At 43.6% G+C, this 66,537-nt stretch overlaps 2 protein-coding genes across 9 annotated transcripts in view; both read left to right on the forward strand.

Moving 5' to 3' along the window:
* Nucleotides 1-25,901, forward strand: part of sdk2b (sidekick cell adhesion molecule 2b) — a 503,042-nt gene extending 477,141 nt beyond the window's left edge. For 5 of the 8 annotated variants that reach the window (XM_065002523.1, XM_065002525.1, XM_065002527.1 and 2 more), the window contains 2 exons: nucleotides 4,499-4,640; nucleotides 20,461-25,901. In XM_065002523.1, coding sequence (XP_064858595.1) covers nucleotides 4,499-4,640; nucleotides 20,461-20,922 — 604 coding nt within the window. In that variant the 3' untranslated portion in view covers nucleotides 20,923-25,901. The remainder of the gene's footprint in view (nucleotides 1-4,498; nucleotides 4,641-20,460) is intronic. The other 3 variants (XM_065002524.1, XM_065002526.1, XM_065002530.1) reach the window with 1 other exon arrangement.
* A 7,756-nt stretch (nucleotides 25,902-33,657) lies between these two features.
* On the forward strand, nucleotides 33,658-58,388 carry cdc42ep4b (CDC42 effector protein (Rho GTPase binding) 4b). Its single transcript, XM_029685183.2, has 2 exons — nucleotides 33,658-33,764; nucleotides 53,646-58,388. Exon 2 carries the CDS (start codon nucleotides 53,878-53,880, stop codon nucleotides 54,898-54,900), a length of 1,023 nt encoding a protein of 340 aa, XP_029541043.1. The 5' UTR covers nucleotides 33,658-33,764; nucleotides 53,646-53,877; the 3' UTR covers nucleotides 54,901-58,388.
* The last annotated feature ends 8,149 nt before the right edge of the window (nucleotides 58,389-66,537 follow it).

Genomic DNA, 66,537 nt, shown 5'->3' on the forward strand with positions numbered 1-66,537 from the left:
ACAGACAGACATCAGACTTGTCTTGTCTATGTCAGTCTGGGGACTTTAAGGTCAACAGCAGACAGACATCAGACTTGGGCCGGGCTGGGATAGGCTCTGATCCAACAGCAGACAGACATCAGACTTGGGCCGGGCTGGGATAGGCTCTGATCCAACAGCAAATGGACAGCAGACTTGCTCAGCAATTCATCCAACGGCTCCAGGAAGATGGATGTTAGCGTTGTCCAGGTTCCAGACAGCTGGGATGTGACAGGGGAGACCTGAGCTAGCTCAACATGATCCGGACCTTATTTGGAGGAGCAAGGAGAATGTTGCAACTAATGTTGCAACTTGTATCGCTTATCAAGCAGTGCAGTCCTTCATTAGTGACTGTGTGTCCTCCTCTATCTAACAGGGCTGTCAGCAAGGTCACAGTGTTGGAGGTTATAGGATCAAGGATCTACTAACAGCCATTTATGGGCCAAAATGAAAGGTCCTGAACTCCCCTTTCTGAAAAGTACTTTTACTCTCATGGCTAACGACCAGGAAGTTTGAAAAGACAGGCTGAGTTGGCGGGAGCTTATGTTCATGACAGCTCTTGTTAAACAACTTGGAGGCAGTGAGCGGTGTTGCAGTAAAATCATCTCAAGCAAATTTGGTGATACACAAAGCAACTCAAACAACATGGAAATTGCATCAATTATATCCTTTTTTCAATGATTTTTTTACATACATTTCACACTTTGCATATCTCTTGTGATGCAGTTCACAGCAGCACTGACGGATGTGTTGACTTGACAACTGCCTCTGAGTTTTCAATGACCCTTCCCCCCTTTTGTTCCATGCTGGCTGAAGACCTAGCTAGCTAGTAACACCAGACACAGATGAAGACCTAGCTAGCTAGTAACACCAGACACAGATGAAGACCTAGCTAGCTAGTAACACCAGACACAGATGAAGACCTAGCTAGCTAGTAACACCAGACACAGATGAAGACCTAGCTAGCTAGTAACACCAGACACAGATGAAGACCTAGCTAGCTAGTAACACCAGACACAGATGAAGACCTAGCTAGCTAGTAACACCAGACACAGATAAAGACCTAGCTAGCTAGTAACACCAGACACAGATGAAGACCTAGCTAGCTAGTAACACCAGACACAGATGAAAGAGATGAAAGAGTAAACACTGAAGTATCTTTGCCATAGATGAATGGGGTAAACTTTTAATTATATTTGCTGACAACTTAGTCATATATTGGAGAGTAGAGTATCTAGCTATATAAACCACAACCCTCTGCAAACACGCCTTCTGTGATGTTGGTTATAAGGCTGTACTTATTTAAATTAGGGAAGAGAATATCATGTTACCATTTGTGTATTCCAATGAGAGTTAAGGTGATGTCACCTTGTCTCCTTAATAATGAATGCAAGTGTTTGACATGCGGGAGGAGACCAGTAACTTTATGATCAAACTTTATCAATGTAGAAGCAACAGTCATTTTATATACTTTGAGCTGGTTTCCTTCAAACATCATCCAATTTCAAGAAAAACATTATTTGGACTGTTCATGACCTTTAACTTATAGAAAATGTCAATAATACATGAATAGATTACCATTGTGCTCATTTCACTCCTGTATCCAAGTGTATTAAATGTAATCTTGTTACAAATTATTAACAGTATTAGATGGAATTGAATTGCAGCTCTCTCCGTGATTTCCCTAAAGGGTCGGGATTTAGTTCAAATTTGTTAGCACCACGCTCGTGATTACCCCCCACCCCCCACACCACACACACACACACACACACACACACACACACACACACAATGTGTCAATTACAGAGCCCCTGATACAGAAGGACAAAAAATAAATACATGTACATTACTTTTGTCAAATGTTTGGGAATAAGAGATTTGAAAGTCTAGGTTTCAAAGTTTGGTTTTGGGAATGCCCTCAACCTCTAAACAAAATATTTGTGGAAGAAATACTTGTGCAAAATAAGGTTGATTTTGGACTGTAAAACTGAACAGTTTGGTGTGGCCTGAGGGAGAGAGAGAGACAGACAGTGAGGGAGAGAGAGATTGAGAGAGGCTGTCCCGGCCAAACCAACCAGGGCCAGTCAACAAAAACAGATGTCTGATTGTTTAACAGGCTTAGGGACAGAGGGAGGACAATGTGGAGGAATTTATGCAGAACGCAAAGCCATCTTTTTTTCAGCAAATTTTAAGAAGAACCCTTGAGTGCTTTGAGAGAGCTGTTCTGAGGGCACCACTTGTGGGTGTTGTGAGGTCTCTCTCTCTCCCCTTCTCGCTCTCATAACAAGCATTCTCAATACCCTCCCCTTGACCCTATCCACTACACTTATTCACTCACTCCACTGCTCATAAAGATCCCTCACTCCATACTCATAAATCGTGCCCTTGTAAACCTCCACTCCACACTTATCTATGAATGGAGAGGTTTTTAAAGTGTCACCCATGAAACATGGCTGTTGACTCCTACATGGATTCATATGGATGATAACTTACACAAGAGAACGAACAATAACCTAACCTACACATCCTGAGCCTTCCTATGTGAGACTGCATGGGGGTTTCTGCCTATGCAGTGAGCTCCTCCATTCCATAAGGGTTCAATTCATGAGTTGGTCACAAGGCTAACTGTGCCTGCCATTGCAGCCCACAGTGTTTAATCAGAAGAGATGATTCATACTGAATGCAGGCAGGCTGGGATCTAATGGCTGTCCCATGATCCTGATAATAAACAACCCCACCATACCCCCCTGCCCCCTACCCACCACTACCCAAATAAAAAGTGAATGTAGTGTCTCCATCAGATATTAGAGGGAACAGTATTTTTATCCCTTGAAAGTAGACTATTAGTGTTAAGTGCCTGGAGACAGACAGTTCAGTACATTTCACTGATCATCAGTGTGTATCCTTCAACTGTTTCCCTGGTTCCTTTCATGCAGTTTCTCTGTGCCATGTCACTCTGATGTGTGAACAGGATTTCTTTAGTGATTTAATACAAGTTGCTAAAGAGGATGGAACTTTCTGTTTCCAAAACGCTATATATCCATTTTCAGAAATGTTGGTAAATTAGCTTGTATTGTTTAAAATCTTATGAAAGAGATTGGTGTGTTTTTTCACTATCTAATCATGGCATGGGGTTATTCGATGACAGCATGTATTTGTTTAAAATCGATCACTTGATGGTTTCATTTTACGGTATATATATATATACAGTGGGGCAAAAAAGTATTTAGTCAGCCACCAATTGTGCAAGTTCTCCCACTTAAAAAGATGAGAGAGGCCTGTAATTTTCATCATAGGTCCACTTCAACTATGACAGACAAAATGAGAAAAAAATCCAGAAAATCACATTGTAGGATTTTTAATGAATTTTTTGGGCAAATTATGGTGGAAAATAAGTATTTGGTCAATAACAAAAGTTTATCTCAATACTTTGTTATTTACCCTTTGTTGGCAATGACAGAGGTCAAACATTTTCTGTAAGTCTTCACAAGGTTTTCACACACTGTTGCTGGTATTTTGGCCCATTCCTCCATGCAGATCTCCTCTAGAGCAGTGATGTTTTGGGGCTGTTGCTGGGCAACACAGACTTTCAACTCACTCCAAAGATTTTCTATGGGGTTGAGATCTGGAGACTGGCTAAGCCACTCCAGGACCTTGAAATGCTTCTTACGAAGCCACTCCTTTGTTGCCCGGGTGGTGTGTTTGGGATCATTGTCATGCTGAAAGACCCAGCCACGTTTCATCTTCAATGCCCTTGCTGATGGAAGGAGGTTTTCACGCAAAATCTCACGATACATGGCCCCATTCATTCTTTCCTTTATACGGATCAGTCGTCCTGGTCCCTTTGCAGAAAAACAGCCCCAAAGCATGATGTTTCCACCCCCATGCTTCACAGTAGGTATGGTGTTCTTTGGATGCAACTCAGCATTCTTTGTCCTCCAAACACGACGAGTTGAGTTTTTACCAAAAATATCTATTTTGGTTTCATCTGACCATATGACATTCTCCCAATCTTCTTCTGGATCATCCAAATGCTCTCTAGCAAACTTCAGACGGGCCTGGACATGTACTGGCTTAAGCAGGGGGACACGTCTGGCACTGCAGGATTTGAGTCCCTGGCGGCGTAGTGTGTTACTGATGGTAGGCTTTGTTACTTTGGTCCCAGCTCTCTACAGGTCATTCACTAGGTCCCCCCGTGTGGTTGAGGTGAGATCTTGCGTGGAGCCCCAGATCGAGGGAGATTATCAGTGATCTTGTATGTCTTACATTTCCTAATAATTGCTCCCACAGTTGATTTCTTCAAACCAAGCTGGATTTTTTTCTCATTTTGTCTGTCATAGTTGAAGTGGACCTATGATGAAAATTACAGGCCTCTCTCATCTTTTTAAGTGGGAGAACTTGCACAATTGGTGGAACTTGCACAAATGCCCCACTGTGTATATATATATAAATATACATAAATATGGTCCTGTCTCCTCAGGTCTCCTCCTCGGCCCAGCCCAGGCAGTCTAAACTACTCTGATGAGGATTTGAGCACCACCAAGTACAACGATCTGATCCCAGCTGAGACCAGCAGCCTGACCGAGAAACCATCTGAGATATCAGACTCTCAGGTACCAACAGTATGTACTACTACTCTTAACGTCTCCCATCTCACTGTCTGTCACACTGTCTGTCTGTCAACATATTGAATCCCTCTGCACCTCACCTTCACATTGATGCTATGTGGATCTAGGGGTGGGGCATCAGAATTTCCCCCACTAATGGTTAAGATTAGGCCTGGGGGAGGAGCAGCTATATCCCAGATCTGTACCTAAAGGAAACAGCACGCCGGAGTGATTGGCTCAGTGCCTCATCCAGGCGCCTGGTTGTGATCGAATGTAACCTTGTCTGTGAGCACACTCAGGGCATTGATAGGTTTGGATGTGAAATGTGTCCCATGTCTCTCCTGGTCTCTATGGGGCTGTCAGTCTGAGCTGGAGGCAGGTTCTGGGAGTAGGGCCAGTGGCCAGTGCCCAGCGCTGGTGGTGGTCGGAATCAAGCACAGAGGATGGACATGCACACATACACACACAGACTGGAGTGTCGGCTGCTTTCTCAGGCCCAGACTGGATTCCTTCCACAGCCCTGTCCTCATCTTGGGCAACCGTTACCCATAATGCCCTTCAATACCGGTCCCAGTCTGCTGTTGGCATCTGCTGAATCAGAGGGACAGACAGGGCTGGGGCCCAATGAACAGCTTTCATCAATGGACTGGATGTCTCTCTCGCTTCCTCTCTCTCATCTTTCTCTCTCTCTCTGCTTCTCCTCTCTCTCTTTATCTCACTCTCTCTTTATCTCCCTCTCTCTTTATCCCTCAGATCTCAAATTAAATTTTTATCTCACTTTTCATTTTGATCTTTTTCCTGGCTGGCTCGTTTTCCCCTGTGTCTATACTGATCCCCTTGTTGCTGTCTTTGTTCACGCTCTTTCCCACCTGTACTCTGCTCTTGTGGTTTGTGTGAAAACCCTGTGGTCGGTAGTCTGGTTTTGATGGCAGTCAGATGAAAGTGAGGGGGAAGCGGTTCTAAATTCCCCTGGTATCAGCCTTCCTTCTATGTTTTCTTTCATCTTGGAATTTTTTACTCTAGCTTTCCCAAATTATATAGGACTCTATTCCCTATATAGTGCACTCCTTTTGACCAGAGCTCTATGGCACTGTAGTAGTGCACTATAAAGAGAATAGGTTGCCATTTGGGATTCTGTTTCTACGAAATCCATTCCAGTGTGAATTCCAAAGAGCCAGAAGTCTCTCTCCACCTTATCAAGAGCTTAGCTTCTTTCACATCAATGGAGAAATCTCCCACCCAATGAACTGCTACGGACAGGATCTTTCCCTACAACCAAAACATCCTCCAATGTGAGCCATTTTTACATGTCATCATCGGGCTGACATATCTACCGTTCCACACCCCTGTATTGTCAAACAAGTTCAAATACAGTAGCCATATCTAGCCCTCCAGCCCTCCAACAACCCCTGCCACCACCCCAGACTTAAGGGGGCCAGACAGGAGTCACATTTGATGGGATTGGAGAGCCTGTTCCTCTTAGCCCCGCGGTTCCCCTGCCATCCCCTCTGACAGCATATCATCACCCAGATGACCAGGAATGTGATGCTCCTTTTGAAGTTTTATTGAGCGGATAACTCCAGGCCATCAGCTTACACACACACACACACACACACACACACACACACACACACACACACACACACACACACACACACACACACACACACACACACACACACAACCCCAGGCTATCAGCTCTGTTCAGTGTTGGGTTGGGGTTGGGGCTGTCTCCATTAAGCCCTATGGGCCTCCAGTGGCAGGTATAAATTGGCTATTGTCTTCCTCTTAAGAAGGGATTTGGAAGAAGAAGAAGTTAATGTGGGGTTGTCGTGGCAACCAGGCCACCACAACTGTGCCGGGACTGTCTGCAGGTAGACAAGACAAACAGTCTCCAGAAGCCAGGAGACCGTGTTGACTTAGGCGGTTTGTTCAGTCAAGTGTCACCGTTTCTCTGTGTGTCTGTGTGTGTGACACTCTGCATAGAGACCAGCGGTAGAGAATGGAATGAGCTCATCTCTGAGGCGATGGGAGATGGTTTGAAGATAATGTCTGCATCCCAAATGGCACCCTATTCCTTTTGTAGTGCCTTATTGCCCCATTTCAAAAGTAGTGCACTATAGAGGGAATAGAGTGCCATTTGAAACTCAACCAGTGTGATGCTTCATCATGGGAGAGGAAAGAACATATCTGTGTGTTCTCCACCCATGGACGTTGTGTGTTACTGGAGCTGAGACATAGACACCACATTGAAAAACGTCTGCTGTGTTATGATTGTCTCCCATAACAACGCAGATGATTGTTTTGACTGGAACTACTCCGAGGGTTCGTCTGTAGCATTATTAAAATGCTATTATTAAGTCATATGATGTCACTTCCTGGAACCAAACAAAAATAGAATAGGATGTGAGTATGCTAGAACATAAAAAGATAGAGAAAGATTATATTAATGAAATGCTGTTTTGTGTCTTCTCACTTTTGTTTTGTATTTCACTTGCTTTGGCAATGTAAACACGTTTCCATGCCAATAACGCCCCTTTGTAAACACGTTTCCATGCCAATAACGCCCCTTTGTAAACACGTTTCCATGCCAATAACGCCCCTTTGTAAACACGTTTCCATGCCAATAACGCCCCTTTGTAAACACGTTTCCATGCCAATAACGCCCCTTTGTAAACACGTTTCCATGCCAATAACGCCCCTTTGTAAACACGTTTCCATGCCAGTAAACGCCCCTTTGAATTGACTTGAGAGAGAGAGAGAAACAGAGGAAATACTTGACAATAAAATACTATAATTCCTTACATATATTTCTGATGTTAGACATTTATACTGAGACAGCAATGTTACATTTTCAGACAATAGCCCAGAGCCAAATCTGTCAGTACTCTCTGATGAATATGTGCATCCTAAACAACAGCAGTGTGTGTTCAGAGGGGGATTAAAACTCTGTAGTCACACTAAATCCCTGTCTCAAATGATGTACAGCTGGATTTAAGGGGATTCCGCAATCAATTTTTTATAATCATACACACACACGGACACACACTTATACGAGCGCATAAACACACACAAACATACCTCATCCTCCTCCCTCTGTACTGTCCTAGTGTTTGTCTGCTGCCTGGGGTTCCTGCTGTGCTCACTGTAACAGTGAAGAGAGGGAAATAGTGCACCCCCCATCCTCCCTTTCTGTTATGATCCATAACTACATGACAAAGGGTCACCTCTCTCTCTCTCTCTCTCTCTCTCTCTCTCTCTCTGTCTCTCTCTCTCTCTCTCTCTTTTCTCTCTCTCAAGGTGATAGGGTTATGGGAGATTCTTTAACCCCAATTCCCAAGATAAAGTTCACAAGAGTCTGACAGCTAGAACAGCACTGAAGACCCAACTATGCATTCCACTCTTGCCCCCATCTATACTGAACAAAAATATAAGCCCAACATGCAACAACAGAGTTACAGTTCCTATCAGGAAATCAGTCAAGTGAAATAAATTTCTTAGGTCTATGGATTTCACATGACTGGGCAGGGGCGCAGCCATGTGTGGGCCTGGGAGGGCATAAGCCCACCCACTTGAGAGCCAGACCCACCCACTGAGCAGCCAGGCCAAGCCAATCAGAATGAGTTTTCCCCAACAAAAGGGATTTATTATTTATTACAGACATAAATACTCCTCCGTTTCATCAGCTGTTCAGTGGCTGGTCTCAGACAATCCTGCATGTAAAGTAACCAGATGTGGAGGTCCTGGGCTGGCGTGGTTACACGTGGTCTGCGGTTGTGAGGCCGGTTGAACGTATTGAGAAATTCTCTAAGACGAAGTTGGAGGCGGATATAGAAGAGCATTAACATTCAATTATCTGGCAATAGTTCTGGTGGACATTCCTGCACTCAGCATGCCAACTGCACACTCCTTCAAAACATGAAACATCTGTGGCATTGTGTTGTGTGACAAAATTTCACCTTTTAGAGTGGCCTTATTGTCCCCAGAACAAGGTGCACCTGTGTAATGATCATGCCGTTTAATCAGCTTTTTTATATGCTACACCTGTTAGGTGGATGGATTATCTTGGCAAAGGAGAAATACTCACTAACAGGGATGTAAACATATTTGTGCACAACATTTGAGAGAAATAAGCTTTTTGTGCGTATGGAACATTTCTGGGATCTTTTATTTCAGCTCATGAAACATGGGACCAACACTTTACATGTTGTGTTTATATTTTTGTTTTGTGTATTCTAGGACAACGAGTCTTCTGAGAAGTCTAGAGATTTTCTCAGAGAATACTGTATGTCACTTTGACTCCACACCTTCTGTATCTCTGTCTCCATAAAGAAGCTCGTCTTTATCCCTGGGTGTTGAGAGTTTGACCTCTAGGATGATGAGGTCAATGTGATTTCCAAATCAAATCAAATCCAATTTTATTTGTCACATACACATGGTTAGCAGATGTTAATGCGAGTGTAGCGAAATGCTTGTGCTTCTAGTTCCGACAATGCAGTGATAACCAACAAGTAATCTAACTAACAATTCCAAAACTACTGTCTTATACACAGTGTAAGGGGATAAGGAATATGTACATAAGGATATATGAATGAGTAATGGTACAGAGCAGCATACAGTAGATGGTATCGAGTACAGTATATACATATGAGATGAGTATGTAGACAAAGTAAACAAAGTGGCATAGTTAAAGTGGCTAGTGACATAAGAATGCAGTCGATGATCTAGAGTACAGTATATACATATGCATATGAGATGAATAATGTAGGGTAAGTAACATTATATAAGGTAGCATTGTTTAAAGTGGCTAGTGATATATTTACATCATTTCCCATCAATTCCCATTATTAAAGTGGCTGGAGTTGGGTCAGTGTCAATGACAGTGTGTTGGCAGCAGCCACTCAATGTTAGTGGTGGCTGTTTAACAGTCTGATGGCCTTGAGATAGAAGCTGTTTTTCAGTCTCTCGGTCCCAGCTTTGATGCACCTGTACTGACCTCGCCTTCTGGATGATAGCGGGGTGAACAGGCAGTGGTTCGGGTGGTTGATGTCCTTGATGATCTTTATGGCCTTCCTGTAACATCGGGTGGTGTAGGTGTCCTGGAGGGCAGGTAGTTTGCCCCCGGTGATGCGTTGTGCAGACCTCACTACCCTCTGGAGAGCCTTACGGTTGAGGCGGAGCAGTTGCCGTACCAGGCGGTGATACAGCCCGCCAGGATGCTCTCGATTGTGCATCTGTAGAAGTTTGTGAGTGCTTTTGGTGACAAGCCGAATTTCTTCAGCCTCCTGAGGTTGAAGAGGCGCTGCTGCGCCTTCTTCACGACGCTGTCAGTGTGAGTGGACCAATTCAGTTTGTCTGTGATGTGTATGCCGAGGAACTTAAAACTTGCTACCCTCTCCACTACTGATCCATCGATGTGGATAGGGGGGTGTTCCCTCTGCTGTTTTCTGAAGTCCACAATCATCTCCTTAGTTTTGTTGACGTTGAGTGTGAGGTTATTTTCCTGACACCACACTCCGAGGGCCCTCACCTCCTCCCTGTAGGCCGTCTCGTCGTTGTTGGTAATCAAGCCTACCACTGTTGTGTCGTCCGCAAACTTGATGATTGAGTTGGAGGCGTGCATGGCCACGCAGTCGTGGGTGAACAGGGAGTACAGGAGAGGGCTCAGAACGCACCCTGTGGGGCCCCCGTGTTGAGGATCAGCGGGAGGAGATGTTGTTGCCTACCCTCACCACCTGGGGCGGCCCGTCAGGAAGTCCAGTACCCAGTTGCACAGGTCGGGTCGAGACCCAGGGTCTCGAGCTTGATGACGAGCTTGGAGGGTACTATGGTGTTGAATGCCGAGCTGTAGTCGATGAACAGCATTCTCACATAGGTATTCCTCTGGTCCAGGTGGGTTAGGGCAGTGTGCAGTGTGGTTGAGATTGCATCGTCTGGACCTATTTGGTAAGCAAATTGGAGTGGGTCTAGGGTGTCAGGTAGGGTGGAGGTGATATGGTCCTTGACTAGTCTCTCAAAGCACTTCATGATGACGGAAGTGAGTGCTACGGGGCGGTAGTCGTTTAGCTCAGTTACCTTAGCTTTCTTGGGAACAGGAACAATGGTGGCCCTCTTGAAGCATGTGGGAACAGCAGACTGGTATAGGGATTGATTGAATATGTCCGTAAACACACCGGCCAGCTGGTCTGCGCATGCTCTGAGGCGCGGCTGGGGATGCCGTCTGGGCCTGCAGCCTTGCGAGGGTTAACACGTTTAAATGTCTTACTCACCTCGGCTGCAGTGAAGGAGAGACCGCATGTTTTCGTTGCAGGCCGTGTCAGTGGCACTGTATTGTCCTCAAAGCGGGCAAAAAAGTTATTTAGTCTGCCTGGGAGCAAGACATCCTGGTCCGTGACTGGGCTGGGTTTCTTCTTGTAGTCCGTGATTGACTGTAGACCCTGCCACATGCCTCTTGTGTCTGAGCCATTGAATTGAGATTCCACTTTGTCTCTGTACTGACGCTTAGCTTGTTTAATAGCCTTGGGGAGGGAATAGCTGCATTGTTTATATTCGGACATATTACCAGACACCTTGCCCTGATTAAAAGCAGTGGTTCGCGCTTTCAGTTTCACGCGAATGCTGCCATCAATCCACGGTTTCTGGTTTGGGAATGTTTTTATCGTTGCTATGGGAACGACATCTCTGACCTATTTTGAGTGTTATTCCATCTCTTTTTTTTCCTAAGACATCTTTTTCAGGACAGTTTCCTTCAAGTCATTAGCAATTTTTTAAAATATATTTTTTCAACCTTTATTTACCCAGGTAGGCCAAGATAAAGCAAAGCAGTGTGATACAAACAACAATACAGAGTTACACATGGAATAAACAAACGTACAGTCAATAACACAATAGAAAAAATGTATATACAGTGTGTGCTAATGAGGTAAGATTAGGGAGGTAAGGTAATAAATAGGCCGTAATGGCGAAGTAATTACAATTTAACAATTAAACACTGGAGTAATAGATGTGCAGACGATGAATGTGCAAGTAGAGATACTGGGGTGCAAAATATGTTGATGAGGTATGGGCTTTTTACAGATGGGCTATGTACAGGTGCAATGATCTGTGAGCTTTTGATATTTGTTCCAGTCATTGGCAGCAGAGAACTGGAAGGAAAGGCAGCCAAAGTAGGAATTGGCTTTGGGGGTGACCAGTGAAATATAACTGCTGGAGAGTGTGCTACGGGTGGGTGTTGCTATGGTGACCAGTGAGCTGAGATAAGGTGGGGCTTTACCTAGCAAAGACTTATAGATGACCTGGAGCCAGTGGGTTTACAGTCTAACCAGACACCTAGGTATTTGTAATTGTCCACATACAGTGGGACAAAAAAGTATTTTGTCAGCCACCAATTGTTTAAGTTCTCCCACTTAAAAATATGAGAGAGGCCTGTAATTTTCATCATAGGTACACTTCAACTATGACAGACAAAATGAGAAGAAAAAAATCCAGAAAATCACATTGTAGGATTTTTTATTAATTAATTTGCAAATTATGGTGGAAAATAAGTATTTGGTCAATAACAAAAGTTTATCTCAATACTTTGTTATATACCCTTTGTTGGCAATGACAGAGGTCAAACGTTTTCTGTATGTCTTCACAAGGTTTCCACACACTGTTGCTGGTATTTTGGCCCATCCCTCCATGCAGATCTCCTCTAGAGTAGTGATGTTTTGGGGCTGTTGCTGGGCAACACGGACTTTCAACTCCCTCCAAAGATTTTCTATGGGTTGAGACCTTGAAATGCTTCTTACGAAGTCACTCCTTCGTTGCCCGGGCGGTGTGTTTGGGATCCTTGTCATGCTGAAAGACCCAGCCATGTTTCATTTTCAATGCCCTTGCTGATGGAAGGAGGTTTTCACACAAAATCTCACAATACATGGCCCCGTTCATTCTTTCCTTTACACGGATCAATCGTCCTTGTCCCTTTGCAGAAAAACAGCCCCAAAGCATGATGTTTCCACCCCCATGCTTCACAGTAGGTATGGTGTTCTTTGATTTTCTGGATTTTTTTCCCTCATTTTGTCTGTCATAGTTGAAGTGTACCTATGATGAAAATTACAGGCCTCTCTCATATTTTTAAGTGGGAGAACTTGCACAATTGGTGGCTGACTAAATACTTTTTTGCCCCACTGTATTCTAAGTCAGAACCGTCCAGAGTAGTGTTGCTGGACGGGCGGGCAGTTGCGGGCAGCGATCGGTTGAAGAGCATGCATTTAGTTTTACTTGCATTTAAGAGCAGTTGGAGGCCATGGAAGGAGAGTTGTATGGCATTGAAGCTCGTCTGGAGGTTAGTTAACACAGTGTACAAAGAAGGGCCAGAAGTATACAGATGATGTCGACAGCAGCATATTTTAGCCAGTCATCAGCATAAAATGTCAATCTTATGTTGCTGTCAACGTGAAAATGAAAAACACCCCCCGCCAAAGAAAACGTCAGTCAGAAATATTCCACATGTTAATGAGATGAAGTCTTAATCTCTCTAGATACTCTAGTTACTTAACATAATAATTATGCAAAGAGCAGTCTTGGATCTGCCACTGGCTGGTATGGTGTCTCTCTCTTTTCCTTAGCTAGAAGGGTAACTCCCCTGGGGACTGTGTAGAGCTGAGTTGCATGCCTAAAGCCTTGGCCCATTCATAGCATCTCCCCTAATTAGCCTTTAATGTGTTCGAATGAATCACCATTTCACAGGCTGTACCACCTCAAGGCATAATTTAACGCATCTTATTTTAGTGTAGATTCCACAATAGGACCCTTTAGTTTCTTTTGGACAAGGATGTGGAATGGAGAGAATGAGGAAGGGAAAGGAGGGAGGGTGGAAGAGAGGGAGGGTGGAAGAGAGGGAGTGAGGAAGGGAAAGGAGGGAGGGTGGAAGAGAGGGAGTGAGGAAGGGAAAGGAGGGAGGGTGGAAGAGAGGGAGTGAGGAAGGGAAAGGAGGGAGGGTGGAAGAGAGGGAGTGAGGAAGGGAAAGAAGGGAGGGTGGAAGAGAGGGAGGGTGGAAGAGAGGGAGGGAGGGAGGAAGGGAAACAAGGGAGGTTGGAAGAGAGGAAATGAGGAAGGGAAAGGAGGGAGGGTGGAAGAAAGGGAATGAGGAAGGGAAAGGAGGGAGGGTGGAAGAGAGGGAATGAGGAAGGGAAAGGAGGGAGGTTGGAAGAGAGGGAATGAGGAAGGGAAAGGAGGGAGGGTGGAAGAGAGGGAATGAGGAAGGGAAAGGAGGGAGGGTGGAAGAGAGGGAATGAGGATGTGAAAGGAGGGAGGGTGGAAGGGGGAATGAGGAAGGGTAAAAGGGAGGGTGGGGAGGGTGGAAGGGAAAGGAGGGAGGGTGGAAGAGAGGGAATGAGGAAAAGGAGGGAGTGTGGAAGAGAGGGAGTGAGGAAGGGAAAGAAGGGAGGGTGAAAGAGAGGGAGGGTGGAATAGAGGGAGGGAGGAAGGGAAAGGAGGGAGGGTGGAAGAGAGGGAATGAGGAAGGGAAAGGAGGGAGGGTGGAAGAGAGCGAGTGAGGAAGGGAAAGAAGGGAGGGTGGAAGAGAGGGAGGGAGGAAGGGAAAGGAGGGAGGGTGGAAGAGAGGGAATGAGGATGGGAAAGGAGGGAGGGTGGAAGAGAGGGAGGGTGGAAGAGAGGGAGGGAGGAAGGGAAAGGAGGGAGGGTGGATGGTAACATTTCAGGAGAACGAAACATCTGTTCCCCACACACTCCAAAGCCCTAGTGAGGGTGTGCCGGAGTGGGATGCAATCCAGTGTGTCAACCAGCTACACACACACACACACACACATGCACATAACACAAACTTCCCACACTCAAAGTCTGTACACAAACATGCACAGCAGCAGCATTTCAGGACACAGCATTAGCTAATACTTCTGGAGTGAGGTAATGTCACTTGACTTGGAGAGGCTTAATCTGTTCTGAGATCAGTGTGAGGGCTGCTTTGCTTGTTTGTCTCTTGTTGTGTTGCTGAAAGTGGAGGAAGCATGACAAGAATGCCTTTCATTCGGTCCCATCGCTGCCTAGTGGGGTTGAAGTGCTTACAATGAAGCTACAATGCTATAACGGGACACTCAGAGACCATTGATACTTCACATTGTATGATGCAAAACTTTTTATCTGGAATTTCCTCACTAGAGAGAAAAATGTTAATGTAACTAATGATATTACCACAAGATTTATTCGCTAAGCAACTCAAATTAAGTCGGGAAACTGTTAAACAGTGTGCTATATTTTAAGCATCCCCCTCTACTGAAGTGGTTAAAAGCTGAGGACTTTTCTGTATGCAATATCTGTTTTTGATTCACTGTAGAAAGAAAAGAAGAGGAGAAAGAGAGCACAGAGGAGGAGGGGGATTTTTCTAGGAATCAGATAGCCGTGGCCTTTTACTGTGATTTATCGCTGTCGTCAGCTCCTCTGGCTGTTCTAAATTCTTTTGACATACATTAATATAGTAGTTTGGCATGAAAGCTGTAGTGGATGATGAGAGGTGGGGTATTGGGGGGTGATGAGGGGCGGGGGCAGGGGAGGATGGAATATGAGTGTGGCCATGTGTAACACAGGTGCAGTAGTACAATAGCATGAGAGCTGAGTGTGCTCTCTGCTTTGTCTGTGGAACATCAGGGGCCAATGCCAGTGCCATGGGGGGAAGGGGGGGGGGGGGGGGCAGGGAGTAAAAGACAGAGAGAGGAACATTTGTGAGTGTAATGTTTACTGTTTTTTATTGTTTATTTCACTTCTGGCAAAATACCTGACCACTGTGACTGACTCGAAATTTGACTACGTACAGACTCAGTGTGCATAGCCTTGCTATTGATAAAGTTCGCCGTAGACAGACTTGGCCCTCAAGAGAAGACAGGCACACTGCCTACAAAATGAGGTGGAAACTGAGCTGCACTTCCTAACCTCCTGCCAAATGTATGTATGAATTTGAAAACAAATCAAAAAGTCCCACATCTATTGGCTGAAATACAAGTATGCCATCACAGAAACAGTATTTGTGATCCGTTGCCACAAGAAAAGGAGAGAGAGAGAGAGAGAGAGAGAGAGATAGACTTGAATCACTCCAAATCAGCACCACCATCCATGGGCTGCTGAAAACTGACACTATCTGGAAAAGAAAAACTCTTTGTTACACTGTCTTTTGTTATATGCTGCCTTAGCATTTTAGCTGAACACGATGAAAGCGACTGCCTTTGGTATGAGATAGCATTTTTGTGAACCAGCTCATCAATCTTTGGCTGTGATTGGTCGATTGACAGCTTTCTTTAGGGCCGATTGGGTGATTATGAACAGACCCCACAGAGTGGTAAAAGAGTTGTTTCTTGTTTGTTCATCTGGAATGTCGGGTGTCACGAAACAAAGGAGCATAGGCCACGCCTCTAGCAAAGACACATGAAAGGTTCAGCGACTAGAATGTGCCTATTGGAATTACTCAAATCCCTGTTGTGATTGTTTGAATGAAATGGAGAGGAACATTGGGTGGCAGCCTACATCCTAAGGTTGGGCAGGAAGTTCACAGAATACATTCTATAATAATAATATAATTCTGTGGGTGTTTATAGTTGTCCTATTTCACACACGTACAAGTGTGTATTACACGCATGTCAATTGGAAATGTGTTTTTTGCATATCTCAACTCCCCCGACACCCTCGGAGAGTGGGGCCACAGGCTTGTTTGTCAGATCAGTTTTAGGTGGTGTGTGTCAGGTATGGCTGGTAGAACAAGGCTCAAGTGGTGCTCAGCTGGTAGAGCGTGGCGCCTGCCAGTCTGGGTTGTGGTTTCGGTTCCCGCTAGGGTTACCAATCCAGAAATTGGATGCACACACTGCTGTACGTTGAGTTGGATAAAAGCGTCTCCTAAATGGCATATTTTATTATGTTATTAAGGGAGGTGAGTTGACCGGTGTAGCGCTTAAAGTGGTGGTGATGATGGTCCCAAAGAGGGATCTGAACCAAAGAGGTGTCATGGTGGCCGTCATACTGTACTGTGGTGTTTTAAACCATACATGTCTTTGTCCGTGTCACCCATAGGAGGCCCTCGTGTTCTCGTATGGGACGGGTGGTCTGCGTGTGCTTCCACTGAATTGGGTGAGGATATGTGGCTTTCTGCCTGCTTGTGTGTCTGTAGACTGGTAGTAGGAGACTGACTTATCCCTAGCCCCCATCCCCCTTGCTCCTCTCTTCCTCTCCTCCTCTCTTCTCCTTCCGTTAAACTCCTCTAGGATCCTGTGGTATCTCTCCTGTGTCTTCCTGGTGTCGTACTGTGTATGATGGATGCCCATAGTCGATGTTAGCTCAACATGTGGCTGTTGTAGTGATGATGGTTAATTTAACGTTAAACCCAGTCAATCAACCCTTGTGTTAATGATCTGATTACTCTGCACGTCCAGTAACGAGTCACTTTCCTCTCCAATCATGATCATGCATAGACAACCTTGTGTGTTTGGTGGTGGGTGGGTGGGTGTGGGTGTTTGGTGGTGGGTGGGTGGGTGGGTGTGGGGGCGTGGGTGTTTGGTGGTGGGTGGGCGGGTGGGTAGGTGTGGGGGCGTGGGCGTGGGTGTTTGGTGGTGGGTGTGTATGTTATCGAAAGACACTTTGCTCTGAACATCCCAATAACACACATTATCACATCTCTAACTTCTCAGGGAAATACAAAGCCATCATAAAGTATTCACACCCCTTGTCTTTTTCCACATTTTGTTGTATTACAGCCTGAATTGAAAATGAATTAAATTGAGATTTGTTTTGTCACTGATCTACACACAATAGCCCATAATGTCAAAGTGGAATTATGTTTTTTGAAATGTGTACAAATTAATAAAAATGAAAAGCTGAAATGTCTTGAGTCAATAAGCATTTGCTGAACAAGTCAGATAATACGATTTATGGACTCACTCTGTGTGCAATATTGGTGTTTAACATGGTTTTTGAATTACTACCCAATCTCTATATCCCACACATACAATTGCAGTGCCTTCGGAAAGTATTCAGACCTCTTCACTTTTTGCACATTTGGTTACATTTCAGCCTTATTCTAAAATGTATTAAATAAAACAAATCCTAACCAATCTACACACAAAACCCAATTATTACAAAGCAACATTTTTTTTTGTGCAAATGTATAAAAAACCAGAACAGAAATATCTTATTCAGACCCTTTGATATTAGACTTGATTGGAGACAACCTGTGGTAAATTCAATTTATTGGACATTATTTGGAAAAGCACACAGGCCCCACAGTTGTCAGAGCAAAAACCAAGCCCTGAGGTCGAAGGAATTTTCCGTAGAGCTCCGAGACAGAATTGTGTCGAGGCACAGATCTGGGGTTGGGTACCCAAAATTGTCTGCAGCATTTAAGGTCCCCAAGAACATAGTGGCCTCCATCATTCTTAAATGGAAGAAGGCAGGGACTGCAAGTCTAATTAGGATCGAAGGGAAAGATGAATGGAGGAAAGTATAGAGAGATCCTTGATGAAAAACTGCTCTAGAGCGCTCAGGACCTCAGACTGGGGCGAAGGTTCACCTTCCAACAAGACAACGACTCTAAGCACACAGCCAAGACAACGCAGCAGTTACTTTCTGGACAAATCTCTGAATGTCCTTGAGTGGCCCAACCAGAGCCTGGACTTCAACCCGATCGAACATCATTGACCTGAAAATAGCTGTGCAGCGACGTTCCCCATCCAACCTGACAGCGCTTGACAGGACCTGCAGAGAAGAATGGGAGAAACTCCCCAAATACGGTTGTGCCAAGCTTGTAGCGTCACAACCCAGAAGACTCAAGGCTGTAATCGCTGCCAAAGGTGCTTCAACAAAGTACTGAGTAAATGTGTTATTTCAGTTTTTTTGTTGTTTTTTTGCAAACATTTCTAAAAACCTGTTTTTGCTTTGTCATTATGGGGTATTGTGTGTAGATCCATTTTAGAACATGGCTGTAGCGTAACAAAATGTGGAGTAAGTCAAGGGTTCTGATTATTTTCCAAATGCACTGTATCTGTAAGGTCCATCAGTTGAGCTTGTCAATTTCAAGCACCAATTCAACGACAAAGACCAGGGAGGTTTTCCAGTGGCTCGCAAAGAAGGGAACCTATTGGTAGATGGGTAGAAGGGGAAAAAAAGCAGACATTGAATACTATTTTGAGCATGGGGAAGTTATTAATTACACTTTGTATGGTGTATCAATACACCCAGTCACTCTAAAGATACAGGCGCCCTTCCTAACTCAGTTGATGGAGAGGAAGGAAACCGCCCAGATATTTCACCACAAGGCCAATGGTGATTATTATTATTATTTATTTATTTTTCTCCCCAATTTCGTTCTTGTCTCATCGCTACAACTCCCCAACAGGCTCGGGAGGCGAAGGTCGATTCATGCATCCTCTGAAATATGACCTGCTAAGCACCTGCCCGCTTAACCCAGAAGCCAGCCGCACCAATGTGTCGTAGGAAACACTGTTCACCTAACAACCAAGACCAGCCTGCAGGTGCCCGGCATTCCACAAGGAGTCGCTAGAGCGAGATGAGCCAAGTAAAGCCCCCGGCCAAACCCTCCCCTAACCTGGACGACCCTGTGTCGTAGGAAACACTGTTCACCTAACAACCAAGACCAGCCTGCAGGTGCCCGGCCTTCCACAAGGAGTCGCTAGAGCGAGATGAGCCAAGTAAAGCCACCGGCCAAACCCTCCCCTAACCTGGACGACCCTGGGCCAATTGTGCACCGCCCTATGGGACTCCCGATCACAGACGGTTGTGATACAGCCCGGGATCGAAAACCGGTCTGTAGTGATGCCTCTAGCACTGGGATGCAGTGCCTTAGACCGCTGTGCCACTCGGGAGACCCGCCAATGGTGATTTTAAACCAGTTACATAGTTAAATGGCTGTGGTAGGAGAAAACTGAGGATGGATTAACAACATTGTAGTTACTCCACATTACTAACCTAAATGATGCAGTGAAAAGAAGGAAGCCTATACAGAATAAAACATATTCCAAAACATGCATCCTATTTGCAATAAGGCACTAAAGTAATACTGCAAAAAAATGTGTCAAAGGAATGTACTTTTAGTCCTGAATACAAAGCATTATGTTTGGGGAAAATCCAAACAATACACATTTTGAAGGATGGTGGTGGTTGCATCATGTTATGGGTATGCTTGTCATCCACAAGGTCTAGGGAGTTTTTTAGGATACAAATAAATGGCATAGAGCTGAGCACAGGCAAAGTCTTAGAGCAAAACCTGGTTCAGTCTGCTGGGAGATAAATCCACCTTTCAGCAGGACTATAACCTAAAACACAAGGCCAAAATGTAATATACAATGGATTTACATACCAAGACGACATTGAATGTTCCTGAGTGGCCTAGTTACAGTTTTGACTTAAATTAGCTTGAAAATCTATGACAATACTTGACAAAGCTTGAATGATTTTTTTAATCATGGGCAAAGAAAGACGTTGCTGTAATCACTGCCAAAGGTGATTCTAACATGTATTGATTCAGGGTGTTGAATACTCATCTAATCAAAATATATTAGTGTTTTATTTTCCATTTAAAAATTATATTGTAATTTTAATTCCACTTTGACATTACAGAGTATTTTGTGTAGATTGTTGACGGAAAAAAGACAATTAAAATAGTTTAATTCCACTTTGTAACACAACAAAATGTGGAAAAAGTCAAGGGGTTTGAATTATTTCTGAAGGCATTGTATGTGCTAGTATTCTGATAATAACTCCTCTCTTGCTCTCTCCCTCCCCCTGTCCCATCACCCCCACTCCTCTCCCCCTTCCCTCTCCCCCTCTCCCCTCTCAGGGCAGTGACAGTGAGTATGAGGTGGACCAGAACAGACAGAAGACCCACTCTTTCGTGAGCCACTACATCAGTGACCCAACCTACTACAACTCCTGGCGCCGCCAACAGAAAGGCATTTCCAGGGCTCAAGCCTACAGCTACACTGAGTCAGAGTCGGGCGACCCAGAGCCCTGCGCCCCGCCACCACCCCTGCCCCCATTGCCACCCCAGCTCACCTCCACCACCCCTCCTCTTAAGCTCCAGACCCAGGGTCAAGCCCAGGGCCAACCCCAGGGCCTCCCACCCCAGGGCCAAGGTAGTCTCTTCAGGCCTAAAGGCAGCCGGACTCCCACCCCCTCTCAGCAGCTCTCCACCTCCACCCCCTCCAGCCACTCCAACACCCTGTCCTACTGGCCCCCCAGCAGCCCCAGCCCCGCCCCTGGATCTCGGGCCCCAATTGCCGGGTTCTCTTCCTTCGTTTGATGCAAAGAGAGGGATCCGTGCTCCCTTCTGAAAACAAAGCCCACCCCGCCGCCCAATGTGTGTTTGTTTAGAGAGTAAACACAAAACACACAACAAACAAACCCTCAAAGTCTATCATTTTCATTTTGGTTTCTGTCATGGCTGGTGTTATTCAAAACAATTATTGCTTGTATTTCTATTTTCTTTTTATTGCTGAGTTATGTTTTAACGAACATACTGTATAGACAGGACAGAAGTTACATACTTTCTTTCAGTACTTTTTTCCTCTTGTGTGCGTGTGCTGGTATAGTTTTATTTTCATTTTTTAATGACGACAGCTACTGAGACAGCTCCTTAGAACATGATAGTATCTATTTGCTTTTCTGTTAGTGTTGCTGCTTGATCAAGTTGCATGAGTTTTTTCTTTAAATATTATTTATTTTTATTTTTCATTGTTACACTTCTACACACATTCAACAAGAGAATAATCTAGTTAGGTTCTGTAAAAAGTCAAGATATTCTTGTAAAAAAATATCTAGAAGACGATAAAAGTGTCATGGCGTCGATCCACACTCGGATAACAAGCACCAAGTGGGATCCCAAAATGGAGCCATACTAGCGAATTTGAATGATAGAGAGGCACAGGGTATAGAAAGGACAAAGTGATGAAAGTGAAAAACGAGGAGGGGGGGAATTGAGGCCGAAATGAGCCCACCGTTATTCTGGTGGTTTTGAGATGCCGGGGCCTGTCCAATTTGGCCAAAGGAAGTTTCTGTCTTCATGTGAGACATGTTAGTGACCTCTGCCCAAAGATCTATGGACCATGACTCTCCTTGGAATCAGCTCTCTGGCGTGGCATAGCCTATAGCACATGCACAATTGAGTCTGACAGCATTTCGATGTCACAGGCAAGTCACATCTCTGTGCCTCTGTGCTGTACGTACTATACAAGGGCCCGGTCACCTGGCCAGGGAGGAGATGGGAAATGAAGTGAAATGTACTATATGTCTAAAGAGAAAATGTTCAGGTTGGTCTTCAAGTTTTGTTTTTCAATGTCCTTCAGTGTATCGGACATGCATTGATTGATTATAAATAGGGATGAATATTTTCCGTAAAATCTACCACTTTTCCTTCCCGACAAAATTACAAGCCCTTCCCGGGAATCCTGTTATTCCCGTTCAAACCGGAAATGCTATTTTAAAGCATATATTACCAGCAAAAAATCAGACAGAGTTATACCACTGTAAATTGATAAATATACACAGGAATCTCACAGTTACTTGTTGTATTTGTTGCAATTAAACAAGTTCTCAGTCAATACACTAAGTATGTGAACCCTTTGGAATTACCTGGATTTCTGCATAAATTGGTCTTAACATCTGATCTTCATCTAAATCACAACAATAGACAAACACAGCCTGCTTAAACTAATAACACACAAACAATTACACGTTTTAACGTCTTTATTTAAGACACCGTGTAAACAATCACATCCTTTGGCAACAATAAACCCAACCAAACGTTTTCTGTAGTTGCGGATCAGACCTGCACAACGGTCAGAAGACATCTTGGACCATTCCTCTTCACAAAACTGTTTCAGTTCAGCAATATTCTTGGGATGTCTGATGTGAACCGCTCTCTTGAGGTCATGCCACAGCATTTCATTTGAGTTGAGGTCAGGACTCTGACTGGGCCACTCCAGAAAGCTTGTTTTCTTCTGTTGAAGCCATTCTGTTGTTGATTTACTTCTGTGTTTTGGGTCGTTGTCCTGTTGCATCACCCAACTTATGTTGAGCTTCAATTGGCGGACAAATAGCCTTACAATCTCCTGCAAAATGTTTTGATAAACTTGGGAATTCATTTTTCCGTCGATGATAGCAAGTTGTCCAGGCTCTGAGGCAGCAAAGCAGCCCCAAAACATGATGCTCCCTCCACCATACTTTACAGTTGGGATGAGGTTTTGATGTTGGTGTGCAGTGCCTTTTTTTCTCCACACATAGTGTTGTGTGTTCCTTCCAAACAACTCAACTTTAGTTTCATATGTCCACAGAATATTTTGCCAGTAGCGCTGTGGAACATCTAGGTGCTCTTTTGCGAACTTCAGATGTTCAGCAATGTTGTTTTTGGAGAGCAGTGGCTTCTTTCGTGGTGTCCTCCCATGAACACATTCTTGTTTGGTGTTATATGTATCGTAGACTCGTCAACAGAGATGTTAGCATGTTCCAGAGACTTCTGTAAGTCTTTAGCTGACACTAGAATTATTCTTAACCTCATTGAGCATTCTGCGCTGTGCTCTTGCAGTCATATTTGCAGGACGGCTACTAATAGGGAGAGTAGACAATTTGTCTAACCGTGAACTGATGAACGTCAAGGCTTTTAGAGATACTTTTGTAACCCTTTCCAGCTTTATGCAAGTCAACAATTCTTAATCTTATGTCTTCTGAGATCTCTTTTGTTCAAGGCATGGTTCACATCAGGCAATGCTTCTTGTGAATAGCAAACTCACATTTTTATAGGGCAGGGCAGCTCTAACCAACATCTCCAATCTCGTCTCATTGATTGGCCTCCAGATTAGCTGACTCCTGATTCCAATTAGCTTCTGGAGAAGTCATTAGTCTCGGGCTTCACATACTTTTTTCCAACCTACACTGTGAAAGTTTACATGATGTATTCAATATCGACAAGAAAAATACAATCATTTGTATGCTATTAGATTAAGCACACAGTGTTTGTCTATTGCCGTGACTTAGATGAATGACCAATTTATCCAGGTAATTCTAAAGGTTTCACATACTGTTTGACACTGTATTTTAGTTGTAATATAGGCCAATGAAGCACTGTTGGCCTACTGGTAAAAATGTTATGAGCTTATACAGCCTAGTGAAAATTATATTCATTTTAGCCTACCATTTACTGAAAGATTTCAGCCAGCTTGTTGTTCCTTCCCTCTCCCCTTGTACCTGGCTATCAGTGGATTGCAGGAAGGTTGTGGCTGTTTTTACTTCATGGTAATCTGCTTATTGTGGTGACTTGGTCTCAGGGAACATATCTGATGCTGCACTAAACAAACAGATAAGCAAATGGCCGCAATAGCGGCGGAGATTCAGCACCATGGACGGAGCCGCAGTTTATAAATTGCCCGCAAATCTGACTTTAAAGCCCGTGACCTCGCTTTTGTTAGTGTAACATCATGGGATAACATTGCAAATGTCTATTTCCTCTTGAGCGCTATTGCAGAAACAATGTATCAGTCGTTTTGTTAACCGTGAGAAGCAGTTTATATTTTGGAGCTTCTGCCAGTGCCACACAGCTAAAGTTAGGAGATTTGTGAATGTGAGATGGAGACTGCCTACCATAACTACGTTGAGAGGTCGCGTGTAGCCTGCTACAGTTTCATGATAGTCAACAATGCCCGTTAAAAATTAAAAGGCATTTATTGGGGACTTGTGTTGAGTAGACTAAATTGGTAGGCTGCTTGTGTTGTGATCCCTAGACTAATGTGTGAATGAAGTTGGATAGTTAAAATCCATTTCATGCAGATATTCGCACATGACTATTTTGTATTCTTCCAAAGAAATGATATATTATTGTTCCAGTGATCGTAATTTTTCTTCTCGAGAATCGGGAAGGAGCTTGGTCGGGAAATCCTGGGATCCCGGATTCCTGTGTTAATCCCTAATTATAACATAGTTATTGTGAGATCTGACACCACTTAAGAATACAGACTGCTGAATGGGACCTTACCAGGGTCTGCGGCACAAATGACAACCAATTCCCTACATAAATAAATAGTGCATAAAATAGTGCACATCCCAAATGTTATTACTACTACAGGGGCTCATCAGCCACTATGAGCCTTCCCTTGATCTGACAGGTGGTGGGTGGGAAGACATCTAAAAGCTCTACCTACCCTGATGACCTAACCTACCCTGTGGAGTCACGACTCACTCACAACCCTCATCAACAGACCGCCACCGCACATGCCCAGTGGCCCACAACAACAACATCAGACAGTGACATTGTCCCGCTTCCACATCAAACTATAAAGAGTGGAAGTTATAAAAACACAGCCAGCATCTTAAGTGTTCTTGGAGTTCAATGGTTCCTACATGCGGGCACACAGAGAGTAGCAGGCTCAGACACTGGGGCCATTTTTAAAAACAGACAGAAAATAGACAGTTCCGCTGGTCTCCACAGAGTTTTCAAACCCAGAGTAGATTCAAGGCAAGGTCTTAGCATGTCATTACTCCCACCCTGTGAAGGTGATACTGACACTTTTTATTTTAGTCAAAAAACTACTTTATATCGAAGGGGTGTTTCTGATTTGACACCCCGCACGTGAGCATAGCTAGCTAACGTCGCCATGACATCGCCGACAAACGTGATCGGGGATTTCTATTGGAAGAGCCGTTTCTGGAGCTCTTCATCTACAGGCCCTTTGGGATCTCTCTCATTTGGCTCAGGTGCTGCTCTCTGTTAGTGACATCATCATGGGAAGTCTTTGAGCTCACGCAAAGAGATGTCATGGAATGGATTCACCTCTCTCTCTCACGTTGTGTAACAATGATGATGATGAGGATGAAGATGATGATGAGCGAAAGGCACAATGCAGGTGTGACTGACTGTAAGTCCTACTTGAATATGAGACTATTGTCTGTGCTGATGTGTGATTATTGATGATAACACTTCTTCAACATTAGCATTATCCACTGTGTGTCTGGATACAAGAGACTGTACAGGATGCCCAGGAGAAGAAGAGGGAGGGCAGGTAGGCACTGCCCACCTGGTGCCTGCCCTCCATGGCCAGCTGAAAAGTCACATACATACAAGTACAGACTCAGTGTTGGTAAAGTCACAGTTTTATCATAATTCGAAAATTCTCATCTGCTTTTTTCTCTGTGGGGTGTTTTCACTGTACGCAAAATAAGCCTATCATTATACTGAATCTGAATGGATATATGATCACGATACATTTCCAAAATAAATTATTTTTCAATGGGTGTCCTGGTACTGTATGGATACTGCAAAGGAGGGGAAGGGATGGAAGTAGTGGGGGGGGGGGGGGGTAGACAAATAAGGGAGGGGTTGATATGAATGGAGAGGGGCCTTGAAATTGTATGAGTGTAACCCTGGTAAAATACACTGAGACAGCGTTAAGCGTTAACAGTGAATGTGTAATGATGTATAATATAACGTGTCATGATAAAAACACAGCCTAAAGTGTTCTTTGAGTTCAATGGTTCCTACATGCGGGGTCACACAGATAGGAGCAGGCTCAGACACGGGGGCCACTTTGAAAAACAGACAGAGAATAGGCACATCTGCAGGTCTCTCACTTGGATCAGGTGCTGCTCTCTGTTAGTGACATCATAATCGCGGGCAGGAAGCCTTTGAGTCGGCGCCAAGAGATGATGTCATGGAATGGATTCACCTCTTTCTCTCACGTTGTGTAACAACGATGATGATGATGATGATGATGATGATGAAATGCACAATGCAGGTGTGACTGACTGTGAATCCTATCTGAATAGGGGACTATTGTCTGTGCTGACATGTGATAATTCATGATAACACAACATAAGCTTTATACAAAGCATCCACTGTGTGTATGGATACAAGAGACTGTTTGGATGCCCAGGAGAAGAAGAGGGAGGGTAGGTAGGCACTGCCCACCTGGTGCCTGCCCTCCATGCCAAGCTGAAAGGGCACTTCACATATAGGTAACTGCCAAAATCATGGTAAACACAAGTGAACAAGGGATACAAAGTATATTGCAAGCAGCATGCTTCCACACAGGTGTGGTTCTTGTGTTAATTAAGCAATTAACATCCCATCATGCTTAGGGTCATGTATAAAAATGCTGGGCAGCCATTATTTTGGCTACCATGGTTATGCCCCTATAGGATGACAATGCCCCCATCCACAGGGCATGAGTGGTCACTGAATGGTTTGATGAGCGTGAAAACAGTGCAAACCATATGCCATGGCCATCTCAGTCACTTATGGGAGATTCTGGAGGGGCGCATGAGACAGCGTTTTTCACCAACATCAACAAAACACCAAATTATGGAATTTCTCATGAAAGAATGGTGTCGAATCCCTCCAATAGTAGACCTATGCCAAGGCACATTGAAGCTGTTCTTGTGGATCGTGGTGGCCCAACACCCTTAAGACACTTTATGCTGGTGTTACCTTTATTTTGGCATTTACCTGTATATATATAGTACAGGTAAAAATGTTGGACACACCTACTCATTCAAGGGTTTTCTTTATTTTTACATTTTCTACATTGTAGAAGAATAGTGAAGACATCAAAACGATGAAATAATACATATGGAATCATGTAGTAACCAAACAAATCAAAATAGTTTCATATTTAAGATTCTTCAAAGTAGCCAACCTTTGCCTTGATGACAGCTTTGCACACTCTTTGCATTCTCTCAACCAGCTTCCTGAGGAATGCTTTTCCAACAGTTTTGAAGCAGTTCCCACATATGCTGAGCACTTGTTGGCTGCTTTTCCGTCATTCTGTGGTCCAACTCATCCCAAACCATCTCAATTGGGTTGAGGTCGGTTGATTGTGGAGGCCAGGTCATCTGATGCAGCACTCCATCACTCTCCTTGGTCAAATAGTCCTTACACAGCCTGGGGGTGTGTTGAGTCATTGTCCTGTTGAAAAACAAATGATAGTTCCACTAAGCCCAAACAAGATGGGATGGCGTAGTGTTGCAGAATGCTGTGGTAGCCATGCTGGTTAAGTGTGCCTTGAATTCTACATAAATCACTGACAGTGTCACCAGTAAAGCACCCCCACACCATCACACCTCCTCCTCCATGCTTCACGGTAGGAACCACACATGCAGAGATCATCCATTCACCTACTCTGCGTTTCACAAAGAAACGGCAGTTGGAACCAAAAATCTCAAATTTGGACTCATCAGACCAAAGGACAGATTTCTATCAGTCTAATGTCCATTGCTCATGGTTCTTGACCCAAGCAAGCCTCTTCTTATTATTAGTGTCTTTTAGTAGTGGTTTCTTTCCTCCAATTCGACCATGAAGGCCTGATTCACACAGTCTCCTCTGAACAGTTGATGTTGAGATGTGTCTGTTACTTGAACTCTGTGAAGCATTTATTTGGTCTGCAATCTGAGGTGCAATTAACTCTAATGAAATTATCCTCTGCAGTAGAGGTAACTCTTGGTCTTCCTTTCCTGTGGCGGTCCTCATAAGAGCCAGTTTTATCATAGCGCTTGATGGTTTTTGCGACTGCACTTGAAGAAACTTTAAAAAAATTCAGATTTTCTGGATATACTGACCTTCATGTCTTATAGTAATGATGGACTGTTGTTTCTCTTTGCTTACTTAAGCTGTTCTTGCCATTATAGAGACTTGGTCTTTTATCCAATGGGGCTATATTCTGTATACCAACCCTACCTTGTCACAACTGATTGGCTCAAATGCATTAAGAAGGAAAGAAATTCCACAATCAAGGCACACCTGTTAAATGAAATGCATTCGTGGTGAAGCTGGTTGAGAGAATGCCAAGAGAGTGCAAAGCTGTCATCAAGGCAAAGGGTGGCTACTTTGAAGAATCTCAAATATAAAATATATTGAAATGTTTTTAACACGTTTTGGTTAGTACATGATTCCATATGTGTTATTTCATAGTTTTGATGTCTTCATTATTATTCTACAATGTAGAAAATAGTACAAATTTATAAAAAAAACTTGAATGAGTAGGTGTGTCCAAACCTTTGACCTGTAATGTATATACACTTACAAGCACAGACTCAGGGCACATAGACATACAAGTACAGACTCAGTGTTGGTAAAGTCACAGTTTTATCAGAATTCCAAAATTCTCATCTGCTTTTTTCTCTGTGGGGTGTTTTCACTGTATGCAAAATAAGCCTATCATTATACAGAATCTGAATGGATATACATGATATATACAAAAGTATGTGGACCGTCTTCAAATGAGTGGATTCAGCTATATCAGCCACACCCGTTGCTGACAAGTTTATAAAATCGAGCACATGGCCATGCAATCTCCATAGACAAACATTGGCAGTAGAATGGCCTTACTGAAGAGCTCAGTGACGTTCAAAGTGGCACCGTCATAGGATGCCACCTTTCCAACAAGCCAGTTCCTAAAATGTCTGCCCTGCTAGAGCTGCCCCGGTCAACTGAAAGTGCTGTTATTGTGAAATGGAAACATCTAGGAGCAACAACGGCTCAGCCGTGAAGTGGTAGGCAATACAAGCTCACAGAATGGGACCACTGAGTGATGACGTGCGTAGCGTGTATAAATGGTCTATTCTCAATTGCAACACTTACATCTGAGTTCCAAACTGCCTCTGGAAACAACGTCAGCACAAGAACTGTTCGTCGGGAGCTTCATGAAATGGATTTCCATGGCTGAGCAGCCGCACACAAGCCTAAGATCACCATACGCAATTCCAAGCGTTGACTTGAGTGGTGTAAAGCTCGTCGCCATTGGACTCTGGGGCAGTGAAAACGCGTTCTCTGGACGGATGAATCACGCTTCACCATCTGGCAGTCTGAAGGACTAATCTGGGTTTGGTGGCTGCCAGGAGAACGCTACCTTCCCCACTGCATAGTGCCAACTGTAAAGTTTGGTGGAGGAGGAATAATGGTCTTGGGCTGTTTTTCATGGTTCGGGCTAGGCCCCCGTCCAGTGAAGGAAAATCTTAAAGCTACAGCATACAATGACATTCTAGATGATTCTGTGCTTCCAACTTTGTGACAACAGTTTGGAGAAGGCCCTTTCCTGTTTCAGCATGACAATGCGCCCGTGCACAAAGCGATATCCATACAGAAATGGTTTGTTGAGATTGGTGTGGAAGAACTTGACTGGCCAGCACAGAGCCCTGACCTCAACCCCATCAAACACCTTTGGGGTGAATTGGAATGCCGACTGCGAGCCCGGCCTAATCGCCCAACATCAGTGTCCGACCTCATTAATGCTCTTGTGGCTGAATGGAAGCCCCCGCAGCCATGTTCCAACATCTAGTGGAAAGCCTTCCCAGAGGAGGGGAGGCTGTTATAGCAAGGGGGGGGGGACCAACTCATATTAATGCCCATGATTTTGGAATGAGCTTTTCGATGAGGAGGTGTCCATATACTTTTGGTCATGTAGTCTATGATCACTGTTTTTTCTCTAAATAAATAAATGTTCAATAATGGTATGGATACTTTAAAGGGTATGGAGGAATGGTGTTGATGTGAATGCAGAGTGAAATTAAATTGTATGACTGTAACCATGGTAACATACGCTGAGACAATGTTTTTAGTAAACAGTGAATGTGTTGAGTAGGAACATCACATGAAATTATAACTAATAATAGCTCATTTGCAACAATGATTATCTAAGATTGTTTCCCTTATAACGGCCCACAAGTCTTTCACATAGGAATATCCAACACTTCAGAGGATGAAGTCAGTGTTTGTGTGACCCACCTGCCTTTCATCTGTGTGTAGGTGCTGCCTGTGTGTATGGTTAACGGGTAGTGATAAATCGTATCAATAGGCCTGTGAAATTATTTGACGTGGCTACAGCTGTCCTCTCCTGACCTTGCCCAGTCCACTTGGACCGCTTTATCAAGGTGAAGGAACACAGAGCCGTATTACAGTACCTTATTTATGGCCTGGCTTGGTATGGTCTGTCAGCAAGCCTTAGTGCTCAAAGAAATACTTTCACTTTCTCTTGTTTTTTCCTGCTCTCTCTCCCTCCCTCTTTTCTCACCCCTATCCCACTGTAACCAGCTAACCAAGCCAAACAGAGTAACACAGAGGCTACAGTGAAACGAGAGAGAGAGAGAGTAATGAGGGGAAATTACATAACTCAATGATCTCAATGAGAGGAGGGAGTTGAAAAACATCAATGACAGTAAATCATTCATCAGCTCATCACTATTTTAAGCAGACTGTCCAAACCCCATCCCTCTGTCCGAGTCGTAGACACAGGCAGACTCAGACTGTGCCATAATGTTGTTTGTAGAGGATGTGTGTCAGATGGTGTTGAAGCTAATGTGATCCCAGTCAACCTGATCCAGCACTAACCTACTAAAATGTCCAAGCCATGGATATGATTGGTTAGGACAGAGGATAGAGAAGATAGAGTACAGGGATTGGAATGGGCTGGCCTACACCCTTGGTTAATCCTTTTGTTGAAAACATATCTCTTGACGGTAGAGACGGGGGATAGAAGCAGGAGGCTATACCCATTAACTGGGGTTAGGGGACTCCTGAGAGGTACTGAAAAGCTTCACAGAGCCTCTCTGAGCCTCAGAGACAGACATACAGCCTGGAAAGGACATTAAAAGATATTGACAGAAGCAAAGTTCAAAGGCCTTTGGAAGATGAAAAGCAGGGCCTGTTTAACCATGGGTAACCAGTTCGGGACTACTTCATTCATTTCCATCTGTGGCTTGGTGACTTTTCATAAAGCGATCCTCCATGATTGAATAGGACTCTCCTTCTCCTAATGCCTGGCTGGGGGAGTTGGGACACATGGACCAGGTTGTAGGCTGTGGCTTCTGACAGAACTACTGTGGGAACTAAGAGACTCCCCATAAGAGGGAAAAAGTTGCTTTTACAAATCACAGAAATTGAAATATATTTACTATTTTGCTGCTTCTCTCTGAATTGTATGTATTTTTCGCCACATGCTGTAGTTGCACGTGTCCTGTGAAACAGCTGTCCACAAGTGTTTCCTTTTTTGGCTAAATCTGCCCATTATAAATGAATTAGCCAGGTTATTGCTTTTCCGGACCCTTTTGGGGTAATTTATCACATGTGGAACAATCTGGGTGAGATGTGTTCTACTTAAGAAATTACAGGTCCCCTCCCTCTGGGTCATTAAAGTCCCTGTACCCCCTACGCATGCACACACACACACAGTCCATGTTTGATTATATAACACAAGGGGGCACACAAGGAAGTAATCATAAATCCCTGGGCCCCCTGGGTAGAGGGGTATTGGTACCACTATCAAAGCCTTGTATTTAGGCACCGTCCCATTGAAGTTCTAACGGGCCCCGACTTCAAGAGCCAGCCATAAAATCCTGGACCCCTAATTGGCCTATTATGATATCTAATGATCCCTGATGATGTTATCGACTGGGCGAGGGACCAATCACGGAGCGGTGGGATATTTAAGCAATAAGGCATGAAGGGGTGTGGTATATGGTCAATATACCATGGCTAAGGGCTGTTCTTGCGCACAACGCAACACGGAGTGCCTGGATACAGCCCATAGCCGTGATATATTGGCAATACACCATTAACCCCCGAGGTGCCTTATAGCTATTATAAACTGGTTACCAACATAATTAGAACAGTAAACAAGTAGATTTGCATCATGCCAATGTTATATTGTCTCATATACCACGGCTTTCAGCCAATCAGCATCCAGGGCTCGAACGATTTCTATAAAAAATGTTGATAGAGAACAGCTAAAACATTCCATCACTATGGGTGTGGCTTATTGAGATAATATGTGTTTTGCAGTGTCCAACATGAAAAAGTAATTATTTCAATATAAATATTGATTAAACCAACAGTGCCACATTTTGTTTTTGCTTTAGTGTTTTCCTCTTATGTCCACCAAATGTTTATTATTATTATGTTTTATCATTCACGTAGGATTGATTTAAACGAATGATGCTGATTGATTTGACAGAAGGTTATGGAACAATAGAACAGTAATAGCTTTGGTGATATCAAGCCTTCCAGAGATGATGAATGTTCTCTCAGAATATCTGTATGTTATCATGATCTCATACCGTGCCAATGGAAAAGCCATTTCAACCAGTTACTAGACACAGTGGTGGAGCTGACTGTGGGACCTTCACAATGACCGTGTGCATTCCAAATGGGAAACCTATAGTATCTACCAGGATTTATTGTAATATACTGAGTATGTATTCTGTGTGATGAAATATATTCTTTATGATACTATGATGAGAAAAATAAAATAATTTGAAGGCACCCTAATGCTTTGCTGGCTCTGGGCATGACATTGAGGTGACCTGATCTGAATCTGATGTTGACAAAAATACATTATTGCCGAAATAAATAAAAATATTTTAAAAACTACAAAGTGTTGTTGTCGCCTGCTTTCTCTAAGTTGCTGTTATATACTGTGTTAAAGCTGCAATATGCACCTTTTTAGGCAAACCCACCAAATTCACATAGAAATGTGAGTTATATATCTGTCATTCTCATTGAAAGCAAGTCTAAGAAGTGGTAGATCTGTTCTATTTGCACTATGTCTATGCTTCCCATGCTTAAGTATCATTTTTGTATTTTGTACACCAGCTTCAAACAGCTGAAAAGACAATATTTTTAGTTATATTTCACAGCGGTTTAGGAGGTACACAATGACTTCTTGTTTTGTCACATAAACTGAAATTAGGTGAACTTTTAGAATTTTTGTGAACAGGAAATCGCAGATCGATTTCTGCATATTGCACCTTTCATATGATCATTATGATGGTGGTGATGATAATGATGATGATGATGATGATGGTGATTATGAAGATGATGACTTGTAGAAACTGAATGTGAAACTTCACAAATGAAAAAGAAGCCCACTTGATTTATCAAGTAAGATGTAATTAGTCAAAACGTGTACACAGCTATTCCTTTTTGACTCAGCATATAAATTGTTACTGGCCCTTTAATGAACCGCGGCAGGAGGTGGGAGAGGTGGTGCTCAGAGAAAGGAGTGGGAAGGACTGTTTTGTGCGCCACTGCACTACAAACTTGACGGACGTACATGAGGACAGCGCACCGATAACTTATCGTATTGCTGGGAAATTCATAACACTTTGGAGGTGAAGTACTCAGATTTAAAAACTATTTTAACGATATTTAATTCTGTGAAAGGATGAGATCCATTGTCCTTTAACAGCGGTTATGTCCTCTTACTAACGTGACATGTAATCCTGCTCTGTTCAGAACAAAATTGTGAAATTCAACTTTCTCTTATCTAATTGGAATTTTGTTAAACTCCCTGTCAGGAAGTGAAAGTAGCATTATAATTGTGGATCTATTTGTATGGTTTGAACTGCTGAAGAGCTTGAATACTGATTTTTTTTTTTTTATTTTTTTTTACACTTTTCATATTTTATTATTGAGGATCATAACAGCTTTCATTTTACTTTCAAATAGCTTCACTGTTGAATCGGAGGACAACGTTGGTAGATTATACTTTTTCCTTTTACATTTCATTTGAATGTCAAATATGTTTGCGGGAAATCCCAGCGCCTTGCAGCTTGTTCAGTTTGACTGGCTGGTTCCTTTATGGGAGACCGTAGTCCATTGTGCGTTAACTATGAACCAACCATACAGGCTAGGATTCCCCCTTTTCTCTTTATCAATGTCTGTAACTCCACCCACCGCAGAGTATGTTCAAAATATATGATAATCTCGGTTAGTTTTGATAAGACCCCCATCATTACAACAATTGAACCTCACCTTGGGTGAGCTGGTTGTCTGAAAGTTGTTTTCTGACACTTTAAATCAATGACCTACAGGATTAATGTATGTGTTGCGTAGGCCCAGCTTTGTTACTTCTATAGTACAGTAGCGTGTGCTGGCTGCATTCATTGAAGCGGGAGATATGTGACTAGTAGGCCCAGGGGCAACATTGCACAGCATGTTGTTTACAAGGCGTTTTGAAGTCTTGGATGGACAGATCTGTGAGAAGCTCAAAGTAATGTGAGGTACTTGATTCCTCCTTTTTATCGTATGAACTTTATTTGACCATAAGAGGATATGGAGAGACTTAAATGTTTATTTGAGATTATGAAGTAGTTTATTTTGAGTGAAAAAAAACATTAACACTCCAAATAACTAGTTTGTTAATATTGTAGATGGAATGTCCTGTAGGACTTGGCTATATGCTTGGCTTAATCTGAAAATGGACGATGTGGTATAGTGTATGACCGGTTACACAAAAATGACTCTAGTGGGGAAACGATGAGCATCATCATCTCATGCCATTTTGAACATGATTAGAAATGTACACAAAGCTAAACAAACTAGCCTGGAGTTGTTCTGAGTTGATGCTTTTGTTTATTATGAAATGTTTTCCCTGAGTGTCTCTCCTCTTCCACAGCCAAATTGCATGTTTTTCCAGTTCATTATATGTGCCCTGAGACAACTTGGCACCCCTCTTGTTCCTCAGTGGACGGGTATCACATCAGCTGAGTGATTTCGATTAGCCCTGATGGATAATTACAGGAACTGGTTTTGCGTTGTGTTTGAGTCATCATGTACTGTAAGTATTTAGGGCAATTATCAGCTGTAAACCGTATCAGCCATAACAATTGACCACATGCATGTACGCCTCCCTTCTCGTAGCAACTGTTATTCTAAACAAAAGTATTGAGACGTGTTGACAAATGAGCTGGGTTTTGGTGTTGGGTTGCACTGCTTTATTTGAAGCGGTGTGATTGATGGTGTCTGGGTCTCTTGGTAACCCCTCTCTACTCAGCTGTACTGGATTCTAAGGTCAGCGTTTGGCATTTAGCAGACAACCTCACCCCATGACACCTGGAGAGGAGATGTGGAAGAATGGGGAACTGAAAGTGGTGCAGTGTGGGTGTTCTAGCTCATGGACAGACAGACCGACGCTGAACTAGAGGAGCTGTGTGCCTGTCCTGTCCTCGCAGGCTTTCTAGCTGAGCTTTAGGGAGAGTGACACAGCATTGTTGTTCACACTTCTCTCCCCCGTTCTCTTTATATCACTCTCTACTAACCAACCCTAACCTACTATCGATCTCTTCCTCCCCTGCTCTCCTCTTACAATTTGGTGTGCTGTTTTGACAGTTGGCACACACTCCAGACCCCTCCTCAACTCTGCCTCAAAAGCCTCTCTGGGTCTCCCAGTGATCGTTCCATCCCAATCTATTGTGTGTCTATTAGTTTGTGTCATCTCTCCCGGAGTCTAGCTGCTTTATAGCTGCATGGGACCTGCTGCCTGCTGGTCTGTGTTGTGAAGGCTGAGGCTCCTGCTGGCTGCTGCACAGTAAAGGGGCTCAGCTGGCTACCTGCCCAGTTCTGCTCTGCACTTCTCTGAGGTAATGCTTTCCCTACAGTCTGCACCACTGGAGAAGGAGGGAGGGACGATTCAGACGCATTGACCACGGCTGCTTTTCATAAAACCGCTGACTTCAGGCGTCTTTCAGTCAAATTGTGTACATTTTCTTGAGTTGCCAAACAAATTCCCCAGTGATCTCACTGTGAGTCAACGAGTTCAGTGGAAGTTGCATTGTCCTCACAGTGATTCTTAGGGCTGTAGACCGATACTCATGGCCCATAAGACCAATTTGAGTAATGATTTTTTTGTGTGCACTTGTTTGTGTAGCCTACTTGTGTGTGTTATTGATTTATGTTTTAGTCAAACATATCTGTTTTGGGCTTCTTGTGGTCAATTTGCAGTCTACAAATTATTTGTAATTATGTTCCGGCACGGGGCTGAATCTAGTTGATAATCCCTGTCCTAGGGTAAGATGGGAATACCCCTGCTATAGGCCTTGCTAGTGTGTGCACAAGTTCTTGTGGTCGATAACAGGTTACTCGTCTTGGTTATATTCCCTCCTGTTGATCTTGGACAGTACTGGAGTTCCAGACCAGGGATATTGTGTTTTGCACAATTACAGGAACTACCTTTCTCCTGAAAGGGAAGCAGATGCCTTTGAACTTCGAGATGTCTTGTCGAGGGCATAAAACCGTTGAACCCTTTTCCACATTGAAGTAAGAAACAGTTTAACTTGAAAATGGACGTCTTTGTACTTTTTGGGTGTTTGAACTTTACCTGTTTGAACGTTACCTGTTTGAACTTAAGTGTTGAACTTAATTTTTATGGGCCTTAGCCATCTTCACCTGCTGCTACTTGAATGAGTATGAAATGTTTCTGAAATTGCAAGGTGCCTAATTTATAAACCTTGTGCCAGTTTTAACACAAGTTGGCATTTCTAAAAATGTAACTCAACTTGAGAATGTGCTCACCTCCCTGCAGACTTTAGACCATGGGTACGCACATCTGCGAGTTGCTGCAATATTATATTGCAAGTAAGTATCTTGTGCAAATGGGGGAAATGATGAAAAGCATCCATAATAATAATTAACAGGGAAAGGTATTAACACGAATGCAACAATTTGCTGTTTACTGCGAAGAGAACAAACAATTACACATAGGAATCTTATAATTAGACATACAAATCATTTTCTAGTGTAATTGCATTTTTATTTTATTTGCCTGCCCTACAATGTTTCAGAATTGGCGTTCAGTCCATATTTCGGTTGGGGAGAAAAGTCCGCTGAATGTTTGAATTCAACAATGTTTGTCATGGAAAAGTCCACAACGATTTGCCATTGTTTTCTCTTTCAGAAATGGACCATCCTTTTCCAGGTGCAGCATAAATGACTGCTAAAGATGAAAACATTCTGCTAACACAGTAAATAGACCCGTAGCTTATGTAAACTATTTAACAGTATGGGTAGGTCACAGTATTGGTGTGAGAGAGGAGCGCGACATCGTTGCCTATTTAATCTTAGAGCCTAAACAAAAGCAGGACATATAAACACAATCTGTTGATAAACAAAATATTGAACAACAATCCTTCTTTTGCATTCTGTGGCCTAATGCCAATAGTTCCAAATTATACAGCAAATAAAGGGCATTATTGTCACCATAATGGTGACTGAATTTCCCGGGCAGAGTTTTAATGCTCGTTCACTCATGCAGTTTTACGGCAAGTCTGATGTATAACGGGAAACATGCCTATTTATGGCGTGAGTCTTTTACAAATGTATTTACGCAACTGTTATGGACGCTGTCAACTGAGATTGTAGTTAGCTAGCTAACCCTTGGGGAAAAAAGCAACCACATTCCAGCTCTTGTCGTCACTAGGCTGTAATCCTATGACCCTCCTCTGAGCTACTTACAGGGTTCTCCTGTGGCTCTGTAGCTCTAGTGCAGTGGGTTACTACAAGTGGCAATTTCGTCAACAAAAATAATGGCCATGTCCGAATACTCATACTTCCGTTCTAAATGGGCCATTTGATTATGCGGAAAAGGAAAGTGTAATGAATAAACAATCTCGGGGCTCCCGAGTGACGCAGCGGTCTAAGGCTAGAGGCGTCTCAGGGCTAGAGGCGTCACTACAGATACCCTGGTTCGAACTACTTCAAAGTGGACTCGACATTTATTTTATTTTTTAAAAGATTGTGAGCTCTTCAGTGATCAGCACAATTTTAATATTAGCAGCACAATTTAAAATTAGCAGTACAGATGCGAAGTGCAGTTCTGTACAGCAGTGGGAAGGATGCGCTGAACTTGTACAGCCTACATCAGCTGGTGAGCTGCGGGGGAGCAAGCAATGAGGCACATCGCGCAGGCAACTCTTGCTTTCCCGTAGCTAACCAGTCACCAGCCTTCTAGTTTAGGGGCCACATTTAGTTGCAAAACATTCTCTAGTTAACTATCCTTGGTTAAGAAACAGAAGCTGCTTTACGAAATAAAAACAATAGCACCATTGAGTTTTTAAAGATAAAACCACGGTTTAGCTATGTTTTTTTTCTTTCCCTTGAGTATAGAAAAGTAGGCTGTCTTTGAATATGTAGTCTTGCTCAACTCTCCCACTTTCTCCACTGCATTGCATAGCCAGGTTCTGTAGCCAAGTCTATCCTTTTCGTCAGAGAAACAGCTTGATTCTAGCCCTTACCGTTCAACATTTTTGTTCTTTCTATTGAGCATTTTGTTGGCTGGATTTGACATTGATAAAGTATATCATGGGCCATTTTAAGGCGAGGCTACTTGCGGACTGGACCGTAAAACCAGTTGTTTAGGCTACACCATGTTCAGTCATCTTACTTCTTTAGCTAGCTATGGCTAACAACCTGGGGCAAGTTCAGCAGGACGCAACATTTTTGAAACGTTCAGGTAGAACAAAATATTTTTAGGAATAATGTTGGCGCTATTCATAGATTTCTATCTGCCTTGCAACTGAAAGTGGCCCTGGTAACATTACCAGTAGCTTATATGCAAACATTTGGTGGCACAGAAAGGAAAAGGGATAGCAAACAATTGATTGAAAAATGTATCTTGCCACTACAATATACATTATCTGACTGGGTAAATAACTTTATTTTTAGTTCATGGGGACCCAGTGACTCAGACCTGAGCACCTGGACCACAATTCGAGGACTCGGACTTTAGCCATGGACTCGTGACTCGGACATGGACTCGCGCACAGGGTACTTGGGACTTGATTCGGACTCTAGGTTTAGTGACTTGACTACATCACTGGGCGAAACGGTCATTAGCTCCCGTTCTACTTTTGGACAGCAATGTGGCTGAGGCGTCTGTCAACATTGTTAACAATTGTGTGACTGAAGTGCAAACCGTTCTACTTTGCCAATACTTGTGTCTGTTCTGTATTTAATGTACAATGTCTATGTAGGCTGAATTTACATGGCAAGATAATTCTTATGTTTGTCATATATCTGCGGTTGGGAAGAGAATAGGATGTCATGCAGAAAGATGTTGGTAGAACAAGGCTATGTATGGAAGTCAATGACTTTATGTTGTCTATAGGTTCATGAGGCAATACAAATGTGATGACTAAAATGGCCCACAGTTTGTCATTTTGACAATTGCACTAAATCATTATTCAAATGTTACTTAATGATATTTTAGTCAAAACGACGTTGACTTAGGGCTGTTACGGTGACCGTATTACCGCCACATAAATGGCGGCGGTCAAATTCCACGTGACCGTTTTAGTCACTGTAAATGGGCTCCTTCAAGCTCTGATGCTGCTGATGGTCATTACTAGCCTACCAAACTTGCTAACTGCCTGGTGTCCCTCTAATCACTCTGACATCAATGCAAATGTATTCAAAAATGGAATCAAACACTTCATGGAAGCCCATGAGGTCATGTTGCGCCACATTTCTGTAGACTGTGAAATTGCGTGAGAAGTTTTGATGGAATCTATTAGAAAGCGGAAGATCCCCATCTGCTTTCTATTGGCTAGGCCTACTATAATTATTTCTCAACTTTCTTAATATTAAGCACATTGCTTATATTTACAACAGGAGTATCGCCTACCTGGCTGGCATTAAAATGAATGGAGGAAGCTTTTCCCATGGTTCATGTATTTTTTTAGGGGCATTAAGGCCACATAAAGGGGATGCCACCGGGAAATTCGAGGCATTATCAAGTACTTGACAAATTGTAAATGAGAGACTGATGAAGTGTGTGCAAACTGCGTAAAAAAAACAAAACAAAGCAGAGCTCATGTCTTTCATGCAACTTATTCCAAGTCATTGATCATATTATGCAGCCTTAGAATGTATTACAAATCAGAACTAAAGTGTCATAAATAACTCTAAATGAAGCATAATAATAATAACCTGTTTCTTTTGTTAACCGCTCGACACACTCCCTCAAAATGACTGGAGAAAATATCCTTTCTATTTTATTCAGCTATGTTCTGTTGTATTCTTCATACTATAAAATAATGCCACATAATTCTAAGCAAACATTGTCTGCTAAATGAACTAGTGTAGCCCACAGCCGTATGGCTTTCTGTTCTTCTGAAATAAAACATTTCTTCATATCATGCTTCTATAGACCTCTCCTTAAAGGAATAATGGATTTAATGTGATGGTGTAGGCTATATTAAATGGATTGATTTAGATTTTTTTTTAAATGTAGTAGTTCCAAAGGTCTGCATCAGTGGTTTGTAGGCTGTGTGTGGAAGCCAGGAGATGCAAAATGTGTTTATTAATTAACCATGAGACCAGCAGTTATTTGCTTGACAATCACCGACTGACAATTTTCATGGCTGCCACAGCCCTACTATGACTAAACAAAATGACCACGGGTTACAACCCCATCAAATGCTCTGGGCTGTAAAGGACAGAGTTTAGCCAGGGATAGGTGGGATGAGACTCAGAAGCTAGCTGGCTCTTAGCGCTGTGTTGAGTTGCACCTGATTTCTATACAGTACATTCCAAAAACATACCTGCTTTGGTTACGGTCAATGTCATTTGACAAGCATTTAGATACATTTCCAGCCAAACCGGCTATGTATGAATCTGTGGTTCAACGCTACTCCGGGCTGCTGTATTCAGTTTCTGCTTGACAAGATTGATTGTGATCTAATGGTTGTTGGACTACTGGTTATACTGTAGCACTTGACCAGCGGCTATTTTACACACAGCTTCTACAGTACAGTTTTTAGCCTGAAGTCTAGGTTTGAATGACTCATTATTATGACAAGTGATTAAAGAATGGATGTGGAGAAGCTGTGACATTTCTGATAATACTACCTTATTAGCATGTCCTGAGCTCAAAAGAAAAGACAAAAAGTCATCATTTTCTCAGGGTCATCATCAGTAGTTTGTGGGACTGTCACTTGTCACAGTACAATACATTCCTTGCGTCACCATGAAATGACACAACTCGACACACCTGTCCTACTCTGCTCTACCCATTCACTGGAATCTGTCACCGAACACCTGAACCTCCCAACATGTTTTGAAACATTTGTCACAGCCACCCAGTGATTTGAGCATTCCAGCCACGACTCCACCTGAAAGGAGATGCATACCTACAGCTGGAGTCATGAAACCCAACCTTGACCGTACCTCACCAACACACTCTTGAGAAAGAGAACACTGAGTCTTTATGCGATCTCATTTTTGTCTCCATAAATTGGCTCTATAGTCCAAAAATGGATGACTTTGGTGGGGGGACATCAGTGTCTCTTCAACCAAATTGAACAGTGTTTTAGGGTTGTGTTTGTGTTCTCATGGTCATTACAATATGTAATTGATGCAGCAGTGTTTACACTTTTTGTAGATTCCAAGTTGAATTGTCCCTCCTTATGGTGGGACTCGGTTGTCTGTGTCCTGATTTGATAAAAGGTCTCTATGGAGACAAGGTTAACCATTAACCCTGACCGGGTTAACTCCCTTCAACTCTGACACACCGCCACTGCTTTGACTGGCCTAGTAGCCGGGCAGCTGAGCAATAAAGTGTAGGCTAGACGCTAGAGGAGTCCTATGTATTCAAAACACACATTGTGCTGAGTAGTGTGCATCTGGTCTGTCCATCAGTGAAATGCTATGGTCTGTTCACAGTTCAGTGGTTCTCCATTGTTCCCTCTCATCGTTCTCTCCCTCCGTATGGGCTTAGAAACCGGTGGTGTCTCTCAAGCGTAGGCTTCAGCTGCTGAAAAGACAAAGGAATGCCGTCATCTCTCCCCAGTGGTCTCCTCTGTGCTAGCCTTGGACACTCCATTAGAGGGCTTATCCATCCCGTGACTCCTAGACCACTGTGCCCTTAGGCCTGTCTATATAGGCAGGAGTAACACTACCCTGATGAATGAATATCTCTAATAGTCCTTTGTCTGTCAGCAGTATCCTTGTCATGCATTTCCTTTTACTCTGTGTGAATATGAATCGAGGGTGTTCTGGGCTGGATTGGCCGGATATGTCCACTGGGTTGGTTCTCAGGGGATGGCCGTGTGTGTGTGTGTGTCCTGTATGTGGAACCCCGTTAAGGTTTGGCTCCCGTCTCCCTTTACACTGGAAGCACTGCTTTGTTTCAATTTGATCTGGGTCCATTGTGATCTCAGTGACTTTGTCGGTTCGTCAGTTCTACTGGCTTTGTGGTAGCCTATAGGGACAGACTGGGGCAGTGTTTGTGTGTGCTTGTTAGCCGTGAGAGAGCGTGTGTTTACATCTTAGTCTGGCTGTGAAGAATCACTTCAAATCACCTTGCAATGCACCCCAAATAACTACTTATTATTATTTTTTAAATGTATCCCCAATTTCGTGATATCCAATTGCGATCTAGTTAGGATCTTGTCTCATCGCTGCAACTCCCCAACGTGCTCGGGAGAGGTGAAGGTCGAGTCTTGCCTCCTCTGAAACATGACCCGCCAAACTGCTCTCCTTAACACCTGCACGCTTAACTCTGGGATCGAACCCGGGTCTGTAGTGACGCCTCCAGCACTACATTAGACTGCTGCACCACTCGGGAAAGCCCAACTAGCTACTCATTATGTGATCAAGATTAGCGATTCTACCTCTCGCTTTGCTCAAACACAGTAACACTCAGTGCTGTGTGTGTATGCATGCGCACTGTGCAAAGCCTTTATGACCCTTGACCTCCATATGGGGCTGTGTGAGTAAGGAGCTGTTGATGGACTGAGTTTAATGCGCCCACACACACACTCTTATAGCTTGCGGACTAGTAAACATACATGAAGACATTCTCCCAGGGCTCTACTGCATGTTGTCTCACTCTCTTCAAACATAAATCATTTATAGTTTTCTAGGAAATCAGACCTGCTTGTTAGTTGAATGCCAAATCCACACAGAGAAAGATGGTGAGGATAGTTACAGTACAAAGAAACCGAATGAGACTGTGTGATAGGAGTGGTATGTGGGTAGAAGAGGGACTCGTCTGGCTGATCATGTGCTGCCCACTGATTTTGTGATTATGTGCCACAGTGTTTCAAAGTATTTGTCTCTATGCATTAGATGTGACACTCGTGGCGCATTTCCAATGAGTATTTACCCCAGTGTTTTACCCCAGTGTTTTACCCGTGTCTCACTGGGCCATGGCTCTGGTGGACCTGCTCTAACTTGGGGCAGTAGCAAGGCCACTGGTACTTTTCAGCTCTCAGCCATTGTTAAGTAGTTAACTGTCAACTTAAAGGAAAAACGCTCACACACTGAAATATTATTTAAGTTTTAATGTATTTAAAAAAAAAAATTTAGTGTCTCACTCCTGATGGAAACACAATAACACTAGAGTGTACATTAACATTAAGGTAAAACACTGGTGACCCACTGTTGTGTCTTAATGGAAAACACCATCTGTCTGAGTATCTGTTCAGCAGGACCTGGCTGGACCAAAACCACTTGTTTGCATCATATTGATCATATTCCTCCATCCTCCCCTGGCAAATGTGTCCTATTACCCAGTCCTCCCCTGGCAAATGTGTCATATTACCTAGTCCTCCCCTGGCAAATGTGTCTTATTACCCAGTCCTCCCCTGGCAAATGTGTCTTATTACCCAGTCCTCCCCTGGCAAATGTGTCCTATTACCCAGTCCTCCCCTGGCAAATCTGTCTTATTACCCAGTCCTCCCCTGGCAAATGTGTCTTATTACCCAGTCCTCCCCTGGCAAACGTGTCCTATTCCTCTGTCTTCCCCTGGCAAACGTGTCCTATTCCTCCGTCCTCCCCTGGCAAACGTGTCCTATTCCTCCGTCCTCCCCTGGCAAACGTGTCCTATTCCTCCGTCCTCCCCTGGCAAACGCGTCCTATTACCCAGTCCTCCCCTGGCAAACGTGTCCTATTACCCAGTCCTCCCCTGGCAAACGTGTCCTATTACCCAGTCCTCCCCTGGCAAATGTGTCCTATTTCTCCATCCTCCCCGGGCAAATGTCACATCCCTATCATCCAGCTGTCACTTTCCCGGGAGAAGGCTGTCTGGCGTGTGTAGGTGAGCTGAGGCCTGTAACCCATCCCCATCTGCTGGGCCTGAACTGGGCATTCCTGCAAAGTTGCATGAAATAAAATGTGTGTGTGTGTGTGTGTGTATGTGTGCGCACACACGGTATGCTGGTCAATATAGTCAGGTTCAATTAAATCAACCCAACGATGTGTGTTATGGTGCTTTGTAGTGTTTGTGGCAGACTCACTCAGACCAGCCTATTTAGTGATTTTTCAGCTTGTCAAACTGCTGTGAATCTGTATTATCGCTGTAGTAAAGAGATGTCTGTGAGGCGGTCTGTGTTGTCTTTGGGGCCAGGTTTTGTTGACATCTGCTGGTGTTTTGAAAGAGCGCACCTTGCCGTTTTTTATTATCTCATTCTTGTCAGTGAGAGAGCGAGCTGCTCAGTTGGAACTCCATGAGTTTCACTGTAACTGTGTGTTAATCAGCAGTAGCTGCTGCGCTGGCTGGATTATGCACTGTACAACGCTGGTATCTGCTTATCTTTCTGGTGATTTGGCAACAAAAAAATCAGCTGCTGCTCCGCTCATTCTGGGGCACAGGCAGAGCAATCGAGCTGGCATGGGTGAGCACTCTGTTTGTGCGTGGCTATCCCATTTGTTCCATTGTCCAGTAATGTTGTAGTAATAACTTCACCTGAGTTTTGATGATATGGCACATTGTCATGGTCTTTTTCCTACTACAAGGGAAACTGTAGCCCAATTCTGTCAGTAGTATGGGCATATTTTCCAATCTAATAAAGTTTGGGTTCCAGCCTCCCCTTTTATGCAAAAAGGTTCTATTTAAGCACCAATGTCTGTCCATAATGAAGCAGCTGTTACCCTGTTGAGTGAGTCCATCCCCCTGGTCTGTATCCTCTTAGCTGCTGCTTAGGCCTCTCTGACAGAGGGAGGGGTTCAGATCAAATCTACATTTTATACGTCACATGCTTCGTAAACACCAGGTGTGGACTAACAGTGAAATGCTTACGGGCCCTTCCCAACAATGCAGAGAGAAAAATGGAGAAAAAATAGAAAAGTGAAACGCGTACTAATAGATACACTTATTAATCTCTCACACACTCAATCCCCTTCTGTGCCCCTCTATGGGAATAATGACAGCAAGCGCTGCATGCAAGATTTGGAGGACAGTGTAAAAGCATGTGTTCATTAACTGTTGGCATTCCTCCTGGGCAGGGGGGGGTAAAGTGGTAACATACCACACCCATATTATGTTTCTCTTTGGTGCCCTCGTCTGTCTTTCCTTTAGAAAAGTCCCTGTTTTCTCCACAAGGACAGGGTGGTATGCCTCCTATCCTGGCTGGCCTCCGGCCCTCTGTTGGCTTGGCCCTTAAGGCTTCCGCATGCTTTGGTTCGGCTGGCGCCTAGCCGCGAACGAGTGTGCTCGCATACTCCCTCGAAATACCTTCACTTGGAAAAAAGTGTTGAATGACAAACGCTTCATTGAAGAATGAATTTGGCCGATGAACGGGCGAAGTCTTCGACTTGCCTTGAGAAATAATTTGTGCACGAACAGCCAATGAAACCGTTGTTCAAGACCAAAACGTACCAAAATGTGGTCATAATATATGTTCTGGATGGGAAGCGTGCGACTCCTTTAGGAGGGAATGAGCGGTGGCGGCGTTTCTCACACAGGATGTTATTCATAGAGGTACAACGGAGTGGAATCCAGAGGGAACGCCTCAGGGGATCATCTTGTACAGATGGAGATTTTGACAAGACTGAAACATCATGTTCATCATCCATTTGATTGCTGGTTATGGCTGAGATCACTTCACACACTGCCCACCCAGGTTTGAACCACACACTGTTTGTCCAACCATGCAAGAGTAGCAGGTTTCTAAAAGCAGTCAACTAGCGCAGCGAGGGGAGGCAGGCAGACTAGTAGTGAGTCTGGTTTTTTTGGAAGCCCCTAAGCTGCTGACTGATGGCAGGATATGGAAAGATGAAAAACATCTCTCTCCTGCAGTCCGCCACAGGAACACGTGGCTGAAATGTGTTACATGAGATCAACAGTTAACGGTTAGCTAGCAGTGCAGTGGTGAGGATATAACAAGGGATGAACAACAATAATCTAACCGCAAGTTACATGAGATGGATTTGAACCATGACACTGGGGGAAATGGATAGTGGGGTGGGTGTGGAGGGTAGGGTGTGTGTGCTGGAGAGGGGGCCACCCAGAGTAGAGTAACACACTGCTGGCTAGTTGCTGGTTGAGGCATGCTGAAGTTATGTTCCCTTGTTGAACATGCTCCACTTAATTCTCCTGTGGGTTGTTTCTGTGTGCATGCGCTCCGTTAGGTGGGTTTAGACACACACTTCCTATAGTGTTCCTGCTGAGGTGTGTCTATTTACTCAGTCAGCTGTCCAGGCTTGCCTTGCAGAACTCTCTACATCACTTCACCATGCTGTCCACCAGCCTCCTGTGTTAATCAGGTAGCCCACACAGACAGGGATAATGTTACTATACTGCTCTCATGCCGTCAGCCTGACCCCCATGCTATAGGCTTAAGTTGTTGAGTGTTTTGTATTTGCCACAGGCTATTGACCTTTTCGAGTGTTTTATTCTACAGGTCGTCAGGATAGCCGTGTCCGTTGAAGTTGTCAATTCTGAAGGAAAAAAAACTGGTGTAAACATTGCTCTAGTTCAGACTTTTCTCACTCGCTTCGACTTTAAACGCATTGAGTGAGCGTTGTTGTCAACAAGCTTAGCTGTGGCTTAGCTGTGGACAAGCCCTACAGGGATTGACCCTAGTAATTATTGACACATTCTGTTTGCTGATAGTTAGTGATGCCTGAGTCAGTACAGACCAGGAGCTGACAACACCATTTCGCCATATAGGGAGGGATATTTCTCTCGCTCTTTATTTCCATAGTTCTTTCTCTCTCATTAGTCATATGAAGGCTAGCTTCAGATAACATACCAACACATTTGGTTGTGAAGATAAACTAGAACAGGTTATGGTGACAATGGAACGTAACTACTCTGAGAACAATGGGACATTACGTAGACAAAACACTCTGTACATGTGACACTGTGCCCAGAATAACTATTGTTTACATGGCCATTGTCAGATTATACTTGATATGATATTGACATCATGCCTACGTACATCGCCCTGAATTCACCATGTAAGAATACTGTTAGATATTTCCTGGAAACATATCCAGGTCGCAATATTGGTCCATAATTGTTTGGCTTAGATTCAATGGTTTGTATTTAAGTTACAGGAAGGTACAGGTCTATCCATCAAAACATGAAAAACAAGCAATATCAGGTCTACCTGTTATTGCCCATCTAGGTTGGGTTACATGTCTGCTTCACTGCTGACCTACAGTAATGTCCTTAATGATGCACTTCCATATAGGAGTTACGCCAGTGTTTTATCCAAAAGGCCCAGACTTTTCTGTTTCCATCTAAGCGGGCCGACACCCAGTGTCTCACTTGGGCCAAAGCCAGGCCACGGGTACTTACTCATTTACTGAACAATGGCTTAACAACTGAACACCTTCTCACAAAGCAACTGATTTGATTATTTACATTTGAGTCATTTAGCAGACACTCTTATCCAGAGCAACTTAGTGGATACTTTTTATTTATTTTTTATTTTCCAGTACTGGACCCCCGTGGGAATCGAACCCACAACCCTGACAGCGCCATGCTCTACCAACTGAGCCACACGGTGATTTTAAGTGGAAAGGGGGGTACCTAGTCAGTTGCCCAGCTGAATGTATTCAACTGAAATGTGTTTTCCGCATTTAACCCAATTATGCAGATGTTGTTGATTCTGCTCTTCACAAGTTCTCACACTGTCAGCCCTATCTATAGAAACACAATTTCCTTAGTTTAACATAAGGGTGTACAGAGCAGCATGTTGTGATATGTGTGGACCTGCAGGGCCCATTAAGGTCCCTGATGGCACCAGAGTTGTGAACTTGTTGCCTTTGTTTTAATTCATTTGTCATTTCGTTGATGGGCCGTAACAGCTTGCAGCAGCCCCATCCTCCTAATGACATTATCACCTCAATATGGTTGTTTCTCAAGGCGGGTCAGTGATGGGGAGGGATGGGAGTAGGGGAGATGAGGGATTTACCAGTTCAAGGTAAACAAAACAGGAATACTCTCATTGGTTAAATGGATTAGACTAGTTATAGCTTTTCACTACACCCCAGTAGTAGGAATGTGGCCTCAGTATTCCAAATTACCACAATTTTAAGTAAGTAGCCTTAAATGTTTTTGCCAAATGGACAGTAATGATCTCATGGGCTTGCGTGTACAAGGCATCGTCCAGATGTGATATTAACTAAACATGGGTAATGTAATATACCATGTCTAACATAATTACTGTGTTAGGCCATGAAATAGTTTACCCGAACATGGCTGACACAAGTTGGGAGCATGTAGTATGAGCAATGGTTGTGGAACCCTAAAAGGAAACTACATTTATTTTGTTGTTGATTGAGCAAGAATGTCAACTTTTTCTTTTTCTTATTAACAGTTAACAGCCTATAACAATGTTAACTAAAATGTGACTATGCCCAGTCAGAATTCAATATTTAACAGGGCATAAAGTATGTTGCAGTGACTCTGCAGTTGCGTAAGATCCACTAACTGTTCACAATACACCAGCAGCGCCTTCCCTTCCGCCTCGTGAAAAAGTCATGTTCTCTCTCTCTCTTTCTGTTGAAAAATGCAGCCCACAACTATGCTAGGTGTGCTTGTTTCTCTCCAAGGTGGTCCAGCTGTGAAAGGAGAGACGGAAGATTGACTTGATGACATTTCTAAAGAGGGATAGTAATCGGTGCGGAACATGGTTGTAGGGATTGTGGCCTAGCTGGTAAACCAGGAGGATTATCAGAATAAGAGGTTGATTGTGTGTGATAGAAGTTAATGGGGACGTTCCTGATTAACAGCACAAGCTAAGCTGTACTGGGCTGGCCGCTTTACACGTCCACCGTAGTTCTAGGAACCAAGGAAAATATGGAGAGAAACATATCCAAGTTAGCACAGTATGGGTCGGGTTAGCCTTTTAGTATGAATCGGGCATTTGATGACGTCATCCTCTGTGTTGGTGCCCTGGCGCGAGGGCGACCATAACAATCTGTTAATCATTCATAGACCTTTTTGTCAGTTGGATCTGCTATCATGTGATGCTTTGAGTGCTTAAAGATGCACTATGCAGAAATCACTCCGCCATTTCCTGGTTGCTAAAACTCGAATAGTTTGCATAATTTCAGTTTGTGACAAAATCAGATAGTGTAGAGAATCATTGTACCATCTAAACCGCAGTGAAATATTTTCCATAGCCAAACATTTTGTTTCAGCTGTTTTGAAGCTGGTATCCAAAACCTAAACTAAAAGACGAAAAAAATAAACTTAAGAACGGGCAGCATAGAAATGTCATACACAGAACAGATGTACTGCTTCTGCTTTTTAGACTTTGCTTTCAAGTAGAATGATCGATCTATAACTCCCATTTCTATGTGAATTTGGTCGGGTGGCTCCAAAGTGTGTTCCATAAAGTCACCATCGCTGGCTAATGCGTTGGCATGACGCTCAGATTCAAAACGCAGATTGAAAAAGAGCACACATTCCACTCATTCTCGGCTCCACCCAGTTTATCTAGTTACTGAAATTAATCTGGACACCATATTTGAAGTTGAACAAATTGAACAAGTTGAACAAAGATTTGTGATGTCATATGTGTTTCTCTAAGTCTGGAGTGCAGCTAGCAGGGCCTGCTCAACTAGTCCAGCTCTGGGCAGCATTTGATTACTGAGATGGAATCCAGACCCCGGCTGTGTTTTTAGAACGTGTGGGTGTGGGGAACAGCATATTTTGGGACATACAGCTTGGTTGTCGATTCCCAAGTGACTACTCTTACCCATCCATGCATGACGCACTAGGCAAAGAATCAAATGGCCTGGCTTTTGCTTTTAGTAGTATTTTTATAGCTGTCTGGACTTTTCACTGAGGTGAAATGGTGCTCAAAGTTAACTGCCCAGCTTTGTCGCCCCTGGCCTGCAACGAAGGGGCTACAAATAGGCAATCCATTTGGAATGTTTTGAGCTTGATGTGGAATGTCTGTGGCTTCGTATAGCTTGCATGATTTATGTAAACTCATATTGAAAGGATGTAATTGAAGATGACAGTGCTGCCTGGAGTCTTCTCCTCTCCTTTTGTCATGCATGTGATAATGGGACCAAGTGGTAATACTGTTGCGATAAGACACTGCTCCCGGGGGGGATTATGGGCCATTTCTTATAATGACCCAAGGTGTGAGGTTCTGCCCTTTTTGATATTTGAGGAGAACCGACTGAACTTTTATCCAGAGTATGAATATCTTCTAATGATGAATCACATCAAACGCATTCCATTGCCTCTAGTTTAGCAGTCCTATTGTGGTATTCTACCTCTTATTCCACTCTGAGCCCAACAGGTAGGGACTGAGACATGGTATGCATCCCATATGACACTCTATTCCCTTTATAGTGCTTTTGACCAGAACCCATAAGGGATAGGATTCCATTTGGGACTGAGATGGTTCTATGGCAGGCAGCCATGAGTAAAAGGTGATAAGGGCCACTATCTGAGGCTTACGGGCAGGAAGTTAGCTAGCTGGGCAGCCAAGCAGTACTTGGCCTAAGGTCGCCATGGAGACATGGGCAGAGAACTAGTTACGGGCAGGGAGGGACACATGAGGAGTCTTGACTGAAATCCAGGACGGGGCACTCTCTGTTGTCAATCCATGTTGCCAAGTCTCCCTAGTTGGCTGCTTCCTCCTGGCCTAGCAAGCATGGGCATGGGCACTCTGTGTAGGCTATTACCAGGTAGTAAACTTAACTGCTGTTGTTGACAGTGACATATTGTCTTGCTTTTTCTTTTTCAGCCTTATTGAAAATGTCAACCTATTAAATGTTACACTACGATTGGCAAGCAACGTGTTGTTGTATTAAAGTGTTATGATTATATAAGTGGGTTGTCCTTTGCCTGCAGTGGTACACTACACAGCTAAGGTCATAGGCCTGCACATTAAATGAGACCGAGACGCTGACATGTGGAGGAGAAGCAGGCCGGCTGGAGGATTGCGTTCTCATGCATAGTGAGTTGTGTAATAATGTGTCTGGATAATAATGGGTAATGATGGATCACCCTGCAGTAATGTAAGCTAGGCCTACTTAAGAGACTCTTAGCCACAATAGCACACTGTGAGGTTTCACAATTGTGTCCCTTGAAAGCTGTGATGACCAAGCTAATTCGTTTGGTTGTTTTTGAAACAATTTGCGCTTTCATAATGGCTAAAGTGTTTCAGTTGTTGGTGAAGACTTAATAGTTTGTATTAAGTTTCTACTTTTGCAAACCTCTTGTGCAGTCATTCATGCTCAGTTTTTGTCTCCTTGCTCATATTTTCATTGTGTCTGTCTAAATGGGAATTCTTTCTTGAGGGGGCAAAACCTCTACACCCTGAGTCCTAATGACTGAGGAACGATTATTGAATAAAAAGGTTCATCCATGGTAGGCAGACAAAAAGATAATTGAGTTGTCCTTAGGGATGTTCTGTCCTTTTGAAAGGCGAAGAACTGGGTTAACACGGCTATCAAAAAGCTGTCTGTTCTCTCTGCTGCTACAGTTGCCTTTTCAGTCGAATCGGCCCTTGTTGTCTTAGATATAAAAGTTTGAAGGAGACACTGTTTTTGGAATATTGTTACCGGAGGCCCCATTTCATCCAGAGGTATGAACACACGAGACCAGAGAGGAGGCCTGTGAAGTGTGTGTGCGCATGCATGCGCTCAGGTTTGAAAACACAAGAGAATGCTTGGATGGCGCCTAGCAGCCACACTTGAGACCGCTGACATCACCTAGGCCTACTCATTTGCCTAGTAGGCCCTATTGCAGGCTGCTGCCCTACTTGAGGGAAAAGACGAAAAGCCACCAACTTTGCTGATCTGTCCACTCAAACCATTATGTTTTGGGATCGTGTCACCATTGACCCAGCAATGAAACACTAAGACCGATTGGCCTGGGTAAGCAGATACTCTTCACCAGGTTCCGAAACGGCCCATATTGTCTGGCTTATTGAGTAATAGGTCATAGTGCTGCCGGGTTGCAGATCAAAGTATCTGCTGTGAAATCCAGAGCACTTAAGCAGTACATCATCTCCCAATGGCAGTGCTGTAGGCTTATCAGGGTCCCTGACTCTAATCACAATTTAAGTTCTGAACACAGTGATCAGTCACACCATGCTTTCAGTAATGCAAGTCACCTTTGACCATATGGACGATGTGGCGGTGGGAGTACGCTTTAAACAACCTCTTAAAGGTGTGTGAACTGAGAGCCACACACGGAGGGAGAGAAAAAGCCAAGACCGAGTTGATCTGCCGGTGACAGAAGGGTGCGAGCAGAACAATAGTCAGTCAGTGACAGTCTGATCTGTTGCTCTAAATTAATCCAAGCTGCTGAAGAAATAATGTTCCTCTCCATTCCTTTTTCCATCCTGTCTTTATCCCTGGCAGCTGGAGCCACTGGTCTCTCAGTATCCTGGGACCATAGGGTCATGTAACAAAGGGAGGCATGCAGGGGCCCAAATGGCAACTGCAGCAGTGGAGCAGAGTACTGTATTGGCAGCGCGGACTTCAGACGACAGACGGCCGCCTCCTAAAAATTGAAAAGCCAAACTGATTAATATTCCGGCTGCCGCTTTTAAACAATATTTCAACATTTTTGGGAGCTTGGAAGTGCCATTTTTAAGAAATCAAGTATGGTCATGAATACCAATGTATTACAATCAAGGACTTGTGTGTTTCCCAGTTTTTTAAACTTGGAAGGTGAACGAGTTTCAGTTAAGTGAGAAAGAAATTAACCACTCAACTGAAGGTTTTATTTAAAAGCCCCGGCCTGGCAACAAAAGTTTCCACATTTGAGGCACAGCGGCATAGATTAAGAAAGTTGTCTTGATTCTGTGCCTCAGATGCAATCAAGCAGCGATTGGAAATTACAGCTGTTTACTGTAATTTCCAGTTTGCTTCCAGTCCAAAGGAATAAAATGACAAAGCCACTCTGTGTTAAGTTAGTTTCCATGTTCCCTTCCAACTTTGAGGATCTGAGTTGGTTTGCATAGGTCTTGTAATGTGGTTTTAATGTGTCCTCTCTTCTGTTATTCCCTTAGGTTGATTTGTGGATTATCTGCACCAGACCTCAACATAGCTGTTTGCCAGACCACAATGGCTGTGTACTCCAGACACCTGGATTTCTCCTTGCCTTGACAATACAGTTTACAATTAAACGTGAGAAAGACACAAACATCTCATAATACTTAGCATCAACCAGGAGTTTCTTTGTTGAACTGTTTCTGTTCCTGTTGAGTATTATATCACTGAGTGACTTCATCAGACATCACCATGCCTATCCTCAAGCAGCTAACCTCGAACCAGTCCAAGCGTCGCTCCCGAGTCGACCTGACTGCAGAGATGATCAGCGCCCCTCTCGGGGACTTCAGACACACAATGCATGTGGGTCGTGGCGGAGATGCCTTTGGGGACACCTCATTCCTCAGTACCCGGTCTGGGGAGCCCCCTAAAGAACCAGCTCCAGAGGTGCAGCAGAGCTCCCCTGGACCTGTCCCCAAACCAGGCCTGCTGTCCCGAACCTTCAGGAGCAGTAAGCGCTCCCAGTCGGTGAACCGTGGCGAGAACGCGTTGGCTCCCCCTGGTGGCTCGCCAAACTTTGTGAAAAATGCCATCTCCCTGCCCTACCTCAATGACGAGGACACGGGCAGGATGGGCGGTGGTCCCCCGATGCCCAAGAGCGTCTCCTCCAGCCCTCTGAAGAAGCTGCCCGAGGTCGAAGGAATGAGAAAACCGGTCAACGGTGCCGCGGCCATGGACCTGGAGTTCGATGAGCGGAACTTCGGCGAACTGACTGACCTGCCACCGTCCCATCTTCGAGGTGGTGGGATGAAGCATGCGGAATCCATCATGTCGTTCCACATCGACCTGGGTCCCTCTATGCTGGGGGACATCCTCAGCGTCATGGAGAAGAAGGGCTGGGAGGAGGACGACCTGGGATACGAGGAGGGGAAGGGCAGCGAGGGCCGTGGGTCACCCCCTCTCAGTCCTCCCACCACGGAGGACAATGTTGAGGACCAGGTGGATCTACAGCCGCCAGTCAGGCCCCCACGCAGCACTTATCCCCAGCAGAAAATCATGGCAGACCCCCCCTACACTCCTCCCAGGAACTACCACAGCCACCTGGACAGCTGCTCTTTTTCCTCTTCCGGCTCCGCCGCTCTTGAGGAGAAACCACTCCACCACCTGCAGGAGGGGGACACGGACAGCGCCAAGTACAGCTCTCCAGGTGTTGGGGGGGAGGATGACAAAGACTTCTCCTTTATGGACGAGGACGAAGATGAAATCAGGGTGTGAAACAGAACAGGGCTGTAACACCACCGACACAGAACGTGATTTATAAAGACACCAGAACATGGTTTGCGAGGACACGGATGGAGACTAGTATTCTTCATGAGTTTTGAAGCTAGTACAAGCCTGGGAGGGAAGGGTTGGTGCACCTACATTTTTACATATGGATCTATCCAGAGAATCTCTGTGCACACCTTATTCTGCTTTACTTCCTGTATTAGGATTCAATCACTCACCATCTGTTACTGAGCCTTATTCACTCCAGTGTGTGTTCTACAGTTCATAGAAACAAAATGCCTGTCCTATGAGTCCTTTTACTCTAGCCATTACGGAATTCCCCACACACACACACACACACACACACACTTATTGGTTTGAGGGTTTCATTTTGTAGAAATACGATCTGTCATTATGATGATCTAATCCCACAGTTCCAATATGTCATCAGTGTGTTTATGCTTTAAGGGGGCACATCTCAAGGATCTCAACCCTCATATCCACTTATATCCAACATGAACATATCCCACCCACGCCTCCATTGTCTTTTCATCCAGAGGATTTCCCTTCCCTAACATTCCTTATAGCGCATTAATAAGGAAGGGAAAGCCAACCACCAACCATCGGTCACTGGTTGTCACACTGATCGTCACATTCTTTAATGAACAGCGGAAGTATGGAGGTTGACCGAGGTCACTTTTGATCAAACGGCAGTCCTCCTCGAGGGAGGTGTGATGCGTTAGGTGGAGGCCGGGTCATATGATGTAATGGGATGAACGGTATGTTTCTCTCACAGCTTTGGAGGGGGGAAATAAAATGAAGAACAGAAAAGTATCCCAGGGTTTAGCTAGCGTAGCCGCATAGCCTTGGGGCCTTGAATTAATTGTGTGTGTTGAGTGAAGTGAGAATCGTGAGATGCAGTTAAAATATTGGTTTGTTAATGTTCAGGTTTTTTTTTTTTTTTTTTCTACGTTTATACATTGTATGCACATACATACTTGATCAGTTGGTCTTCTAGCAGGTTCTAAATCAATGTCACAACTTGGTGGTTCATTATTCTAACCATTAGTCAGCTTTAGTGTCAACTGTTCACTTACAATGGACCAGTGTTCTAAACATGCTCTATACATACCCAGCACACTGATGTCATAAATGAGGCAAAAGTTTCATTTGTTAGAAACTACTTATTGGATGTGCCCTGTTTTAAGTCACCATCATTTTGATTTCTAGGGAGCTTTGTTAAAGTTAGGCTTGGATGAACTAAAGATCTCCAAAATCCTCCCTAAGGTACTATCCAACCCAGTGAGCCAATTTAGGCCTTAGCTTTAGAGTTGTTTTGTTAGCCCATGAGTCCATGACACTTTGTTAGCTCAGATCAATGGACTCAGTAGAAACATAGAAACACACACAACTGATCTCAGTCATATATCCCCTGCTAGCACTGCCAAGGTATAGCAAGATGGCTCACTCCCTAAAACACTATTGTACATAAAGAATCACTTTTATTTTATTTTCATGTACATTTTTTTTCTCTTTTTTTTTTGTTTTGCTTGACTTATTATTAAGGACAAATGTAAATTTTGCTAAGAAAATGTGCCCTTTTTGTTGCCGCTATCGTGTCCAGTAGCACTTTTTATTGTACATATGTTTTAGAAACTGATTTTTTTAAAGACAATTTACTGGAGCAGAGAAAGTGGTTGTGAACAAGAGTGGTGACCGTACAGTAGTAGACTGTCATGTCTACAGATGTAGGATCTTAATTTGAGCCAGTTTGCTACAAATAATCCTGCAGCAACAGGAAATTGGAATTACATTAGGAAATGTGGATTATAATTCATCTACATTTTTGTAGGGGTTGATACATTTTTAATAAGGGAAAATCAAGTCTGACATTTCAAAGTGGAAATTAAACTTCAAAGCCTTTTTAAACCTTGAATACACTACAACTTTTACATTTCCTGCATTGCAGGAAAGTTCTGCAACAGGGTGATCTAATTAAGATACTATATCTGTATGTGGTCATCTCTTGCCCCACACACACCACAGGCTTGTAGGATCAGCAGGTTAGGAGCAAGAGGAGAGACGTCTGAAGGGAGGAGGATATAGGCAATAAGAGAACACCAGTGATAAGTGACTGTTACCCACCTGTCTCCATTGTGCCATGCAGGCCTGGGCTACCATAGGAGAAGATTGAATCAACACCATCTGGCTTCGCTCCACCATCTCATTCATAAACATATTTGGCTGATTGGTTGGTAACTGACCCAACGACTCATCCATTCATGAGTCACATGTCTGGGAAAGGACAGGTGCACCTGTTTAGTTTCTCCTACAGTTGTGCATCCCAAATGGCACCCTATTCCCTATATAGAGCACTACTTTTGACCAAGGCCCATATAGCAAATAGGGTTCCTTTTGAGATGCATGCAGTGTGACTAGGTTCCCCCCCTCACTCACATACATTCATTCATTTGTTCAGATTATGATCTCATCTGTTATGGTAAAGCAGGAAGTACCTGCTCAAGCCTTCCTGGATCCCTGAGTAATCTATTGCCTTTATGCCTGTGAAAGGAAATTATATTTGTGACACTGGGGGAGCACTGTTCTTGTTTCCTGTTATGGCGTTGGTTGGGCGGGAGGGGAGAGGAGGGGGAGGCACACATTATCCTATGGTGTTGAAGTGAGGGTAGGGACAATTCCAGGATGTGACATCACTCAGCCATGCGTTCATGCTATGTATGTCAGTTCCAAGTGTACATGTCTGTATTAAAGAGATCAGTTGAGTTCATTGATTAAAATGACCAGATGTAAATGTGCCAATTATGTAGTAGTCAACCTTTTTTGACATTTTGATTTTTGAATGACACATTTACAGGCTACAGCAGTATAGGCTACTTACGATCATTCTCAGGCCTCTCGCACTGTTCATTTGTAAATGGGTCAAATTTGGGATTGCTTTGTTATTTGAAACTCTTGTTGCTTTTTCCATTTGTTGTAGAATTTGTCCATGGAAAGTGGGTTGAGCTGCTGTAATCTCTTATCTGTTCTTACCCAATATGGGGATATTTTCATCTGTCAAAACACTCCTTCCTATTCACCACCATGTTAGTTGCTGCTGATGAGAAGTAGTTAAATACTAATTGTATCATCCATGAAAAATGGTGACTATTGCTATGTTTCGTTATAGGCATTATGGCATAGTGACGCTAATGTAAGAGCCAATCAGACGGTAAAGTGGCTTTCAAGCGGATTTCAGTGTCCTGGCCTGATGCCTGTGGTAAAAAGGGGAAAGGATTGTTCTTTTTCAGTCTCAGCTGTAGAATGTTACATTTGATTTTCCTTCTGTGGCGACAGTTTTTATGCCAAGTATGTGCTATTTTTCTTCTTTCTCTCGTTCTACTGTATATTAATATATATTTACCTCCCTCACTCTTCCTCTTCTGAAATAACAGCTATATTTTTCAATAAAAAGAGAAAGCTGGTAATCTTTACCAGGAGCAGTGTTGTGGCTTATTTCACATTCTATGTTGTCTGTCACTACAGGAGCTTTTTCAGTGGGAAAATACTTATGAGTCAGTTCACATTTTATTTCCCCAATTTAAGATTTACACGCATAAGGAGCCTGAGGCGACTTGTTAGACACTGGTATTCACACAAAGCAGTGTTAGAGATGCTCCTCTCCAAACATCACACACAGTTAAGCATACAAGACAGCCAATCTGTTTTTTTTCCCCCAAGTTAATGTCACGTGCACATGTACAATGAAATGCCTTTTTGCAAGCTCTGAACCCAACAATGCAGTAATCAATAACATAATACAAAAAAAACAGTGCATTTGGAAAGTATTCAGTATCCTTGACTTTTCCCACATTTTGTTACGTTATAGCCTTATTTTAAAATGGATTAAATAGCTTTTGTTCCCCTCATCAATCTGCATACAATACCCCATAATGACAGCAAAAATCGTTTTTTAGATTATTGTTTTTGCTAGCTACAAATTTGGAGCACCTGTATTTGCAGAGTTTCTCCCATTCTTCTCTGAAGACCCTCTCAAGCTCTCAGAATGGATGGGGAGCGTCGCTGCATAGCTATTTTCAGGTCTCTCCAAAGGTTTTCGATCGTGTTCAAGTACAGGCTCTTGCTGGGTCACTCGAGGACATTGAGACTTGTCACAAAACCACTCCACCACTGTCTTGGCTGTGTGCTTAGGGTTGTTGTCCTGTTGGAAGGTGAACCTGCACCCCATTCTGAGGCCCTGAGTGCTCTGGAGCAGGTTTTCTTCAAGGATCTCTCAGTACTTTGCTCCGTTCATATTTTCCTCAACCCTGACTAGTTTCCCAGTCCCTGCCTCTCAAAAATATCCCCAGAGCATGGCATGATGCTTCCACCACCATGCTTCACCGTAGGGATGGTGCTAGGTTTCCTCCAGATGTGACGCTTGGCATTCAGACCAAAGAGTCCAATCTTGGTTTCCCATGGTCAGAGTCCTTTAAATTATTTTTGTTAAACTCCAAGTGGGCTGTCATGCCTTTCACTGAGGAGTGGCTTCCATCTGGCCACTCTACCATAAAGGCCTGATTGGTAGAGTGCTGCAGAGATGGTTGTCCTTCTGGAAGGTTCTCATCTCCACAGAGGAACTCTGGAGCTCTGTCAGAGTGACCATCGGCTTCTTGGTCACCTCCCTGACCAAGGCGGCCAGCTCTAGGAATAGAGTCTTGGTTGTTCAAACCTTGTTAACATTTAAGAATGATGGTGGTCAGTGTGTTCTTGGGGACCTTCAATGCTGCTGAAATGTTTTGGTACACCTCCCCAGATCTGTGCCTCGACACAGTCCTGTCTCGGAGCTCTATGGACAATTCCTTCGACTTCATGGCTTGGTTTTTGTTCTGACATGCACTGTCAACTGTGGGACCTTTATATAGACAGACAGGTGTGTGCCTTTCTAAATCATGTCCAATCAATTGCATTTACCACAGGTGGAATCCAATCAAGTTGTAGAAACATGTCAAGAATGATCAATAAAAACAGGATGCACTTGAGCTCAATTTCGAGTCATCGCAATGGGTCTTTCTAAAAACCTGTTTTTACTTTGTCAGTATTGTGTGTAGATTGCTGAAATTTTCAAAAATCCTTTCAGAATAAGGCTGTAACGTAACAAAATGTGGAAAAAGAGAAGGGGCCTGAATACTTTCAAAATTCACTGTAAGGTAGAAAAATAACATAAGAAAAAAGTTTGAAATATCCAATAAATGTCGTTCCACTTCATGATTGTGTCCCACTTGTTGATTCTTCACAAAAAAATACAGTTTTATATCTTTATGTTTGAAGCCTGAAATGTGGCAAAAGGTCGCAAAGTTCAAGGGGGCCGAATACTTTCGCAAGGCACTGTATGTGAGTGCGTTTGTGTAGAGTCTGGATAAATGTGCAGTGGAAGTCGGAAGTTTACATACACCTTAGCCAAATACATCTAAACTCAGTTTTTCGCAATTCCTGTCATTTAATCTGAGTAAATATTCCCTGTCTTTGTTCAGTTAGGATCACCAATTTATTTTAACAATGTGAAATGTCAGAATAATAGTAGAGAGAATGATTTATTTCAGCTTTTATTTCTTTCATCACATTCCCAGTAGGTCAGAAGTTTACATACACTCAATTAGTATTTGGTAGCATTGCCTTTAATTGTTTAACTTGGGTCAAACGTTTCAGGTTGCCTTCCACAATAAATTGGGTGGAATTTGACCCGTTCCTCCTGACAGAGCTGGTGTAACTGAGTCAGGTTTGTCGGCCTCCTTGCTCGCACACGCATTTTCAGTTCTGCCCACACATTTTCTATTGGATTGAGGTCAGGGCTTTGTGATGGCCACTCCAATACCTTGACTTTGTTGTCCTTAAGCCATTTTGCCACAACTTTGGAAGTATGCTTGAGGTCATTGTCCATTTGGAAGACCCATTTGCGATCAAGCTTTAACTTGCTGACTGATGTCTTGAGATTTTGCTTCAACATATCCACATAATTTTCTTCCCTCATGATGCCATCTATTTTGTGAACTGCACCAGTCCCTCCTGCAGCAAAGCACCCCCACAACATGATGTTGCCACCCCTGTGCTTCACGGTTGGGATAATGTTCTTTGACTTGCAAGCCCCCCCTTTTTCCTCCAAACATAATGATGGTCATTATGGCCAAACAGTTATTTTTTTGTTTCATCAGACCAGAGGACATTTCTCCAAAAAGTACAATCTTTGTCCCCATGTGCAGTTGCAAACCGTAGGTTTTGGAGCAGTGGCTTCTTCCTTGCTGAGTGGCCTTTCAGGTTATGTCGATATAGGACTCATTTTTGCTGTGGATATAGATACTTTTGTACCTGTTTCCTCCAGGATTTTCACAAGGTCCTTTGCTGTTGTTCTGGGATTGATTTGCACTTTTCGCACCAGAACGCGTCTCCTTCCTGAGCGGTATGACGGCTGCGTGGTCCCATGGTATTTATACCTGCGTACTATTGTTTGTACAGATGAACATGGTACCTTCAGGTGTTTGGAAATTGCTGCCAAGGATGAACCAAACTTGTGGAGGTCTACAATTTTTTTTCTGAGATCTTGGCTGATTTCTTTGGATTTTCCCATGATGTAAAGCAAAGAGGCACTGAGTTTGAAGGTAGGCCTTGAAATACATCCACAGGCACACCTCCAATTGACTCAAATGATGTCAATTAGCCTAGCAGAAGCTTCTAAAGCCATGACATCATTTTCTAGAATTTTCCAAGCTGTTTAAAAGCACAGTCAACTTATTGTATGTAAACTTCTGACCCACTGGAATTGTGATACAGTGAAATATAAGTGAAATAATCTGTCTGTAAACAATTGTTGGAAAAATTACTTGTGTCATGCACAAAGTAGATGTCCTAACCGACTTGAAATTTGTGGAGTGGTTGAAAAACGAGTTTTAATGACTCCAACCTCAGTGTATGTAAACTTCCGACTTCAACTGTATATGCATATTATGCATATTATGTGTGTTTGAGCAAATTATGAAGTGAGTGTTTGTGTATTTGTAGCAGCTACTCTTCCTGGGGTCCAGCATAATTAAGGCATATATACACATTCAAAACAGATTTCACAACACACCAAGTGTGTGCCCTCTGGCCCCTACTCCACTACCACATATCTACAGCACAAAATCCATGTGTACATGTGTGTGTATACTGTGTATGTTATCGTGTGTGTATGCATGTGTCTGTTCCTGTGTTTGTGTTGCTTCACAGTCCCCGTTGTAACATAAGGTGCATTTTTATCTGTTATTAAAATCTAATTTTACTGCTTCCATGAGTTACTTGATGTGGAATAGAGTTCCATCTAGTCATGGCTCGATGTGGTACTGTGCGCCTCCCATAGTCTTTTCTGGACTTGGGGACTGTGAAGTGACATCTTGTTGGGTATGCATGGGTGTTTTGGCTGCGTGCCAGTAGTTAAAACAGACAGCTCGGTGCATTCAACATATCAATGCCTCTCACAAGTACTGTAGTGATGAAGTCAATCTGTCCTCTACTTTGAGCCAGGAGAGATTGACATGCATACATGATGTACTGGGTTGTCAGCACCACCCTTTATAGCCTACCCTCACCACCTGGGGTCGGCCCGTCAGGAAGTTAAGGATCCAGTTGCAGAGGGATGTGCTCAGTCCCAGGGTCCTAAGCTTAGTGGCGAGTTTGGAGAATAAAATGGTGTTGAACTCTGAGCTGTAGTCAATGAAAAGCATTCTCACATAGATATTCCTCTTGACTTGGTGGATGAGGGCAGTGTGGAGCACAGTTGAGATTGCGTTGTCAATGGATCTGTGTGCAAACTGGAGTAGGTCTGGGATGATGGAGTTGATGTGTGCCATAATCAGCCTTTCAAAACACTTCATGATTACAGATGTGAGTGCTACAGGGCGGTAGTCATTGTGGCATGATGCCTTAAGAGTTCTTGGGTAAAGGAATGATGGTGGTCATTTTAAAACATGGGGATTACAGACTGGGACAAGGAGAGGTTGAAAATGACCGTGAATATGCCTGCTAGATGTTTTGCACATACTCTGAGAACGCTCCATGGAATACCGTCAGGCCCTGCGGGTGATTACCTGATTAAAGACCTTACTCGTGTTGGCCTAGGAGAGCGAGATCATCCAGTCCTCTGGATCCGTGACGGCCCTCACACCCGGCATGATGTCTCAGCCTCCAGTATTTATGCTGCAGTAGTTTATGTGTCGGGGGGCTAGGGTCAGTTTGTTATATCTGGAGTACTTCTCCTGTCCTATTCGGTGTCCTGTGTGAATCTAAGTGTGCGTTCTCTAATTCTCTCCTTCTCTCTTTCTCTCTCTCTCTCGGAGGACCTGAGCCCTAGGACCATGCCCCAGGACTACCTGCCATGATGACTCCTTGCTGTCCCCAATCCACCTGACCGTGCTGCTGCTCCAGTTTCAACTGTTCTGCCTTATTATTATTCGACCATGCTGGTCATTTATGAACATTTGAACATCTTGGCCATGTTCTGTTATAATCTCCACCCGGCACAGCCAGAAGAGGACTGGCTACCCCACATAGCCTGGTTCCTCTCTAGGTTTCTTCCTAGGTTTTGGCAGGTTTTTCCTAGCCACCGTGCTTCTACACATGCTTGCTGTTTGGGGTTTTAGGCTGGGTTTCTGTACAGCACTTTGAGATATCAGCTGTTGTACGAATGGCTATTTAAATACATTTGATTTGATTTGATATTGTCAGAGCGTGCGTAAAATGCATTAAGTTCGTCTGGTAGAGAGATATCGTTGAGAAGATCACGACTGGGTATTCCTTTAAAATCCATAATAGACTGCAGCCCCTGCCACATGCGGCAGGTGTCGGAACCTGATTCCACCTTAATCCTATATTGTTCCTTGGCTCGTTAGATGGCTCTGTTTTCTTACCAAATCAACCTCATACTGTACAATGCACTCCATACCAATACAGCTATTCTAGTTTATCTATGCTTACAGGATGCCACCTGGGGCGGCAGGGTAGCCTAGTGGTTAGAGTGTTGGACCAGTAACCGGAAGGATGCAAGTTCAAACCCCCGAGCTGACAAGGTACAAATCTGTCGTTCTGCCCCTGAACAGGCAGTTAACCCACTGTTCCTAGGCTGTCATTGAAAATAAGAATTTGTTCTTAACTGACTTGCCTAGTTAAATAAATAAAATGTATGTTCAATGTATTGTGTTGGCTCTGTCAGACAGATACAGTAGGGTACAGACGATTAATTCCAGAGAATTGTCAAGCTTACTTTTCCTTGCTGACAAGGAAAAATACGAGGCACCTACACAGTCAGATTGGTATTGGGTTCATAAGCATTGTACTTTCCATATTTAGCAACTATGATTTAGGTCTAAATGTCATCCATTAGGCTGATTGGAGGGCACAGAATAAGTGCGACAAAAGGCCTACATGAAGCCTATTGCATATATCACAATTTCTACTTTTGGATCATAGCAATTGACTGGATTATATAACATTCATTTTTAATGTAAGTAAGTATTAACTAGAAGACTATTGCTGAATTCAAGTGCATAGGCTACTGTTAGATTTGGATGCAGTCTGCTGCTATTGAAATGACTGAACGTTTAGTAAGAAGGGAACTCATTCCCTGTGTGATCCCATGGCGTGATTGAACCCATGAGTTGTTCAAGTGTGGCAACGCCAATCAGCCTCAGTCACACAATGGCTGCTTTGTGGCAGTGGAGTGCCCAGAACTATCCTGCTGAGAGAGTATGGCATAATATGAGTGTACTTATTAGGAAGAGGAGGTAGCAGGAGTTTATACAGAGAGAGTATGGCATAATTACAATGGTGTTCAAGACTGAAGCTGCATGGGTCTTGGTGACAATGACAACATGATTGTGTTAATAAATACAGTATCAAACCAAATTAAACATATTTTCACCACAACATAAGAAGTGAATACAGTTGTATTTCTTTGAATGAAAGGCATAAACTCAGGGAAGCTGAATGTCAATAGGATTGAATGCACACAAAGAAGAAGATAGGCTACTGATGATGAGACTCACCTGCCTTAATTGCTATATAGGGAATTAAAATCTTCCTGCATCCCTGTCTGTGTTGTTTGCACCTCCTTGCCGGTCCAAATAAAATATTGAAATATTGATTATGTTTTTGACAGAGGCGCACGTCAACAGAAAGACACATCAATCGCATCAATCGTATTCAGTTGGTAAGAGACAGACATTCAGTCAATACTAGGAATAGGTTGTCTACCATATAAACTACAATCTATCCCTTTTTCAGGACCCTGTCTTTCAAAGATAATTCGTAAAAATCCAAATAACTTCACAGATCTTCATTGTAAAGGGTTTAAACACTGTTTCCCAGTTATGAAAACTTAGGACACTAAAGAGGCCTTTCTTCGGACTCTGAAAAACACCAAAAGAAAGATGCCCAGGGTCCCTGCTCATCTGTGTGAACGTGCCTTAGGCATGCTGCAAGGAGACATTAGGACTGCAGATGTGGCCAGGGCAATAAATTGCAATAAACGTAATGTGAGATGCCTAAGACAGCGCTACAGGGAGACAGGGCGGACAGCTGATCATCCTCGTAGTGGCAGACCACATGTAACAACACCTGCACAGGATCTGTACATCCGAACATCACACCTGCGGCACAGGTACAGAATGGCAACAACAACTGCCTGAGTTACATCAGGAACGCACAATCCCTCCATCAGTGCTCAGACTGTCCGCAATAGGCTGAGAGAGGCTGGACTGAGGGCTTGTAGGCCTGTTGTAAGGCAGGTCCTCACCAGACATCACCGGCAACAACGTCGCCTATGGGCACAAACACACCGTCGCTGGACCAGACAGGACTGGCTAAAAGTGCTCTTCACTGGCGAGTCGCGGTTTTGTCTCACCACCCCTGGTGGTCGGATTCGCGTTTGTTGTCGAAGGAATGAGCATTACACCGAGGCCTGTACTCTGGAGCGGGATCGATTTGGTGGTGGAGGGTCCATCATGGTGTCACAGCATCATCAGACTGAGCTTGTTGTCATTGCAGGCAATCTCAATGCTGTGTGTTACAGGGAAGACATCCTCCGCCCTCATGTGGTACCCTTCCTGCAGGCTCATCCTGACATGACCCTCCAGGATAACAATGCCACCAGCCGTACTGCTTGTTCAGTGTGTGATTTCCTGCGAGACAGGAATGTCAGTGTTCTGCCATGGCCAGTGAAGAGCCCAGATTTTAATCCCATTGAGCACGTCTGGGACCTGTTGGATCGAAGGGTGAGGGCTAGGGCCATTCCCCCAGAAATGTCTGGGAACTTGCAGGTGCCTTGGTGGAAGAGTGGGGTAACATCTCACAGCAAGAACTGGCAAATCTGTTGCAGTCCATGAGGAGGAGATGCACTGCAGTACTTAATGCAGCTGTTGGCCACGCCATATACTGACTGTTACTTTTAATTTTGACAACCCCCTTTGTTCAGGGACACATTATTCCATTTCTGTTAGTCACATGTCTGTGGAACTTGTTCAGTTCATGTCTCAGTTGTTGAATCTTGTTATGATCATACAAATATTTACACATGTTAAGTTTGCTGAAAATAAACGCAGTTGACAGTGAGAGGACGTTTCT

The sequence above is a fragment of the Oncorhynchus nerka genome, linkage group LG16 (assembly GCF_034236695.1).
Source record: "Oncorhynchus nerka isolate Pitt River linkage group LG16, Oner_Uvic_2.0, whole genome shotgun sequence".
NCBI lineage: Eukaryota > Metazoa > Chordata > Actinopteri > Salmoniformes > Salmonidae > Oncorhynchus > Oncorhynchus nerka.

Bases quoted from the DNA above. Each gene is read 5' to 3' on its own strand.
- cdc42ep4b (XM_029685183.2), top strand. From the start codon at position 53,878: ATGCCTATCCTCAAGCAGCTAACCTCGAACCAGTCCAAGCGTCGCTCC.